At 44.3% G+C, this 72089-nt stretch overlaps 1 protein-coding gene and 1 long non-coding RNA gene across 5 annotated transcripts; both read right to left on the bottom strand.

Annotated features, from left to right (window-relative positions):
- Nucleotides 1–17348: 17348 nt before the first annotated feature.
- snx7 (sorting nexin 7) lies at nucleotides 17349–47144 on the bottom strand. Of its 3 annotated transcripts, none has more exons than XM_080305859.1 (9): nucleotides 46973–47144; nucleotides 30754–30942; nucleotides 28942–29052; nucleotides 28299–28457; nucleotides 28004–28202; nucleotides 26551–26750; nucleotides 25843–25929; nucleotides 22647–22802; nucleotides 17349–18826 (listed from the first exon to the last, which is right to left on the bottom strand). In XM_080305859.1, exons 1-9 carry the CDS (start codon nucleotides 47054–47056, stop codon nucleotides 18752–18754), a joined length of 1260 nt encoding a protein of 419 aa, XP_080161985.1. In that variant the 5' UTR covers nucleotides 47057–47144; the 3' UTR covers nucleotides 17349–18751. The 3 variants fall into 3 exon arrangements, with proteins under 3 accessions (XP_080161985.1, XP_026035483.1, XP_080161986.1); XM_026179698.2 differs by having other exon boundaries at nucleotides 22647–22799; XM_080305860.1 differs by lacking the exon at nucleotides 30754–30942.
- Nucleotides 47145–49077: 1933 nt separating this feature from the next.
- On the bottom strand, nucleotides 49078–49961 carry LOC145430876 (uncharacterized). Of its 2 annotated transcripts, XR_013911191.1 has the most exons (3): nucleotides 49792–49961; nucleotides 49595–49706; nucleotides 49078–49514 (listed from the first exon to the last, which is right to left on the bottom strand). It is a non-coding gene; the product is annotated as an uncharacterized LOC145430876 (long non-coding RNA). The 2 variants fall into 2 exon arrangements; XR_013911190.1 differs by having other exon boundaries at nucleotides 49078–49706.
- Between the last annotated feature and the right edge of the window lie 22128 nt (nucleotides 49962–72089).

Raw genomic sequence — 72089 nt, 5'->3', positions numbered from 1 at the left:
CACCATTTGACCTTAGAACTGAAGAAGCTTCTTGGATGAGAGGTGAAACGTCTTCAAGCAACTTAAAGAAGTCCAGACGCTTTTCTTTGCAAGCTCCTTTGACTAATTAGAGTGCACCTGTGTGTAATCTAATGTCAGTACAAATACAGCTGCTCTGTGACGGCCTCAGAGGTTGTCTAAGAGAATATTGGGAGCAACAACACCATGAAGTCCAAAGAATGGCCTGTATTTTTGGCCTGTATTTATATAGCGCTTTACTAGTCCCTAAGGACCCCAAAGCGCTTTACATATCCAGTCATCCACCCATTCACACACACATTCACACACTGGTGATGGCAAGCTACATTGTAGCCACAGCCACCCTGGGGCGCACTGACAAAGAACACACCAGACAGGTCAGGGATAACGTTATTGAGAAATTTAAAGCAGGCTTAGGCTACAAAAAGATTTCCCAAGCCTTGAACATCCCACGGAGCACTGTTCAAGCCATCATTCAGAAATGGAAGGAGGATGGCACAACTGTAAATCTACCAAGACAAGGCCGTCCACCTAAACTCACAGGCCGAACAAGGAGAGCGCTGATCAGAAATGCAGCCACGAGGCCCATGGTGACTCTGGACGAGCTGCAGAGATCTACAGCTCAGGTGGGGGAATCTGTCCGTAGGACAACTATTAGTCGTGCACTGCACAAAGTTGGCCTTTATGGAAGAGTGGCAAGAAGAAAGCCATTGTTAACAGAAAACCATAAGAAGGCCCATTTGCAGTTTGCCACAAGCCATGTGGGGGACACAGCAAACATGTGGAAGAAGCTGCTCTGGTCAGATGAGACCAAAATGCAAACACTATGTGTGGCAGAAAACTAACACTGCACATCACTCTGAACACACCATCCCCACTGTCAGATATGGTGGTGGCAGCATCATGCTCTGGGGGGGCTTCTCTTCAGCAGGGACAGGGAAGCTGGTCAGAGTTGATGGGAAGATGGATGGAGCCAAATACGGGGCAATCTTGGAAGAAAACCTCTTGGATTCTGCAAAAGACTTGAGACTGGGGCGGAGGTCGGGCATTGTACAGCTACAAGCATTTCACCCCCATGTCATACTGTGTATGGTTGTGTGTGTGTGACAAATAAAATTTGAATTTGAATTTGAGGTTCACCTTCCAGCAGGACAACGACCCTAAACGCGCTATATAAATCCAATCCATTATTATTATTATTATTAAACATAAAGCCAGGGCAACGATGGGATGGTTTAAAACAAAACGTATCCATGTGTTAGAACGGCCCAGTCAAAGTCCAGATCTAAATCCAATCCAGAATCTGTGGCAAGATCTGAAAACTGTTGTTTACAAACGCTGTCCATCTAATCTGACTGAGCTGGAGCTGTTTTGCAAAGAAGAATGGGCAAAGATCTCAGTCTGTAGATGTGCAAAGCTGGTAGAGACAGAACCTAAAAGACTGGCAGCTGGAACTGCAGCAAAAGGTGGTTCTACAAAGTATTGACTCAGGGGGCTGAATAATTATGCACACCCCACTTTGCAGTTATTTATTTGTTTATTTATTTTACTGTCAAACATCACCCGAGATAATGCTTAACATCTCGAGATGGATTCATGGATGGATAGATGACAGGACCAAGGATCCAACATGGTCCTGTCAAGGACGAGGCGGCCACATTAAGTAGCTGTCTCTGTAAAGCTTTGAAGGTGTGCTTTGGTATGTCAGCAACAGATTCTTTAAATCCTGTAAATCGTGAGGTGGGGCCTCCATGGCGTGGACTTATCAAATGCTTGATTGGATTGAGATATGGGTAATTTGGAGCCCAAGTCAACAGCTTAAACTCATTGTTGTACTCATCATTCCTGAACCAACTCTGCTTTGTGACAGGATGCACAATCCCACTGAAAGAGGCTATAGCCATTAGGAAATACTATTTCCATGAAAGGGTGTACATCGCCTGAACCGGTGCTGAGGTAGTTGGTACCTATCAAATTAGCATCCACATAATTGGCACAACCCAAGATTTCCTAGCAGAACATTGCACAAATCATCACACTGTCTCCATCAGATTGCCTTCTTGGTTCCAGGTGTTCCCCAGGTAAGTGATGCACATACTATTCACATGATATAAATGCAAACATGATTCATCAGACCAGTTGTCACTGCTCCTTACAGCAGCGTGAGATGAGTGACTGTATTTTTGCTACTCACGTTTTTTCTATGGGGGAGATCCTGATTTGCCGGTTTATGGGCCTTGCACTTTCTCCAAGAATATCAGCTTAGTGTGAAACCTGGGATTGTTTAGTTGAACACAAAGTAAACAGAGTAAATTTTCATTCTATTTCAATAAATATACTTTTTGTGACATTTGTGTTTGGTGGTGTGTCTTGTGATTTTTCTGATGTGAAATATGTGTTGTAGCTTCAAAGGGTTGGGCAACACTGAAAAATAAGACTGCATATAAAAAATATAGTCACAAGCATTTTAAGGAAGTTCAGGAATTTCCCTTTCACTGGAAACTCCTAAAAGGCTATCAACAGAACCGAAAAGAATGCCATTATTGTCACTATACAGATGTACAATGAGATAAGGAGCAACTCTCCAACTCGGATCACATCATGAAACGTGGATGTCGTATAGCAGGTTGCAAGTCTCCTTTGCTGTCGCCATCAGCTTTCACCTTCTAGTCCTGCCTGATAATAGATTTGAAGTTCTTCCCTCTGTGTGGTCCTTCAGTGTTCTTTAGTGTAATTATTCTGTAAAATTATTGTCTCTGCGTCTTCCTGTTTCAAATCATTCTCACTTCCTGTTTTTTGTTTTCACTTTTTGTTTTTGTAGTAGTGATTTGTCTAAAATCTAATCATTCTCTAATTTGTGTCCTTCGACCACAGTGGAGTTTTAAGGAATGAAAAAAATATGTAGAGTGATAAAGTCATCTTACAGCAGCGGTATATTTAAAAAAAAAATTATTTAAAAATGTTTTTAATGACAAATATAACAAAATGAAATACAGTAATGTTGTATTACAGTAGTAGTATTTTTGTATGATGTTAAATTTCTGTTATTTTACATTTATTTATTTTTTTTACAGTGAACTCCATAGAAAAAACATTTAGGCTCATGGCCATGAAGTTTGAACATTGTCTCTGACATCATCATTACATATCTAACAAGAAAAACATAAAAACCCAAACTTTTAAATGTCACTTCAGCTTTAATTGAGGAGGTGAAAAAAATAGCTTTAATCTTCACAGTTAGGGTTTTAGTATTGATTGATTGATTAAAATGATTAACATTATGAAACAGTGATAACTGTGGTAGACTACTTTGCTGAAATATCGTCTGTCATCGGTGCTATTTTTTATATTTTTATTTTATTATCTAATCTTGTAAAGAAATATTTGTAAGAAAACACTCTCCTTATAAATAAATTATTAGAATAATGGCAGTCAGTATTGTACATAAACATATTCTGAAATACTACAGCAGGGGAAATTAACAGAAGGTATATTATATGATTTCTTTGTTGTCTAAATCTGAACGAGATAAAATGTTCACAGAAATGAATGATCACTTTTTTTTTTATCTCATAGCGCAAACACTGATGGGCTAGCCTGTTCTTTCTATTCCTGACATCATGTGAACACTGCATCCCACGCACTGCGCCCTGAGACCAGTGGAGTTCCAGACTGAGAACAAATGTGACATAATAGGGCTTAATGACCGTGGCCCACTCTGATACTACTCAGGCAGCACCGCTTCTCCCTGTTATCTTCTTTTCATTTCATTTGCCTCTTCTGTTCATGTGTCAGTGTTATTTGTGTGTGAGTCTCTATCTCCACTACCTAAAACGTGCCTTTTGTTCTTAGCTGTGATAAGATTTGCATCTCTCGTCTGCAAAAATCATCAGCCTCAGAGCCTTGACAGTTGACAAAACAAGTGAGATTGTGTAGACTGGATATGTTACTGAGTGAGATCAATACATACAGCCTGTGACTCACCAGCCTCAGAGCTCTTGGGGACAAATGACCTCACTGAAAATCTAGATGAGCAGACAGAAAACAAGAGAATTTGTTACTTCCCCTTATAATGGAATTTGATAACGTGTGGCCCTGTTAGAGTTGCTCTATCAAGACAGAATTACATTTATATGGTCCATGATTCAGAGACAGAGAAGAAAAGCATCATCTCCAGTGTTTTGTGTGCATAAACCTGAACTTTTATTTAAATAAATTTAACATTCATGGAAAATTATACATGACTTACCAAGATAAGTTAATGTTAGGCATGTTCTGTTCAATTCAATTCAATTCAATTTTATTTATATAGCGCCAAATCACAACAAAAGTCGCCTCAAGGCGCTTCATAGATACAGAGAAAAACCCAACAATCATATGACCCCCTATGAGCAGCACTTTGGCGACAGTGGGAAGGAAAAACTCCCTTTTAACAGGAAGAAACCTCCGGCAGAACCAGGCTCAGGGAGGGGCGGGGCCATCTGCTGCAACCGGTTGGGATGAGAGAAGGAAGACAGGATAAAAGACATGCTGTGGAAGAGAGACAGAGGTTAATAACAGATATGATTCAATGCAGAGAGGTCTGTTAATACATAGTGAGTGAGAAAGGTGACTGGAAAGGAAAAACTCAGTGCATCATGGGAATCCCCCGGCAGCCTACGTCTATTGCAGCATAGCTAAGGGAGGATTCAGGGTCACCTGGTCCAGCCCTAACTATATGCTTTAGCAAAAAGGAAAGTTTGAAGCCTAATCTTGAAAGTAGAGATAGTGTCTGTCTCCTGAATCCAAACTGGAAGCTGGTTCCACAGAAGAGGGGCCTGAAAACTGAAGGCTCTGCCTCCCATTCTACTTTTAAATACTCTAGGAACAACAAGTAGGCCTGCAGAGCGAGAGCGAAGTGCTCTAATAGGGTGATATGGTACTACAAGGTCATTAAGATAAGATGGGGCCTGATTATTTAGGACCTTGTATGTGAGGAGCAGGATTTTGAATTCAATTCTGGATTTAACAGGAAGCCAATGAAGGCAAGCCAAAACAGGAGAAATCTGCTCTCTCTTTCTAGTCCCTGTCAGGACTCTTGCTGCAGCATTTTGGATTAGCTGAAGGCTTTTCAGGGAGTTTTTATGACATCCTGATAATAATGAATTACAGTCGTCCAGCCTGGAAGTAATAAATGCATGAACTAGTTTTTCAGCGTCACTCTGAGACAGGATATTTCTAACTTTAGAGATGTTGCGCAAATGGAAGAAAGCAGTCTTACATATTTGTTTAATATGTGCGTTGAAGGACATGTCCTGGTCAAAAATGACTCCAAGGTTCCTCACAGCGTTACTGGAGGCCAAGGTAATGCCATCCAGAGTAAGAATCTGCTTAGATACCATATTTCTAGGCTTTTCAGGGCCGAGTACAATAACCTCAGTTTGATCTGAATTAAGAAGCAGAAAGTTAGCGGCCATCCAGGTCTTTATGTCTTTAAGACATTCCTGCAGTTTAACTCATTGGTGTGTGTTATCTGGCTTCATGGACAGATAGAGCTGGGTGTCATCTGCATAGCAGTGTAAATGTATGCTATGTCTTCTAATGATGCTGCCTAAGGGAAGCATGTATAATGTAAACAGAATTGGTCCTAGCACTGAACCCTGTGGAACTCCATAATTAACCTCAGTGTGTGAAGAGGACTCTCCATTTACATGAACAAATTGGAGTCTATTAGATAGATATGATACAAACCACTGCAGTGCAGTACCTGTAATACCTACAGCATGTTCTAATCGCTCTAATAGGATATTATGGTCGACAGTATCGAACGCTGCACTGAGGTCTAGCAGGACAAGCACAGAGATGAGTCCACTGTCAGAGGCCATAAGAAGATCATTTGTAACCTTCACTAAAGCTGTTTCTGTGCTGTGATGAGCTCTGAAACCTGACTGAAACTCTTCAAATAAACCTCTGCAGATGATCTGTTAGCTGTTTGACAACTACTCTTTTAAGGATTTTTGATATGAAAGGAAGGTTGGAGATTGGCCCATAATTAGCTAAGACTGCTGGGTCTAGAGATGCTTTTTGAGTAAAGGTTTAACTACAGCTAGCTTGAAGGCCTGTGGTACATACAGTGGGGCAAAAAAGTATTTAGTCAGCCACCAATTGTGAAAGTTCCCCCACTTAAAACGATGACAGAGGTCAGTAATTTGCACCAGAGGTACACTTCAACTGTGAGAGACAGAATGTGAAAAAAAATCCATGAATTCACATGGTAGGATTTGTAAAGAATTTATCCGTAAATCAGGGTGGAAAATAAGTATTTGGTCACCTCAAACAAGGAAGATCTCTGGCTCTCACAGACCTGTAACGTCTTCTGTAAGAAGCTTTTCTGTCCCCCACTCGTTACCTGTATGAATGGCACCTGTTTGAACTCATCATCTGTATAAAAGACACCTGTCCACAGCCTCAAACAGTCAGACTCCAAACTCCGCCATGGCCAAGACCAAAGAGCTTTCGAAGGACACCAGGAAAAGTATTGTAGACCTGCACCAGACTGGGAAGAGTGAATCTACAATAGGCAAGCAGCTTGGTGTGAAGAAATCAACTGTGGGAGCAATCATCAGAAAATGGAAGACATACAAGACCACTGATAATCTCCCTCGATCTGGGGCTCCACGCAAGATCTCATCCCGTGGGGTCAAAATGATCATGAGAACGGTGAGCAAAGATCCCAGAACCACACGGGGGGACCTGGTGAATGACCTGCAGAGAGCTGGGACCAAAGTAACAAAGGTCACCATCAGTAACACACTACAACGGCAGGGAATCAAATCCCGCAGTGCCAGACGTGTTCCGCTGCTGAAGCCAGTGCATGTCCAGGCCCGTCTGAAGTTTGCCAGAGAGCACATGGATGATACAGCAGAGGATTGGGAGAATGTCATGTGGTCAGATGAAACCAAAGTAGAACTTTTTGGTATAAACTCAACTCGTCGTGTTTGGAGGAAGAAGAATACTGAGTTGCATCCCAAGAACACCATACCTACTGTGAAGCATGGGGGTGGAAACATCATGCTATGGGGCTGTTTTTCTGCCAAGGGGACAGGACGACTGATCCGTGTTAAGGACAGAATGAATGGGGCCATGTATCGTGAGATTTTGAGCCAAAACCTCCTTCCATCAGTGAGAACTTTGAAGATGAAACGAGGCTGGGTCTTCCAACATGACAATGATCCAAAACACACCGCCCGGGCAACAAAGGAGTGGCTCCGTAAGAAGCATTTGAAAGTCCTGGAGTGGCCTAGCCAGTCTCCAGACCTCAACCCCATAGAAAATCTGTGGCGGGAGTTGAAAGTCCGTGTTGCTCGGCGACAGCCCCAAAACATCACTGCTCTCGAGAAGATCTGCATGGAGGAATGGGCCAAAATACCAGCTACTGTGTGTGCAAACCTGGTAAAGACCTATAGTAATCGTTTGACCTCTGTTATTGACAACAAAGGTTATGTTACAAAGTATTGAGTTGTATTTTTGTTATTGACCAAATACTTATTTTCCACCCTGATTTACCAATAAATTCTTTACAAATCCTACCATGTGAATTCATGGATTTTCTTTTTTTCACATTCTGTCTCTCACAGTTGAAGTGTACCTCTGGTGCAAATTACTGACCTCTGTCATCATTGTAGGTGGGGGAACTTGCACAATCGGTGGCTGACTAAATACTTTTTTGCCCCACTGTAGCTGATTATTAGAGATAGGTTGATCATATTTAAGATCGAAGAATTAATTAATGGCAGGACTTCTTTGAGCAGTTTTGTAGGAATGGGGTCTAAAAGACACGTTGATGGTTTGGAGGAAGTAATTATTGAAGTTAACTCAGAAAGATCAATTGGAGAAAAAGAGTCTAACTTAACATCAATGGTACTAAGAGTAGCTGTAGATAATATTACATCTGTGGGATGATTACTGGTAATTTTTTCTCTAATGATAAAAATTTTATTTGTGAAGAAGTTCATGAAGTCATTACTAGTTAACGTTAAAGGGATGGTTGGCTCAACAGAGCTCTGACTGTTTGTCAGCCTGGCTACAGAGCTGAAGAGAAACCTGGGGTTGTTCTTATTTTCTTCAATCAGTGATGAATAGTAAGATGTTCTGGCTTTGCGGAGGGCTTTCTTATAAAGCAACAAACTATTTCTCCAGGCTAAATGATGATCCTCTAAATTTGTGACGTCTTTTGAGCTGCTTTTAAGCATGTTTCTTGTCGTCGTCGTTCCAACACAGTGTGTTTGTTTTGATTTGTAGACCCCGAAAATGGTGCCGTGCTCCCACAATGCATTGCAGCGTGCAAAACAGAATTGTTATAGTTTTAATTTTAATTTCAATTCAGGTTAGATTTTTTTTTTTTTTTGTACGCAACGCAGATTTTCTGTGGGCAGAGACCATGCCAGCAGTGCGCAATTGCGCACGCGCGCAGATTAGAGGGAACATTGTTTCTGACTGTCAAAATTGAATCAAATCGATTATAGAAATCAGTGATGATACCCAGCACTACTGAGTAGCCTAAGCCTGACAGAAAGGGATGTAGCTGTGGGTAATAAGAAAAGATGAAAAGAACTATTGATAACTTTTTGTTAAGGCGTGATCTGTCTGAAATTCATAGCCAATGCTCTGACTCTGAGCCAATATAGTGTATCCAGAAAACAGATTATATGCAGTGATAAATGCACTGCCCAACTGTCCCCTCTCCCCACGGCCTTTCAGCAGCAGGCAGCAGCAAACAGGTCGTCAGAGGAGCCGATGTGATGATTAATGTTTAACATTGTCTACAATATTACCAAAGAGTGCCAACGCACTTTAAGCACAAGCAGTTTTTCAGTAACTTATCTTTTTTGTAGAAATGTGCTCCAAATAAAGAACTTTGTGTTGACAAGATTATTAGTAAATCATTTACAAATCAATATTGTCTGTATGGACAGCAATAAAAAATAAAAAAGGTAAAGCGGTGGAGTTAAGGGATGCAGTTGAAAAATTTGGGTGCACCTAACTTTTGTGCTGGTGCATCCAAGGCACACCAGTGCAACTGTGGCAAAAAGTTAGAGCCCTGGAGGGGAATGCTAAAGGAAATTACACCTAAAATAATTTAAATTTCACATAATACAATCAGAAAACTCAAAAGCACAGGAAACAAACTATACCATTAGAGACCAGGTACAGTCTTGTTTTGATCTTGAGGAGTGATTTGAGTAAACAAGATTAAAAAATTCAAAACCTAAAATACCATGACACGTTTATAGAGAACAGGAGATGTGGTTCAAACTTCCTGAATGACCACCGTAAGGTTTTCTTATACATCATATTCAGTATGGGTTAGAACACATAATTCTACCTGCATACCATGGACAAAAGGAGGTTAATGTGCCTTTGATGGTACAAAATTCTCTTCTTATCAAGATGCTTTTAGGGTAATATAATCTGGGAGAATCCAAGCGAGTCACCAGAAGGTGGCAGTCCCATCTTCTTAGGTTTTAAAGCCGGCCAGGTTAGAGCAGGCTCATTAAACCACCTCTGTAGTAAAAGTTATTCATCTTTGGAATCCATCTCCAGTATAGAGTCATAACAGGCATAGACTGTGGGGTGCATGTATGTCTTAATGGGGCTCACATTCTGATGTCAGAGTTGTACTGAGCCCTATGCTGGCTGTCTGTAGAAGGAAGCCTATTCAAGGTGACAACAGATACAATGTAATGCAAATGTTGCCCATCTGAACAAGAAAAATTCCTTCATTTTAACATTGTCATAAAGTTTGGGAAGAGGATTATTTTAAATCAGTGTTCTGTAAATATTTTCTGTCACTGACTTCTGCAAGACTGCCGTGTGGTAAAATCACAGCCGGGCTGTGGGTTTGGACATCGTTGGCTTCTATGGGGGTTGGAGAGCTGTTTGAATGGTTTTCCTACCTGATATTCAGGTTTGTTGTTTCTGTTGAACTGACAGTTCTACAAGCCTGTAGCAGCTGCGGCTCTCAGTGAATGTACAGACTCTGTGTTTCCTGTGATGAAGATGATGATGAATGCTTGATTCCTCATCAGCATGCACTTTTCTTCGTGGTGCAGACTGAATAGATTGCATCATGAAGAAAAGCATGTCTGTATCACATTTCAGGGATTCTGTTCGATTTTCGTATGCGTCACCACTTTTCATGCATCGTGCTTGTTGCAGCAGAATGCATTATGTAACCCTGTTCAGCAGTGCAGCTGTTAGGCTGCTCTAGAGCTGGGCTGTGCTGACACTATGTTGCATCAGGTGTGAGGATAAAAATAAAAAACATTCAGCTCAACAGTAGAACAGATCACAGAGATCTAACATTACCTGGGGTGGTTTTCCTGCAGACTGCGGCTCTGTTTGTGAGATAAAAACAGTTTGTGGAGGTTAATATGCTGCAGGTGTCACAGTGTCATGCAGATCCTGTTTAAGCAAAAGGAAAATATCCTGAAATGAATCAACAGGCTGCCTTCTAGAAATAATGATCAAATCTTTATAGGTTTTATGAAATATGTTATCCAACTTTAAACAGTTCATCGTTCAATCATTTGGCACTAAGATCAAATGTTTTAGATTACTGTGCTGCAGTGGTACAGTCAGTGAACGGTCGTGTAATCCCCACTCAGCAACACACCGGCTGAGGAACAAACTCTGGTAATCGGCACATCTGTTCCGACACAAGTCCCAAAATGTTGATGACTGAGCATGCATCAAGACACTAGAGACACCAGCAACCATAGTCAACTGTCTTCCAGGGACCAGAGCAGGCGACACTGAGGGAAATGTAAAACTGCTGGCTAAGGGTAAACGTAAATTCAGTAAAATCATAATTCACATTGGCAGTAATGACACCCGGTTACGTCAGTCGGAAGTCACTAAAATCAATACTGAATCGGTGTGCAACCTTGCCAAAACAATGTTTTCTCTGGTCTCCTCCCCAATCAGACCAGGAGTGACATGTTTAGCCACATGTTCTCCTTAAACTGCTGGCTGTCTGAGTGGTGTCCAAAAAATAATTTCTAGATAATTAGGAAATTTCTGGGGAAAACGCAGTTTTTGTTAGGAAAGATGGCATCCATCACACCTCTGAATTTGGTCAATTTTATTACACAATCCAAAACATGACTATCCAGTGTTGGGAACAGGAAGCAGAAAGACATTTAATCTGTTATTAGACTCAATTGGCTTCTTTCAAAATGTAAAAGAGCTCACCCACCACAGTAATGAGACTTTTTTTGACATCTGGCATAGAAACTGAACATTTAACAGTTTTCATGAAAACCCTGTTTTGTCTTTTCTGGACTGTAAAGCAGTGGGGAACAGAACTCAGACACACTACGTCCTTCTATAAGCTCATTAGATGGAAACTAAATAGTGTCTCACTAATTTAGAGAAAACTGTAGCCTAGAAATATAGTTGTTGCTTTATAAGAAAGCCCTCCACAAAGCCAGAACATCTTACTATTCATCACTGATTGAAGAAAATAAGAACAACCCCAGGTTTCTCTTCAGCTCTGTAGCCAGGCTGACAAACAGTCAGAGCTCAGTTGAGCCAACCATCCCTTTAACGTTAACTAGTAATGACTTCGTGAACTTCTTCACAAATAAAATTTTAATCATTAGAGAAACTTTTACTATTACTTTAGCTAAAGTGTATCATGTATTGAATTGTGTGATTTTGTCTGTTCACACAGCTCTCTCTTAGTTGTTTTTCTCACTTGTTTGGTATATACGCTTGGATTCTTTCTGTTTTCAAGATTCAACAGTCACATGTACATGTACAAGTACAACGCGCAGTGAAATGTATCCTGACACACTCCTCGACTGTGCAAAAGGGTCGAGAAGAACATTTTATACATTAAGTGAATATATACATCGGGATCACTATGTGCAGCAAGTGGGTGAATTGTGAAAATTTTAAATCAAAAATCTGAAATGTACATTGTTGTTAAAGTGTGTTAAAGTGTCTAGAAGAGAGTCCTGTCTCAGTCACATGTGTGTGTGTGTGTTATGGTTTAGGGCCTGGGGATAGAAGCTCCTCTTGAGGCTCTCTGTCCTTCCCCGGTTGGTGCAGAACCTTCTGCCTGACTGCAGAAGTTGGAGCAGTTTGTTGCCAGGATGGGACGGGTCCTTCAGTGTCTGAGCTGTTCTGGTCCAGAAACTCCTGGTGTAGATGTCCTGAAGGGGGTGAAGCAGTCCTGCAGCAGCGCTCTGCTGTACGGATCACTCTCTGAAGAGCTTTTTGGTCCTTAACACAGCTGTTCCCAAACCAGGATGAGATGTCCTGTGTGAGGATGCTCTCCACAGCGCCTGTATAGAAAATCCTGATGACTGGCAAGACCCTGAACTTTCTCAGTTATCGTAGGGGGTACAGGCGCTTTAAGGCTAAAATCTTGGACCTTTGTTATGGATCGGTGAAGAATACTTAATACTTAAATCCCTCCCACTTCCTCCGCTGAACTGTTGTTATGTGGTCAGAAGAATCTGTGCTTACTTTGCAGGAATGTTTTAAATGTACAAATTGGGAAGTTTTTATCCAGTCTTGTGGAGATGATCTTTGGTGGATGCTACTAGCTCATCTGCAGTTTTTTGTAAAGACATGATTATACCCCTAATCGTGTTAAGGTGTGCCTTAACAATAAGCCACGGGTCACCAAAAGCATTAAATCCTATTTAAGGAAAAAGAGACTGGCTTTTTTTTAAAGAGGGGGCTGTTACTAACTTTCTTGCAGCCACCAAAGACCTGAAAACCAAAATCCTGAAAGCAAAACAGAGCTACAAAAACCTTCTTGAAAGCAAATTGGCTGGAAAAAAATGGGGGTTTGTCTGGACTTGTATGAAAACCACACCACAGCCACCAAGTGTGGTTCAATTTCTTACTCTTAAAACCCCCAAATTACTATCCAAAATATACAGAATGCTTTCTAAAACAGATGAATCAATATCACTTCCTATTGCAAAATGGGAAGCGGATTTATCAGTTAACTTAGACCTAAACTTCTGGTCTCAGATTTGCTTAAAAACCTTTGATCTAATTAGAAATCCCAGTCTTCAATTAATTCAATACAAAATATTACATAGAGTGCACTATACAGGTCATCGGATGTTCAAGATGGGCTTTACGTCTACCAACAACTGCTCACACTGCCAAACCAATTCACCGGACAATTATATCCACGCTCTTTGGTTCTGTCCACCAGTTCAGAAGTTTTGGCGTGAGATATGTGAAGACTTATCGAAGTGTCTGAAATGTAACATTCCAACTTCCCCCTTAGTGTGTTTGTTGGGCAGCTTAGATAATGTCACTACAGAAAAGAATATCGCCCATATGGTTTTCACTGCCCTATGCATAGCCAAGAAAACAGTCCTCATGAACTGGAAAAATAAAAATAATCTTAATTCTAACCAATATAGAAATTATCTATTAGATTACATTAGTCTTGATACAGCCTCTGCCACCACATCAGATCAATTGCTCTGGGCTCCTTTGATCAGCTCCATCACCTAGTGGGGGTAGGGGGGTCATAGTTTGGTCCCACCTTCACTGTTGTGATTGGTGTGGGGGTAGGGACAGGCTTAGGGCGTCGGGGGGTTCCCCGGAGGCATCTTCCTTGGAGGGCTCAACCCGGGGTAGCGGTCATGGCCTATTAAGGGCTCTGTTGGCTCTTAGGTGACGGTTTCCTCGTGGCTGCGTGCAGTGGGGCTAGGGGAGGGTCTGTGCTGACGGATGTGGCTCCGTCTCTGGGCTGGGGCCCTGGCCGGGCCTCGGGGGCTTGGGTCCTGGTTGCCGGGGTTGTGGGCGGGTGGGTGTATGGGGGCCCAGCCCTGGCGCAGGGTGCCGCCAGTGCATCGAGCCACCTGGGGGGCTCTTCAACTGGTGGGGGAGGCTGTTACATCTTGCAGGAGGTCTCCTCTCTTCAGGAACTCTCTCTGCAGGAGGGGGCGATATAGGAGAGGTGGAGGAAGATCTCAGCCTGGGCGTCTATTGTCTCGTGTAGTCTGGAAGATGAGTGGATGACGGGGTGGGTGCAGTTTTCTCTGTGGTGGGGTCGGGTGGGCTGTCCCGGGCACTGTGGGGCCAGGCGGCGCTGGTGTACTGGGCCCCGGTCCGGATGGGCCTGGGCCCCTTTTCCTGGCGGGTTGCAGAGTATGGGGGTGCTTACTGGGGTCAGCGGGGGGAGCAGGAGGGACTATGCGCTTACCTGCTGCTCTCTGGCAGGTAGCTCCATGCCCTCCTGGGTTTTAAATGCACCTTAGAACACACATGCATCAACATTACAATGAGCGGGTGGAGGGAGGTTCGGAGTCTTCACACACCCCCGTTCCCTGCAGCCTGTTGGAGCGGGAGTTGGCTGTCCGATTGAGGTCTGGAATGTGGGGCCTCCCTCCTGCTGCCGAGTCGGGGCGGTCTGCTTCTCTCCACCACAGGGAAAAGAGTAACACCACCTGGGTCTGGGTGCAGTTTCCCCCTCCAGGGGCAAAGGTACCTAGACCCGGGGTATAGAGTATGTTTGGGGAGATTGTTGTGTGACACTCTTTGTGTCTGTCTCCACGTTGGTTGAGTGTGGAGTAAGTGCATATGAGAGCATGAGGGTGGGGATGGATGTTTGTATCTGTGTGTGCCTGTATGTCTGTGTCTATATGTCAGGTTGGGTATCAGACGTCACCACTCCCCCTGCCAGTGGCGGACTCCCTCAGACATCGGTGTGTTGGTGGTTCTTTGTGTCCGGGGATGGGCGTCCAGGTACACACCGGCTCACTCCTTGGCGGCCGCTTATCGGGGCCTGGAGCCTGGGGCTCGCTCGGGCCCCTTCAGAGGTGGGGTGCCCCCGGCCTCTCGGCCTGGGGCTCGGTCACTCAGGCACAGCTGGCTGCCGGCGGAGCTCACGGGCGCGTCACTGCAACTCCCCCTGGCTTCTGCTCCGCGGCTGCTGAGTGAGCCCTCATCTGGGACTCTCCTCAGCTCTTTCTGGGACAGTGGCGCGGCTGCCCCTCTGTTGGTCTTCCTTGGTCTCTTGTGTTCTGGGGGCCTCTGGATGTCTGGAGTTTTGATCTCCTCCATACCTGCTTCATGCCCTGGAGGACGGGGCTGTGGCCCCCCCACACCCTCTAGCAGATCACTACATGAAGGAACCTTTTAAAAAAAACAAAAAACAAGCGTGTCCATGCTCACAGGTGTACACACAGGTGATCACACCCACAAACTACACCCTTTTTGGCTCCTACCTCAAAGCACACTGTGTTCTGTCGATCTTATGTGCTGCACAATAATGTTTAATATTTAGTTTTTACTGTTATATTCCCATATATCATCGTGATGTTGTTTATTGTATTGCTTTTTTTTTCTTCTGCTTGTTTTCTCTTTTTTTCTTTCTCAACAGGTGATCCAGGTGATTGATATACATATTTTTTGTCTGCTTATTTTATTGTTTTTGGGGTTTTTTGCCCTTTATCCCCGTCCCTCTTACCCGCTGTTTTTCTTTCCCCCTTTCTTTCTCCCCTTTCTTTTCCCCAGTCAAATCTGTCCCGTATTTAGCAAATAAATCCGTTGGGCATCTTTCTTTGCCTTTAGACCATAGGTGTCAAACTCTGGCCCGCGGGCCAAATTTGGCCCGCAGCCTAATTACATTTGGCCTGTGAAGCCATACCAAATTACTATCAGAGCAGGCCTACTGGTATTATACAGTATTAAGCTTTGCTTGTTCCATATTCATGTTTAACTCCTCCCTGGAGAGGAGAGGGAGGGGAAACAGGAGGACAAAGGAGGGGGGAACAACTAAGCTGTAGTGCCTCTTCACCTCACTGTGCAATACTTTTTGTAAATAGTCAACGGTGCAATAGACTCAATACTTGAAATGTGCAATTCACTTGTATTTTTATTTTTATTCCTATTTATTCTATTTATCCCCTTCGTATATTTTATTTATATTGTCTCTGTATTTATATATATATATATATGTGTGTGTGTGTGTGTGTGTGTGTGTGTATTATATATATATATATATAATATTCTGTAACTCTGTAACTTCTGTCGGTGCTGTGCTTTTTTGGAAATCGAATTTCCCAGAGGAACCCACCCGAGGGATTAATAAAGTTCTATCTAATCTAATCTCTATTCAGTTTTCCAGCAAAACTTATTTGAGTCCATAAGAAAAGATTCATTCTTAAATCTGGAGGAAGTTTTTTTTCAATAAATATTAACGTTAGCCCGCGACTTTGTTCCAGTTTTGAAGTTTGGCCCACTGTGTATTTGAGTTTGACACCCCTGCTTTAGACAATAATTCTGATGGCAAAAGAGCCAAACGGGACAGGCAAAAAAAAAAAAAAAATCTGATTTTAACGAGGATATTTTGGAACTGAAACTGAAACATACTCAGCACTTGTTGTGTCCACATACTATTGCATTTGTTCTGTAGATGCATTTACCAGATGCGCTAGAGGGCGCTAGTGAGTATGTTGTTGTCGTGGTGGTATTTTGGAAGAAGAAAAAAGAAAGAAAGGAGTTATCTCCGGTGATCCTCTGTTCCTACCTGCGTGTGTGTGTAATGCCTGCTGAACTAACACCACACAACAAGTGGCGACGAGAGTAGTGGTGATTAAGTTATGGCTCTGCTCTCTTTGCAACCCCCGGCTGTGTTCCTGGATTGTCCGGGCGAACCGAAAATTCCATTTGCTGCATGGAAAAAGTTGTTCGATAACTACTTGCTTGCGATCGGGGGCAATGACTTTGCTACGGAGAGGAAGAGGGCCCTGCTAATTCATCATGACATCGTCAGAGGAAGGGTGACAGAGATCTATACTATATTTAAAAAACTTCACAAGTCAGGAGCAGGAAGACATCAATCTTTGACTTTATCTGTACATCATCAGCACTCTCAGTGTTACATGTTTCCATTTAAACACAGGAAAGTCATTCATGTGCGATGCTGCTCCAGCCTGATGACACAGAAGTAGGCATCACCTCAGCTTGTGGCCTGCTCACAATGAAACAAACTTTGCTGACTGGTTTAATCTTCAATATGCTGCAACTCCAGCAATGTGAGATGAGAGCATGCAGGGAACTGAACCTGCACGTCTTCCCTCAGTGATACGGGCAGCATGTCTAAACTGAAATCACACACCGGATCGCGATGAACTGAATATTCACGCTGAAAATCTTTATTGATATGCATTTTAATTTGCTGAGAACAAAACTACTTAGGAGCACGCCCAGATGATGCAGGGACCATGCTGTCAATGGACGGTCCACCGACTGATGACCCAACAGAACTCCTGCTGCTGCTCTACACTCCAAAAAGAAGACAAACTCTGTAGCGTCACATCAGTCTTTATTGTCAGTATCTCAAATCGTGTTATTACATATTATTTTTCACAATGATAAAAGCAGTGAGCAGAAGGTCCACAGTATGAAACGGTGGGTGGAACAGCTGGAATGGGGCAGATGAGTAAACTTGACTAAAGCTTCCAGACATCTCCAGCAGTGTTGTCTGCAGCTCACATGCATCTGATTCAACTTGCATCACACGTGAGGTTTGTTAATGAAATGTGAGACATTTGTTTGGTGCATAACTTTGGCAGAGAGCTGTCTCCCGACCTGCAGTCGAAGTTGGCAATGAGGACTCAGATTTTCAACTTTCAGTAGCTCGTCTTGATAAAAGTAGACGAGTTCATCGCAGCTGTGCTTTTATGTCTCTGGTTCACTATTGTTACCATTAGCATGGACACATGACTCAGACCATCACATTTATAATCTCCAAAAGACTGACGCTTTATCATTATTATTATTTTAACACAGGGCTGTAAAACTGTAGTGCTATGTATGGATGTTTCCTGCAAACCCATCATTTCCTCATCTTAATGATTGATAGTAACAGGACAGAAGCAGGTGAGTAAAGACGGAGCCTGAAAACGGCTTTGCTTTTCAATTACTGACTGATTACGTTTCAGCTCACAGATCCTTTGGTCGCTTCAGTACGAGATGCCCGTCTGGCTTAAACACGCTGCTGCACACGTGCAGACAGCAGCAGCTGTGAGGAAACACGACTCTTTGGTGAATCTGCACAACAACGTCGGGCTGATGTAGCAAATACGACTGCCACAGGCTCATCATCACCATCATGAGCCGTGTGTCTGTTGTTGTCTACCATCACTTCTATACAATTCAGAACTTACTAAAACTACTGCATCACTAAAGACTAATAAACATCAGAATTTCATTATAAACTTTAAATATTAAAGTAGAAATCAGTATCAATGTACCATTTATTACAAATTAAACTTCAACTTTGTTGTTGTGGCAAAATCACTGAGCAGGATGTTCTGAGGCTCTACCTGATCGTCCCTGCTTTGTGTGAAAACGCCTCCTGCTGCCAAATCCACGAGTTACCCAAGGACACCTGAGGGCATCCTTGTCACCTGACACAGGAGCCAGCTGCTAGCTGTGGCCGCCACTGTAGGGAACATGCAGCACAACAACGACACAGAGAACCTGTGCCAATCACACGGTTGGTGTGTGTGTGTGTGTGGATTACAGTGCTGGTTTTAGTAATGTTGGAATGGTCAGACTGGGATTCAGCAGTTTGCTGTCAGAGGAGCAGAGACAGAAAGCAGTGGGCAGTGGTACATTCGTACATCTGAAGGTTTTGCTGGAGAGAGCGGTGTGTGTCATGTGGGGGTTGGGGGCGGGGGCGGCGTCGACCTTTGAACTCCACATTTTAAGCAACGTCTTCCTGGCCTCCGCCGGCCTCTGCTCTCTGTGACACCAGGAACGACTCCCACACCGCCAGACACTGAAATAAAGACGGACAATGTTAATATTACTACGAGCAGCAGCCACGTGAACGCTGGGTGGAGAACGAAACTTTGTCTTCAGCGCACAGGGAGCGGCAGCTCGTACTCACGGTCCTTCCATCCACGAGGCCTTCAAAGTCAGCTTCATCATTGTTGGTGGAAAACTGACAAAAAGCGTGAACGTAGAAACTATGACTGACATATTCACTGTCACTTTGACATTAACTATAAAAATTGGTCGACGTGGATTTTTATTGTTTACATGTCATATTGTAAAACCACATAAATGTGTTTTTGTAAGCCCAGCGCACCACAGGAGGCAGAGATGGACAGAGGGACTGATCATCGAGTAATCACCGAGATAATCTTTAGTTATGTCCTTCAACATACTGAACACGGATTTAAGATATCGCATTTGACCTCTGACCTCAAGTCACACCTGCCTTTGTTTCAATTTGACCCCAGAGTGTGTCCCATCTTTAAACACAGTCAAGAGAGAGAAGAAATACTCAAGCTCGTCATCCATGACCTGCTCCTGCATCATGTTTGTGAAACCAAAGTAAACCTGTGTTGTTGGTTCTTGGCAGCCCCGTCACACCCAACAGTGTGATGAACGCCCTCATCATTTCGTGTGTGTGTGTGTGTGTGTGTGTGCGCATCACGGCAGCTATCAAAGAGGAGCTGGTCGGTAAAAAGAAAACATTAGGAGATGACTATTTCAGTGCTGCAGCGTTACACTCGTTAAAATGACGTTAACGCCAAAGCTGTATTAACTTAGAAACCAAACTGTCATCTCAATATCTCCATGCGTTTGTTCATCAGGTCACATGGTCATCCCCTCCTTCACTGCGCACACTTCACCCAACTAATCGCTTGCACTTGCTCAATTTGTACTCCCACAGAAACCATGGATTCAGGGTGTTATTTTTTTTTAAATATTATATTTATGTATATACATTTTTTATGGCGATCTGTGCAGAGTACGTCTGGACATCCCGAAGTCAAAACGGGTCAAAGGGTAGCGGACAAGTAGAGGAAGACGACCGTCGTGCCAAACATAGCGATACAGAGTGACAGCAGCATCAGGAAGACGAGACGCTGCAGCAGTACCACAGGCTCAGACATGATATTTCTATTTACAGCAGCACTTCTCCAGCACACTGTTGCTATGAGGTAACCATAGAAATGGGCTCTGCCATCCACAATGAAGGCAGAGCTCATAACTGTGTATCACCATGACAGTCAGCGTATCAGTAATAAGACAATAACTTTAACTAGTTAGTCACATTCTTAGTGTGACTACGTAACTTCTTCTGACTCTGATGAACAGATCGTGAGTGAACTTGTTCTGTTTGATATTCTCTTGCCTGTCCTGCATATGACTGAGTGGACTCGATGCATTAAGCTGGGCAGACACTGGGCAGTTTTTTCAGTCACGTATTCAGCTTCTGCTCGAACTGCACGTTGTTAGGTCACGATGCAGGTCGCACACTATACGGCCCGATGCTCTGATGCGACCCGAGTGCTCACACTGTGCGTCCATAACATGAAGGTTATAACAGAAATCGCTCTGTCTTTCACACACACACACACACCACCACCATCAACTTTGCTAAATTGCTAATGAAAAACATTGATCAGGCAGCTGTGATTGAGCAGCATGTAAATCCAACTATTTTCACGGTTGTTGTGGTCGTGATAATTTTTCGAGGCCACATCGAAAAGGCTCGGATGAGCTTTCCAAAGTTCTACAAGTTGTGCCTCCATCGCTTGTGTCCAGATCACACGCTGCACAGCCGTGCTGCGCCGTCCTTTTCGCTGATATTTGTGTTTGGGCGTGCGCAGTGTGAGAAGCTGCGGTGACACCCTCACGACGGTCGTGAGGATTTCAAACCACGACCAAGCGATTGATGATCGGGAGCTGGTCGTGAGGTGTTAATCGCTTCTCGTTACGCCGCGTATACTACACGACGCACGATGAAGGCCAAAATCGGGCCGATCGCCAAAACGGTCGCACGACTCAAAAAGCGGCTCAAAATCGCACAGTGTGAGCCCAGCTTTAAAGGATCACATCGACTGTTTTTGACCTGATGTAGCAACACCACCCCTTCTTTCCTTGATCTCTCCATCCTCACTCCTTTACTTCCATCTATTTCTGAGTCCTGCCTGCATCGCTCTTAGCTGCCATCAAATCCTCCCAGGTGGAGGTTTCTTATTAGACTCTTATAGCCTCTCTGGGCTCCAGACCAATAAATCATTCACAGCCCCCATGGCCACACTGGCCCACATATGCACCTGAATAACAATATGTGCACGCAGCCTCTGCTCAGATGTGCACCCCAGAGCACACGGTGTGCAAACACCAAGCTCTTTAAACGTCGCTGTGCAGAGTTTCACAAAGTCACGAATGAGCCAGTGAAACGATCCCAGCTCAGGAAGCTCAGGCCTGCCCACTTATCCCACTGCCACTCTGATTAGTGCGTGTCCACTGATGCCCTCACTCGGGCTATTCTCCCGCCCTGTAAAGAGTAGCTGTCATTACTTTCTCAACACCTCCCCATGCTGCGGTTCAAGACAACACAAACGGCTCTCACACCGAACCAAACCGTGCCTCAGCTATTACACAGCGGAGCTTGTGCTTGCAGTGATGTAGCACTTCTGCTGAAGAGGCCTCTGATGTGGAATAAATATAGAAAACAAGGCCAATGAGACGTGTGAGCCAAAGAGGCAAACACTGTCCAAGACTGTGGACGCACTTTTTCTCTGCTCACTGTTTCTGAGTGCAAAACAACTTCCCATAACTTGGCTCCTTCCCTCTTGGATTACACCCACACAGAGACGCGCCTGTTTCACTCCTAGCTTAGAGTAGATGACAGGAGGCAGTTACAGCTCCTTTCACCTATCAGCTGCATTGTCTATGATAGGATCAGACATCAGGACTTTTTAAACAGAGACCTGATCCAGACTTGCTGGTTCCACTGGATTCTGAAAAAGGACTTTTGTCCAGGCTCTCACACACGTCAGCTCTCTATACTGGGCCTCCCAGTACTCGGGTCTACTTTCTTGTAAGGTGTAATAATCATAAAGCCAGGTCAGGTCCAGGTCTTATGTGTCTAATCTAACACTAAACAATGTGGGAGAATCCAGCCCGGTATCTGATCCAGGACCAGTACGGTCCGCTCAGCAGCACACACGGCGCTCTACAGCAGTAAGACCAGTCCAGCCTTTGTTCCACTGCTCACTGGAGCCGAGAAGAATCCACAGAAGACGTGTTACATTGATGAGTGGGAGAAGTTTCATCTCCAAAGCTATGAAAGAGGTGGAGTCAGCGTTCTACCTGCAGGATGTGGCACCATGAAGTCAAAGAGCTGACGTAAGCACAGAGGGGACTGCAGGCAGAGCTGCTGCCCTCTGCTGGAGCACAGAGGAGCTGGGGGCGTGTCTGGGTGGAGGCTGCAGGGCTACAACCAACTGAGTGAGTGCTGTAAGAGCTTTCTGCTCCACCAGCGTCTCTGCTTCAGCCATCTGCAATAATATCTCCGTGCTCTTCACTCAGTTTAAACAAGCATGCACTCAGTCAGCATGCACTCTTGGGCAAACACCACACACATTTTAATGACTCCAGATGTGAAAATGAATGGAAGTCTGTCATCAGTACAGTCAGAGTCATGTAGGTACAAATGGACTCTGAGCCTCAGCTGCTGAGCACACACTGCAACAGCAGCAGCTCAGGCTGCTCTCACACTCACCTGAACACACAACGCTCTTCGATACAAACCAAAGTCAGGTGCTGCGTCTAAGCTTCTCGCGTGAGCTCACCTTCTCGTAGTACTCCACGTTCTTCTCTGCAGCAGAGATGAAGGCTGATCTGAGGTCAGTCTTCATGCTGTGCTGCCAGCGGACCCAGTCTCCCTTCAGGCTGTTGTTGGCCTGCTCCATCCGATCTGCCAGGACATCCACCTCCTCCTGAAGCTGCTGCCAAACACACATTATGCTTATTGACATATTACTGTTCATTATGGAAGCACGACGCCCGATGTATCCCTGTGCTCCTCCCACAGCACGCCTCTGTGCTAACACAACAGCACCTACTACACTTACCTATGCAGGTACATGTACTTGTACCTGTGTACGTGTGTGCTTGTATGCAATTGTGTGAAGCTGTTTATTCCACACCTATTTTCACCTGGCAAAGCGTTTACACACACACACACACACACACACACACACACACACACACACACACACACACGCACACACACACGCACACACACACGCACGCACACACACACACGCACACACGCACACACACACACGCACGCACGCACACACACGCACACCAGTGTAGAAGATGAAGCAGTTACAGCACAACTTCATGTCACTGTGAAATTATATTTAGGTGCGTTACTGTGGGAGCAGAGTGCATGCTGGGAGTTTTCCTGCCACAAACACTCACCTCTCGGTGAAGCACATGAAAGCCAGAGGTCAGTGTGTGCGCTTCACTTAGATAACAGTGCCCCCTCCTGGCCACAATACGTACACACACGTACACACACACACACACACACACACACACACACACACACACACACACACACACACACACACACACACACACACACAGCCTGTGGAATACGTGACTCATAAAGTCGAGCATTTCTTCCCATCAAAGGTGACGTTCTAGAAGGAAGTTTAATGTCTGAGGAGCCTCTCGTCTTATTGGTCAGCGTAGTCAGCTGACACAGACTCACACACAGACTGCATGCTGTGTCCAGCAGCTCAGTCACATGTGACTACAGATTCCACTAACCAATCAGATCCCTTCTCAGCGCTGCAGCTGTATGATGGGTTCAAACAGCAACGCTCCAAAGCTGTTAGTGGTTTTGGGTTCACAGTAGACAAATCAAGAGCATAACAGCATTCACTTTCAAAATAAAAGACCTAAAGGATGTGAGAGGTAAGGGCCTGCTTATGATAGCTGGATGCTCAAGCCTCTGTTTTGACCTCACTGCTTTTGCTGGTGCTGGTTGAGCAAATTATTAGTGGGTGCACAGGAGGTTCTGGTTTCCTTGGTGACGAAGAGCCAGCTCCTGCAGCATCCTGTGTGACTGAAGGGAGGTGAAGGAGCAGGCTGTTAGATCACATGTGGACCAGTCTGAGCTCATCACAACCTGCAGCTCTGGAGTTCCACTTCCACTGAGGCCATCAGTGGAAGTGGGTTAATGAATGTAAGAGCAATAACAACGTATAGTGAAAGCCCAACAACCCCACAGCAGGATGAGCCGCAGTTTAAAACAACCACAGTGTTTAAAGAGTCTCCTTCAATAAGCACATTCATAACTGCATTAAGTGATGCAGTGAGCTCGGCTGTATCGCAGCTGCTGCCCAGTCGTTCACAGCATTTGGCTGTCAGCTAACTAACTGATGAAATTTGGTCATAATGACGCAGGCTTTAGGTCAAATGTAAAGCAGCCACATGGAGGAAGCACAGCCAGTGGGTCAGCAGCTGTCAGGACCAGATGTGCTGACAGATGTGAAGATCAGTGCTGGACTCCTTCTGACGTCCTCTTTGATTGCCACGAACAACACTTTCCCAGCATGCACAGACTGTTTTGTGCTTCCTGTTGAGAACAGCAAATGTTGGGAAGTTGAACAGCGTGATTAGACCTGATCTCAATGATCTGATCAAACCTTTCTCTCCAACGCACAACGCCAGTATGTCCACTACGATGCACTGTGTGAGTGTGTGTGTGTACACACACTCACACAGCATGTTTGTGTGGATGCTTATGTGGTTGTGCATGTCTACAACCAGGTGGCATGGTCGTAGACATGCTGAGCAGGTGCTGAGAACTGTGGGCCGCACTGAGAGACGATGTGCACTTTAAAGTGTGTACTTGGAGGTAACACTGCTACACAACACTGGCTGTTTGGAATTACATGGACACATTCTGCACATATGACTTGATTGTCTGAATTTGTGGGCGGTGCCAACTTTACGAGCAATCTGTCCTGCTCTCCGTCTTCCTCACCTTCATCGCCCATTACACCAGTAGACCCCAGCAGAGACAGAGGCAGCGTTTGTTACACTATGCTGTGAGCGAGACAGAGCAGAGAGCAACACAAGCACGACTGACAGCAGCCGCAGAGACCTGCCGGGTCCACGCCCACAGAGCAGCGAGACCCGTTTCCCTCCCAGTAACGCCGCCACAGCACCTTGAAGCTGAATTTTTACCCAATTTTTACTCTTTAAGTGTGCGCGTGTGTGTATGTGTGTGTGGGTGGGGGGATATATGTGTATTGAGAGTGTGGGGACTGAGTTGGAGGGTGGGGTGGGCTGCTTTTAACTATGTAAAGCACTTTGTGCTACATTTTTTCTGTATGAAAAGTGCTTTATAAATAAAGATTGACTGATTGATTGATGTCTTCCTCTGACATTCACTTCTCATTAGTGCAGGTCTGTCATGGGCATTAGCGGGCTGATACACAGCAGAACCTGGAGGGCTGGATTAAATCAGAGCTCACACAAAGCACGAGTACAACGGTGGGGGAAGCACAGCTTCTTAATTAACATCTAACAGATGGGGCTGCATGTCGGCCTGATGAGGGGGACAGACACCTGCAGGTCTCACACACAGACAAAGATGCCTTTCTTCTCGGGTCTTTGCGTCCTGACATTACGAAGCGAAGCGTCATCTGAGAAGGAAGTTTGCTCCTGCCACGATCAGCTGTCAGTGCGCGGCAGGAAGTAATATCAGCAGCTTTTACTCACTCTGAGCTCGGCACAGACTTCCAGCCAAGCAGGGATATTTAGATAATCCTCCCAGGGAGCCCTCTCCTCCTTCCCAATATGAGGTGAGGGCGGCCCTGCGAGAGAGGCCCACTGCACACCTCACTTTATTACAGCTAATCTCAGAGATGACCGCAAACGCACGGCTGGCTCTGACAGGTGCAGGGGAGGAGGAAAGTGTGTGCGTGCTTTTTTATCAGCATGTGTGGATCAAATTAAACTTACTGCTTCCTGCTCCGCTTTCCTGGTCAGCAGAGCCTCGTTCTTGGCTTCAAACTCTGCCTGGATGTTGTCTCTCCGTCTCATCACAGCCTGCCACAAACCACCAGAGACCTGCTGTCAGCGCACACGCTGTGACGTTTTCACTCACACACTCAGGTGACACAAAGAATGTGACATTTGCAAATACACACATGGCATCACAGAGCAGCACTTTGTTCTTGTCTCCATATTCTCTGTCACACACCTGCTTTCCCAGAGCTGGATGAACAAGGTTAAGTTGTTAGGTTAAAGGTCACACTGCTGCATGCTCCACTTCCACAGTGATTCTCAGATGTTACCTGTGGAGTGGCTGAGTCACAGCCAGCATCTGCTCCACACACGGTGCTGTGTCTGCTCTGCTGTTAGTGGCAGGAGTGTCGCCTCCATGCTACATGCTAAGGCCCACTAACACTGCACTTTTAAAGAGAAACACAATGAGGAGAAGCTGCTGCTCAGGAGGTCGGACAGGTTGTCGGTTCAATGCCTGTCCCCCGAAGTCTGGATCACTGGTCCCAGACAGGGAACCCCGTGGTTCCCCCGAGCCCCTGAATGAGCGCACAGCGCTTCGAGTGTTCGGTGTTCAACTTTGACATCACACCTTGTCTTACTGCTGCTCTGCATCAAGCCCCACCTGCAGAGCACCATCACAGGTGAAGCGTGCTCATGCCTCACCTTGAGCGTTTCAGCGCAGAGGACATACTCGTGCAGGGCAGGGACCAGGACCTCAGACAGATGCTGGATGTGCTCTTCTGCTTCCTTGCTGCACTGCACCACACAGCTGGCCACGCCCTTCAACGGCTCCGTCAGCTCCTCCTCCAACTCCCCCCACCGGGCGTAGGTGGGGCTGTACTGCTTCAAGTCGTCCACATACTCTGGAAGCACAGGGGAAAACACAAAGACTCGTTTTCAGACCAGGAGGTGCTGTTAGCTACACAGAAGCAGGTCACAGGAAGCGTTGCAAAGAAGTAAAGGGTGAGACACTGTGAACACATCACGTGAGCGGCTGCTGTCTGTACTGACACGGAGCGGGTAACGTGTTAGGAGAGGAGGGTGCCAAATGGAAAAGAGGGCTGAGTCCAACTCTGACAGCCTGAAGATCAAAGCGAGAAAACGATGCGGCAAAATGCTGCTCGGTGGTTTGGATGCCCACAGACGCCTGTAGTATAACTTACCTCACTAACCCACTGACATCTGTTCATATAAGCACTTTTTCCCTCTAACGCACACGCTTACACTCAGACAGTAACTTGGGTTAGCGTGCTGCCCAAGGATATCTGGCAGACACACTGGAGCAGAATCATGAGGAAAACCCTCATGAAGTTAGTTTCTCATTGTGTGGTTAGAGGCACTGACAACGGTGGCCTGCAGGAGGTCATTTGTAGCTCTGGCACTGCTCGTCCTGCCACAGAGGAGCCCTGCAGATGGGACCAGATCACTACGCCAGTTTAATTGGCTTGATGCCATACTACTACTACTAACAGTACATTTTATTTGAGGGCGCCTTTTTAAAACCCAAGGTCACCTTACAAAGAGAAAATGACATCAACAAAACAGTAGATTAAAATAGTTTCTAATAAATTAAAATACAAAAAACAAAACACGATTTGACAGCAAGTAAAATCTGTATTAAAGTGAGTAAACCGGTTCGAACAAGTACAAAGTGTCTGAACAGAGCATGAGAAATTGAGTTTTTCACTTGGACCGAAAACACGTATTACCCACAATTCACCTACACAGCTGATCAGTGATACCGTGGATACTGGTGACACTGTAACAGAGGAACAAGGTGTGGAACAATATGTGCACATGAATATGTTGTTTACAGAGATAATGTACCCTCAGTAAGAGGAACTCTCCTCCAAAGAAGACTCGTGTTGTCATGTGCAGTCATGGCTCAGCCATCTCTCCATCAGTGACCACAGAGACATCACTCATTGGGTCAACATGAGGGGAGGAGCTGTGCTGGGTTGTAAAGCAGCTTGCAGCTGTATGCAGGCTAAAGCAGCTTAAACTGTGTACACTATATGAGATGTACAGAGGGTGCCAGGAAGCATCTGAGTCTGACTCCTCTGATATGGAGGAATAAGAGCCATGTCCTTCTGGGAGGAGAGCCTGCAGCGGATACCTCTTTGTTCCTTGATGATCCTCTGGCTGACTTTGTCCATGCAGCACATCTTGTTACTGAAGTCGTCCACGTACTCCTGCATCACAGCGAACTCCTCAGGCCGGCTTCTGAGGCCTCGGACTGAGTTGGCCACTGCTCTCACCGTCTCCCCCATCCTGCTCAAGAAGCCCGGTCCCTGTTTCCTGTGAGGTGCCAGATCCTGGAGGGTCAAAATACCACGAGTCACAATTCAATTCATTCTAAAACCAGAAGTGTGTGTGTGTGTGGTGTGTGCATCCGTGCATCAGACACACACCTGTGCAGTGAGGAAGACTTGGAAGTGCTGGCTGTAGGACAGGATGGGATGCTCGGATATCTTGTTGAGGAAGCGGTGCAGGGCTCTCCTCCTCGTCTCAATGAAGTCATCGTTGAAGCGCTCCACCATGCCTTTCATAACAAACTTCTCTGGGAGGGGCTGGAGACAGAAACGAGAGAAGCATGAGAGACGGCGATATCAGACCGGGAGCTGTTCCACGTCGCCCCATTTTGTCCAGAAAAGTGCAGAAGAGGGCGAGATGCATTAGACTCCTCGTAGCAGTCTATTTTCATTGGTCAATTCTAGCAGAGCAGCTTTGCATGAGCAGCAGGTGGGTGGGGCTACACGCCTGAGGCGACCACATGAGAGATATCCTCTCTATGACAAACACACCTAAGAGTAGCTCTGTCCTGGCAGAGCAGTAAGCTAACCAACATACACATACAGAGCTGGAAATGAGGACGGTGGCTTTGCTTGAACTTCAGACCTCAACAATCTTTCATGTTCCAACAGCACAGAAAGCAAAGAAATGGTCCTGCAGCCTGTGACTGTGAATGAATGAACTGACGCATGCACATGCCTTGCAGTAGTGTGCAGCAGCCTGCAGCTGTGTAGAGCAGTGACCTGGTGAGCTGATACGTACGTGGACGATTAGTGTGGGGTGCTTTTCTTCTAGTTTGCTACGGAGCCACACAAAATCCTGGTAGCGTCGCCGTACCTCGTACTCACTGGAGTCAAAGTCACTCCGAGTGGTCTGTAGAGAGAGACATGAGTACAGACAGTATCTGTTAACACACACATATACAGACATTTACTGCTCAAAGCTTTTTGAACATGCCAATTCTTTACTGCAATTCAAGTTGTTCAAGTCCAACGAATTACTTGAAATGGTTCAAACATAAGTGGTGAACTGACAGAAGTTAAACAAAGGTCACCCAAAACTGAAAAATAATGTACATTTCAGAATTATACAAATTGGCCTTTTTCAGGGAACACAACTTGGGTTTAAATGTGTTCTGCAGCAATGGAGGCTGATCGAGCCTTGAAAGCTTCTGCTACTAATTCCTGGAGGAGGAAGTGTGATGGTCTGGGGCTGTTTGCTGGGTCGGTGACTTGTACAGAGTGAGAGGCTCCCTGAACCAAAACCACAGCGTTCTGCAGCACCATGCAGGACCCTCTGGTATGGACCTAGTTGGTCAGACGTTCATCCTACAGCAGGATAAAGACCCAAAACATAAATCCAAGCTGTGCCAGAACCACCTCAGGAAAGAAGAACAAGATGGTGAGCTTGAAAACATGGAGGTCCAGCACAGTCTGCAGACTTAAACCCCATCGAGGGGATTCCCATGATGCATTGAGTTTTTCCTTTCCAGTCACCTTTCTCGCTCACTATGTATTAACAGACCTCTCTGCATTGAATCATATCTGTTATTAACCTCTGTCTCTCTTCCACAGCATGTCTTTATCCTGTCTTCCTTCTCTCACCCCAACCGGTTGCAGCAGATGGCCCCGCCCCTCCCTGAGCCTGGTTCTGCCGGAGGTTTCTTCCTGTTAAAAGGGAGTTTTTCCTTCCCACTGTTGCCAAAGTGCTGCTCATAGGGGGTCATATGATTGTTGGGTTTTTCTCTGTACCTATGAAGCGCCTTGAGGCGACTTATGTTGTGATTTGGCGCTATATAAATAAAATTGAATTGAATTGAATTGAATCGAGCTGCTTTGGGATGAACTGGACATAAGAGTGAAAGCACAGCAGCCTACAAGGTCCACATTTATGGGAACTTCTGCACAGAAATGGGAGAAGATTTGATTTCTGTCGTAGAAAGAAGCCACGGCTGTGTTCAGCTGTTATATCTGCAAAGGTGTGACTTTGATGAGTCAAAAGCTTAGAATATAAACTGATTCCATGATTTCTTTTTGAACTCCAATTGCTTATTCATGCCATGCTTTCATTTCACAGTGCAATCAGACATCAAACTGCATCATAAAAACCACAGAGGTGGACAGTACTGTCACAGTAAGGATCTTTCTGTGGTCAACACTTTGAAAACACCCCACCCCTATAACTGTGTGGGCCACCCCTATAACTGTGTGGGCCACCCCTTTAACTGTGTGGGCCACACCTTTAACTGTGTGGGCCAACCCTATAACTGTGTGGGCCACCCCTTTAACGGTGTGGGCCACCCCTTTAACTGTGTGGGCCACACCTTTAACTGTGTGGGCCAACCCTATAACTGTGTGGGCCACCCCTTTAACGGTGTGGGCCACACTATGCCAACTCTTCAACTGTTTTCAGTCCCACTTCCTCACATAGATAAAATGCAGCACCTGTGCAGTCTGCCTTTACAAACTGTTCACGCTACAGAGACTAAATGCTTTTAACGGCAGGAAGCATCCAAACAGCAGTACTGTGTGTGAGACACAATGTGACCACGCTGATGTAGGACCACCACCTCACCCTGGTCACCACTCTGTACAAGATGAACGTCTCGATCGCCGTCACTTGGCTCTCTGGGTGGTCGACGGTGACGAAGATGTCCTTAGTGTTGGCATCCTCTTTGCCCTCATCATCGTCCTCCAGTCTGTACTGGTTGACCATGGAGCTGGGAGAGTTGGGCAAGGGGCTTCCATCTGGCAGGGAAGTATTCTGGAGCACAGAGAAAGTGCAAACACAGCCTCACTCACTTTATATGTCAACAACACATCAGTGTCAGCTGTGTGTGCACTCCTGTCAGTAAATGAATTCAGGAGAGATTTTCTCTTCACCAAAGCATCTGAAGTTTTTAACTGGTGAACATGTTTATGTTGAATGTTGTTATAGACGCAAGGCTTTGCTCGATGAAAGCCTTAATGAATGTTTGTAGAAATCAGTGAATCTCAGGAAACTCGACCTGTGTGCCGTGTTTTCAGCTGGGCGTCGTGTACCTGGAGTCGAGTCTGGAAACTTTGTATTTTTAGTTGTTTCTTTGTGAGTATTTATTACACGGCGTGTTGCGGGGAAAAGCCTGCTCCAACCTTTGAGTCTAAGGTTTACTTTCTCTTTCACGTGATTCTTGCGTAGGTGGTAGAAGAGGTTTGTGTTCGAGTCTGAGGTGGGGTCGGTTTGTGCCATCATTTGTACAACAGCACAGTTTTCTGGTCCGTGTCAGACTTTTCAGAACCAAACCATGTCCATGCTGCAGAGCGACCTGGTTCTGCCTCATCGTCGCTGCACATGCTGGTAGGGCTGTTCAATATAACGATATATATCTGATGACGATATGAAAACGTCTATTGTTTCATTTTACGCTATCATTTCTTTCGTGGTGTCGCAAAATAAACTGTTTACAGCAATATTTTTTTCATGGTTCTGATGGCCACTGTGGTGGCTATATTCATTTCTTAATGAGGATATGTATGATAAGTTGTGTGGATATTATACATGGTTGTGCTGAGGATGTGTCGGCCAGTTTCCACTGGAAATGCCTTTTGGTTAAACTGTCAGCAAAGAATTTGCACTGTTACATTTTTATATAACTTTAATGCACATAAAAACAGCTGCTTGTTTAAGTGAAAATACATTGATGTTGGGTTTTTTTGCACTAATAAAGTTGTGGAGTTGTAAAGTATTTTGTCTCGTGTCAATTATATCATCAGTTATATCGTTATCGCAAATTTTCAAATGTATATCGTGATAAATATTTTTGGTCATATCGCCCTGCTCTACTCAGCATAACCATGTATAATATCCACAAAACTGAAAAAGAGGTTAAACACACACAATACGGTAACATTATGTTGAAGCACAGTACGTATCACTCCGCGAGGCTCCGCCTACAATAGCCGTAATGTTCCGACAATCCATCAAGCGGTGCGGCGTCGTAGCTTAGCAAAGTCTTACTGAAACATTTGACAGATTTCCGAGCGCCGTGCACATAAAATTTCGAGGTCAGTAAACACAACCAGAGTTCACACATAAGGCACACGGGATTATAAGGAGCTCTGTCGACTTTCAGACAAATCAAAGGTGCTTTGTTGTGTATCTGACGGACGAAAGCTAAACCAGTTCCACACCACTGAAGTTGCAGCATTTTTACAAACCAGTTCTGGTTCATCTGTTTCATCTGTTTCATTCAACGATCCCCTTTCGCCCTTCTCATTCTCCGTCGCCGCCATGCTTTTTCCGCCATGTGCGTATGAAAACAAAGGCACTGCACATGCGCGTTTTACCCATATTCTATTGACATACAGTGGGGCAAAAAAGTATTTAGTCAGCCACCGATTGTGCAAGTTCCCCCACTTAAAATGATGACAGAGGTCAGTAATTTGCACCAGAGGTACACTTCAACTGTGAGAGACAGAATGTGAAAAAAAAAATCCATGAATCCACATGGTAGGATTTGTAAAGAATTTATTCGTAAATCAGGGTGGAAAATAAGTATTTGGTCACCTCAAACAAGGAAAATCTCTGGCTCTCACAGACCTGTAACGTCTTCTGTAAGAAGCTTTTCTGTCCCCCACTCGTTACCTGTATGAATGGCACCTGTTTGAACTCATCTGTATAAAAGACACCTGTCCACAGCCTCAAACAGTCAGACTCCAAACTCCGCCATGGCCAAGACCAAAGAGCTTTCGAAGGACACCAGGAAAAGTATTGTAGACCTGCACCAGACTGGGAAGAGTGAATCTACAATAGGCAAGCAGCTTGGTGTGAAAAAATCAACTGTGGGAGCAATCATCGGAAAATGGAAGACATACAAGACCACTGATAATCTCCCTCGATCTGGGGCTCCACGCAAGATCTCATCCCGTGGGGTCAAAATGATCATGAGAACGGTGAGCAAAGATCCCAGAACCACACGGGGGGACCTGGTGAATGACCTGCAGAGAGCTGGGACCAAAGTAACAAAGGTCACCATCAGTAACACACTACAACGGCAGGGAATCAAATCCCGCAGTGCCAGACGTGTTCCGCTGCTGAAGCCAGTGCATGTCCAGGCCCGTCTGAAGTTTGACAGAGAGCACATGGATGATACAGCAGAGGATTGGGAGAATGTCATGTGGTCAGATGAAACCAAAGTAGAACTTTTTGGTATAAACTCAACTCGTCGTGTTTGGAGGAAGAAGAATACTGAGTTGCATCCCAAGAACACCATACCTACTGTGAAGCATGGGGGTGGAAACATCATGCTATGGGGCTGTTTTTCTGCCAAGGGGACAGGACGACTGATCCGTGTTAAGGACAGAATGAATGGGGCCATGTATCGTGAGATTTTGAGCCAAAACCTCCTTCCATCAGTGAGAACTTTGAAGATGAAACGAGGCTGGGTCTTCCAACATGACAATGATCCAAAACACACCGCCCGGGCAACAAAGGAGTGGCTCCGTAAGAAGCATTTGAAGGTCCTGGAGTGGCCTAGCCAGTCTCCAGACCTCAACCCCATAGAAAATCTGTGGCGGGAGTTGAAAGTCCGTGTTGCTCGGCGACAGCCCCAAAACATCACTGCTCTCGAGAAGATCTGCATGGAGGAATGGGCCAAAATACCAGCTACTGTGTGTGCAAACCTGGTAAAGACCTATAGTAAACGTTTGACCTCTGTTATTGCCAACAAAGGTTATGTTACAAAGTATTGAGTTGTATTTTTGTTATTGACCAAATACTTATTTTCCACCCTGATTTATGAATAAATTCTTTACAAATCCTACCATGTGGATTCATGGATTTTTTTTTCACATTCTGTCTCTCACAGTTGAAGTGTACCTCTGGTGCAAATTACTGACCTCTGTCATCATTTTAAGTGGGGGAACTTGCACAATCGGTGGCTGACTAAATACTTTTTTGCCCCACTGTATTTCATTTTCCTATCGTTGCCCAACATTGTACCGGTGTTACCGTGAACGGTATGATATGGCCCAGCCCTACAGCACGCCATGTAATAAATACAAAGACAATAGCGACCGTTACAACTTTTGCCTAAAAATGTATCGTTTCATGCATCGGTCAAAACACTCGACTATTACGTACGTATTTTTCGGACCATAAGGTGCACGGGATTATAAGGCACATTAAGCGAAACAAAGCAGTCAGATAAATCAAACTTTATTAAACTCATTCTTCTTGCTTCCTCCACTTCTGTACCTTTGATTCATTAATGTTGAATTCTCTGGCAGCTGCTCTATTCCCATGTTGTTGCAGTATATTAATGACTAACCTCGTATTGTGGATGGATTATCTCAGTTGTTCTCCTGACTGAAGTTTGGTCCGTTTACAGCATCCTGCCATGCGATTGCATTTGTCTCTAACTATCAGGAACCTTCACGTTAACTTTTATAAGTGGAAAAGTGTTAGTGTTCGTCCTCCAGCTTCACTGTTTATGTTATGCTAACATAGCTGTGTCGCTAGCGATCACGTAGCACATCATTATATACCAGCTAGCCCAACTTCAGTAACCCTACAAACGTCACTGCTGTTTAGTTTCCTGTCTTCATTTATGTTGGAAGTGATAGCAGAGCTGTACGTTTGAATTTTTTCAGAAATCTCTCTGTCAGAACATGCTATATCATGCTTAGGTAACTAGCGAAACTAGCGAGCTAACTTCCTGCTAACTTCCTGCTAACTTCTAACTCCGATATATGTAATACATTTTGTTTTCATGGATGCCTGGAAGTTAAACTTCATAGTTACACCTGGTAAAGCAGCAATGCTGATCGTTTTATTAAAGATGAATTTAGACAGTTTTTAACTCTCAGTGATGCTGCAGTGTTCGTTTGACCTGAAGTATACGGAGTTTAGGACCCAGATTACTCCCAGATTTAAGAGCATCTTAGTCCGACAAATATGACAATAACAACGGCCGCTTGCATGTTCTGCAAAAAAATGTGCTTTGTCGTGTATCTAACGGACAAACACCAAACCAGTTCCACATCACTGAAGTTGCACCATTTTTACAAACCAATTGTGGTTCATCAGTTTCACTCAACAATCGGCCATGTGCGTATGAAAACAAAGGCACTGCGCATGCGCGTTTTACTCATATTCTATCGCGATATTTCATTTTCCTATCGTTGCCTAACATTATAACGGTATTACCGTGAACGGTATAATATGGCCCAGCCCTAGTTGCAAAGCACCTCTTTTTAACTTCAGTGGATATTATACATGGTTATGCTCAGGATATGTCAGCCCATTTCTACTGGAAATGCCTTTTGGTTAAACTTTCAGCAAGGAATTTGCATTTACACTGTTAAATTTTTATAAAGCTTTAATGTACATAAAAACCAGCTTCTTGTTTACGTGAAAATAAATGGAAGGTTGTCTTTTTGCACTAGTAATGTTGTGGAGTTGTATTTTGTCTCGCATCAATTATATCGTCAGTTATATTGTTATCGCAAATTTTCAAATATATATCGTGATAAATATTTTTGGCCATATCGCCCTGCTCTAATCAGAACTAATTAAGTTGTGTAAAAAGACAGGATGAATCTGGAAGTGATCCAATCAGAAGTAACCTCGTTGTGCAGCAAAGTGAGAAACACGGTCCTGACAAACAGGACGGGGCTCCCATTGAGAGGAAGAGAAGGACAGACAAACTGTGGAGCACCTCTAACCAGTAAAAACACAAACTTTTACACTTTATATTTTTAGTCAACAACACAGTTTAACACGGAGCATGAAGCTGCCACACAGAGTTTATAGCTGCTGCTGATTTTCAACCTTTGTCCCTTGTTGGGCTTTTACATTCACAACACTCAGTTACATAAAACCATTATATGCTACAATTACAAAACTACAAAGAAGCTGACACACAAGCTATCACAGTGTGCGTGTGTGTGCACATGTGTGGGGCTGTGCTCTGCCTCCAGCATCAGCTCATTTGGACAGTTGGTCAAATGAGCTGATGCTGCTTCTAAGTTCCCAGTGATCCACAGCTAAACCTAATAAAAAACATACGACTCAGGGCTCGCAAAATTTCAAGATCCCTGGTAGCCCTTCTGGCAGGCACTCTTCAGTTTTTGTTAGCCCAAAATAAATTAAAGTAGCCCAAATTAAAAATGTTTTGTTTCCTTTAAAATTAATCAAGAAATAGTTAAAACACAAATTACAACATTGTATAAAAATTACAATCATCAACTCAAATACTTGGTTCTAATTGAACAGAAACTTCTATGAACTTGTAAGAACTGTGCAGAACATGAATCAGTCTGTGTCAGATCCTGAATCTGACATTTCCACTGAAGTCACGGGTAAGAGGCAAGTGGAACCAAGATCGAGGCCATTTGCTTCTTGAAGTTTGCAAAGACTGCTAAATTGTCCCAAAGGTAGTTCACTCTGCAACATAGCACGCTGCTCTAAACAGCTTTTTCAGGACTTCTTGTTGTGCTTGGTTTATTTTCAGTATGTTATTTGCAATTGGTGTTTGTTCTGGGAAAGATAGTGCAGACTGAGCAATAATGCATTTCTTGCATTTGTCATGGGGTCTGATGGGGTCTTTCTTAAAATTACTGGTCCCAGTAACAAAGGCGCTTGTCGACTCAGAAATCGAGGGAAACTCACAACACACCTGGCAGAACATCATGTTATTTAGCTCGTCATATGGCAGCCACAGAAATTCTTTTGTCCATGAAACCATAAAGCTGCACTTTCTTTTTGCCTTATAGTCTGATTTGTCATAACTTCTCCGTTTTGTGGTAAGCTTTTCTTTGGCTGTCACTTCTTCACCCTGACCTGTCTTATTTGGCTCAGCAGAACTGAAATATATGTCCTGCTGGTTTTACACACACACTCACATAAGCTCAGCGATTCTCTGCCCGATCAACCTCTCACATGTTTAAGCTGCGGGAGATTTCACTTGTCATGTTTGCATAGTAAGCTAACGATTAATAAGACGATGTCAGAGGAATTGGTGCACAAATTATCATCACTCACAGATCAGTGCTGTCGCTCTCTATAAACAGTTCGCGAGATTGCAAAGTGAAAGCAAAAAACAAGCGCAAATTCAAACGCGATTTCAATATGTCACATATTGACAGTGGCTCACCCAATGACATAATTACCCAGCTACATTTCTGAAAGAATGCAAAAGCATTGACATATATTTTTCCTGTGTAAAACAAACGACGGTGGATGGAGCAGCTACAAAGTTCACTTTTCTTCATGTTGGAGTTTGTTAATCAAGTGCTCTGATAAAGGACCATGTATAGGTGTAGACAGGCTCCTCATCAAACTATGGTGTCATAACGGGTTCTGTGTCCAAGCTGCAGGACTACATGCAGTGAGGGGCTGTGTCCATGTTAGAGACTACAGACTGGCAGGTGTTCAGACAGGCAGCAGTGAGGACCTGAAGGAAAACACGTCGTCTTTTCTGACTACATAAGGAAGCGCATACAGCACCTGGGGCAGAGGACTCCTATCAGTGCTCAGTACGACATCAGGCCCCCTCTCACATAGACAACAATGACTCATAAGTTTATGGAGCTCAGTTGTGCATTTCCTGAGCTGCAGGCCACAGAGCCTGCACAGCCACTGTGCTCAGCCCACAGCTGCCCACACCGATGACCTGTGACTGAAAGAGCTACAGGATGAGATGTTGTTCATGCTGCAGGTGGAGGACCTGACACATGGTGTGGGGACAAATACCTCATCCTCAACATCCAGACAACCAGGCAGATAGTTGTGGACTTCTGCAAACCTGGCACTTCCCCTGCTCTCTAATTAGATAGAGTAGACGGCCCGTCCATTACGTACCTCTGACTAACACCATCAACACTACACCTATTAAGAAGACGACCTAGCATGTGCTGGACTGAATGTTGTCCTTCGACAGCTGTGTGGTGGAGCGCGTCCTGACCTACGCCTTCACTGTGTGGCATGGCAGACGCACTGGGGAAGGAGCTGCAGACGGTAAAAGTCTGCAGACTTACCACGCATCAGTGGCACCAACACCATTAGATGTAGAACAAGCACCACCTGTAAGCACAGGTGCTTGCTCTAATGCCTAGTAGGAGGAGGCCGCGCTGCGTCCAGTAAAAAAACCTTCAGCCCGACTGTTAAACTGCTCCACCCTCAATAGTCAACACCTTCCACCTCAACAACACGACTTACTGAACATGAGTCTGTGAAGTGTTGATGTCACCCACACCTGACAGCAGCTGTGCAATATTCTGCTTCATAATGATTCCTTCTTTATATTTATGGCTGCCACGATTAGTCGACTAGTCACGAATCGTCAACGACTAATTTAATAGTCGCGGCGTCGTTTGAAGCTTTGTAAGACGCAGGAATAACTAGTAGGATTTAAGAGTGTGGCAGCACAAGGATGCCAGCTGCCGTTAAACACCAAAGAAGAAGAAGAAGATGAGTCCGGTATCCTAGCTGTGTCCAAATTCAAGGTCAGCATCTTCCGTCATGGACCAACCTATCCCAGAATTCATAGCACAGCCCAGCCAATTCCAGTTTCCAGCAATGGCCGCAGCTACTTAGTGTTAATGTTACTCTTATTATTCTTTCTGGGTCGGACTCCTGGCACATTGTTTCCAATGGATGATGATCTGACTAGTCGACTATCAAAATAATCGTTTGTGGCAGCCTTATTTAGAGGGTAAGACAGGGGACTCAATGTTATGTTTAGTAGCATAGTGCATATAATGAGACTAAAAAGTGTGTTTCATTCATATCTTGTCCAGTAGTTGAATGACAATAAAGCTGGGTGTAGTAGACAGACACGTCCTTGGTACTACAGCTGGCCCCTGAAACATGCCGACATCAGTGTGGAGGCAGAAGCCATCGTTCCATGTTTGGCTACCTTTACAGCTCCACACGCACAGTTCAGACACCAGACCAGAGAAGCTGGTGTCCAAACAACAAACTCATATTCACATCACGAAGTGAGCTTTGCAGCTCCCGGTTTCAAATTCAGCCACACAGTGCAACAACATCAACAGCATCTACACACTTCCATCAAACTGTCACCTCACAACAGACCATGTCATCTGTAAGCTCCGCCCTTTCACCATGGATATTATTGCTTCTGCATTCAAATGATCCACTTTATGCAAATAGTAGTGAAGCGTACACGCTTTGCCTACAGGTGTGTTTCCTCTAACAGCAGTCTGAGGTCAGCGTCGGGCTCCTGTGATGGTGTGTGGTGACAAACGTGGCATGGCTCTGGTCTCTGGATGGTTGATAGTTCTACATTATCTCCATCTGCAGAAAGCAGAAACAGCAGCAGCGATGCTTCTGCCCTCGGCTAACATCTATTCACAACTACTTCCCTGTATGTCTTTGTGAGTGAACTGGTTGTTATGGTAACATGATGTGGAAGCATAGATGTGTGCTCGGCTGCAGGGACCGTACAGCTGTGCAGTGTGTTAAATGTGTAAAAATACCTGAGCCACATGCAGGACGCATCTGCACACGCTCAGATCCTCATCAGCAGCACTGGACTGTGACAGCAACAGTTGTCATAGTAACAGGACTGTTGGTAGCTTCATTTCTTTCATGCACGCGGGTCGTCCTGACTGAAATCCCTCCATTAAACCGCTTTTCATATCAGTGCGTATGTCGACTCGTGTTTATGTTCAAGACTAGGCTCTTTTGCACCTTTTTGCTCTACGGCATGCTGTCATCTCTCCTATAAGCTCACAATCACAGTTTCGCTCGTGTAGAGTCAAGAAGACAGGAGCCGCCTTTGGGGATCAAAGATCTCAAAGGTTCTTATAGGTGAGCCTGTGCAAACTGCTGTTCTTTCTTTCTGCAGCATCCAACACGAATACCTGCATGGGTAACGCCCATGTGAAATAACTGAAGCAACACACAGGTAAGTCCATAGGTTTTTGGACAATGACACATTTTGTGTCATTTTACCTCTGTACACCAGAGTGGACTCTACATGAAACTGGAGTTGTGGAGACATCATTAGGCTCCAGGTCACACCGCCCTTGCCAAGGTGTCCCCTAGTAGGACGATGGAGTCACCAGGCAGAGCACCCTCCATCACCCCACTCAGTGACTCCAAGAAGACTGCAACTGATAGTCAGGACCTGTCCCCCGACCCAAAGGGATGTACATGACTACTCAACTAGCCGACTAATCTTTGCTGTCACTATTCAGTACCAGACTTACCAGTCATTCAGATAAGCCAGAGAAAATTGCTAGATGATTTATTGTTTTGTTACTTCAGCTTTTATTGAAGCGGTTGTCATATTCTGTCATATTCAGCCAAGCATCATGTGTCATTATAAGAACGTAATAATGCCTTTTAAACACCTTTCGTATTAGTTTTCGACGTTTTCCATTAAACAGTTCTTGAATTTAACTTAATCTCTGAGTGTTTCTTCATTTCAGACTGATAATTAGTCTAATTTCTTTTCCACAGTTAATCGGCTAACAAATTAGTCGCCAGGATTACACTGAGGTGAGCCTAACGATATCTAGCTAGTATCTCTCAACTTCACGCACTAGCTCATGCTCCTTTCCCACCAAAGAAGTGACATTCCATGTCCCGATAGGAATCTGACTGCTAGGGCCTCCTCCCCGACTGCAGTCCGACACAACACTGCAGCCGACCTTACAGTGCCTCCTGTGGTGGGTCTATAGAAGGCGGGCCCATGTTGTCTCTTCAAGCTGCGGCCACCAGACACTCTCCTTGGAGCTCCCTCCCCAGGCATTGCTCCAGGTTGGGGCCCTAGTAACCCTATCCCAGCTCGGGTAAACTGGTTTAGACATAATTTAGTTCCTTTCATAGGGGCTGGCAAACTGTCACGTGACTCAGGAGTGGAAGGCAGTTCTTTACTCAGAGGGTGTAAAGTGGGGGTGAAGGTGCTGCTGACCTCAACTGGGGATATATTCGGGGGTGGAAGGAATATTTTGGGACCTCCTTAGTTGTATCATTGTAGTAATCGAGAATTTGAGTAGTCATCGTCAGTCTGCTTGTCTATCGACCGCGCATATCGGCTCTTGCAGGGCAGTTTACAGCGTGGACATTACTTTTATTGCACAGAAGGTCAAGAATGTAATGGTAAAGTGTAAACCGCATGACGGACAGAAACTATTATACTGCTAACATAACTTCGGCTCTTTGCAAACACCTGCACAGACAGCATGCTAACGCTAAAGCTAGCCAAAAATCCAGAGTGACGCTAAAGCTGAGTAAATGCCAGCATAGGACCGCGGTCAAGTGTGCCGTCACTCCACCTCATCGGGTAACAGATGTCACGAAGCAGCCTTCATTTCTACCTGTTCATGTGTGGAATCACTGTGGCGTCGAAGCGTCTTTCTGCTGGTTTTCATCTTTGTACTGTGCTGCTGGCTTTGTGCTCAGACCTAAACACTGAGAAAGATCCTCATCAGGACAGGGATTTGTTTTGGTGTGTGGGACTGTACGTTTAGATTTAAATGGCAATTATGAGACACTGTTTTTCAGGTTGTGTTATGAGGAGTATAATGAATAATTTTCTCTTTGGAGTAATTAAGTAAGGTACTGCATTACTTTTAATAAAATTGTTCATTACTTTTTTGAATAATGACACTGATCACAATGAAGAGAGGAAACACATCCAAAATGGACAAACATTTGACCAAAAACATGCAGTTAATTTGTTCACATGTCTTTGATATGTTGCTTACTGATGGTGGTAACTGTTAAAGCAGACCTAGTGAGATCCCAGTGAGAATTGACAAAATATCAAATCGATAAATAATATCAATAATGGAATTATTGCCATTCCCATCACTAGTCTTTACCTTTCAATATAAAGCACCTTGACACAACTGTTGTTGTGATTTGGCGCTATTTAAATGAAACTGTCTGGGGATGAGTGGGACGATTCACTGGTTCACCCTTAAGGCTATGCTGGGGTACTGCAAAGGAGAGTTTGTCTGTTAGCTGAACCTCACATGTACATGAGACAATGCAGCTTTCGTCCAGGACCTGGAACACTTGACCATTCACTTACTTCATAGTAAGAGTCCAGTTTCACCAGCTGAGAACATCTAGAGCAGGCATGCCCAAAGTCTGGCCCACAGTCAGATTTCACGTGACCCGCAGCTTCAGTCTAATTATGTATTATTTATGGCTCACTTCCTTAGTCCGAATAAATAAATCATGACTTTAAAAATGCAATTCCTTTTTTCACCACATGGTGGCAGCACATTTTTCAGCTACCTGCACCTGTGCTGTGAGCCCGCCCTTCTCTGCTCATTTCTGCCATGGCGACAGTACAAAAAAAAAAGAGGTTGACAGTGAGGGCCGCCGCTTTCAGGAGCGGTGGGAATAGCAGCATTTTTTTACTGAAACTCGAGGCAGTTGTGTTTGTCTGATTTGTAAAGAGACTGTTGCCTTGTTTAAGGATTTCAACATTAGGAGACACTACGAGACTAAACTTGCAACATATAACAAGCTAACAGGGAGTGAGCGCGCTGAAAAGCTGAAGCAGCTCCAAGCTGCTCTGGCTTCGCAACAGCGATTAATCACGCGGGCCTGTGGGACACATGAAGAAATCAGGAAAGCCAGCTACGAAGTGTTAATAGCTAAACATGGCAAACCTTTCACTGAAGGTACGTCTCTCAAAGACTTTGTCATGAAAATGGTGGAGAACATTTGCTCCGAGAGGAAGCAAGAATTTCTGAATGTTTGCTTGGCACGCAACACTGTGGCACGCAGAGTTGAGGATATATCGTCAGACTTCGACAGGCAGCTGGGGGACAGAGGAGTGGATTTTGATTATTACTCATTAGACTGCGATGAAAGCACCGATGCATCTGACACCGCGCAACTGCTGATTCTTTTACGAGGAGTCGACGACAAGATGAACGTGACAGAGGAGCCGCTGGATCTCAAAAGCCTTAAGGGTCAAACCAGAGGATTGGCTTCTGTTTGTGAAGCTGTTGATGATGTGACGCTACCATGGAGTAAAGGCATCATTACTGATGGTGCACCTGCTGTGGCGGATCTGCAATAAAGTCAGCAAAGAAGCAGGTAACGCTGTTAAACTTCACTGTATCAATCATCAGCAGGCTCTCTGTGCCAAACATCTCAAATTTGATGATGTTATGAAACCAGTAGCAAAGACAATCAACTGTATTCGCTCTAAAGCTCCGTACCACCGACAGTTTCAGCAGATTCTGCATGACATCCAGGCTGAATACAGTGACATAATTTATCACAACGATGTGAGGTGGTCTGCACTACAGCGATTTTTCTCTCTCAGACAGAATCAGACAGTTTTTGGATGAGAAGGGACAACCAGTGGAAGAACTGTCTGATACTGTATGGCTGGCAAATCTGGCTTTTTGGTCGACATCACGAAGCATCGGAATGCGCTGAATGTTAATCTTCAAGGAAACGACGCAGTGGGGAGCCAACTATACGCTCACATCAAGGCCTTTGGAAGCAAACGGCAACTTTTCCAAAGACACTTGTCCCTAACAGAGCCCTGTACCGCACACTTCCCAGCTTTGAAAGAGGTTACTGACAGTTTCCCAGAGGACATTAATGCCCAAATGAAGAGTTACGCAACAGCTATCGCGTTTCACATATTTGTGTGAGCAAAATTCTCTCTCATGAACTTAAAGAAGAACCCTGTGAGGTCAAGGATGAGTGTCTCCCACGATATTTTATGCATCTCAACCACTGCCCTCAAACCAGACCTGATCGCTTTACTAAAATCTCGATCTCAGTATCACCCCTCTCAGTAGTGCAGGGATGTCCAAATTACTGGAGAGCTGCTACCCTGCATGTTTTAGTTCTCTTTCGGGTTTAGCACAGCTGAATCAAATGATGGCTCATTTTATTAAACATTTAAGATTTGGCTTTAACTGTTGATGTTATGCTCTTAACTCATAGTTGTGTGTGTTGTGTACATATTGTGTATATTTACATATGTGTAAATATGTGTATTTCTTGTGCAAGTGAACTTCCCAGTTATGTAATCTTCCTGTAGATGTGAAAAACTTTGGCTTCCTGAAAGATCTTGTAAAAGTGAAGGGCAAAATTCACTTTTTGTTTAACTTTATTGATAACAGACCACTTTTCATTACTTATAACTCCTGTTTAAAATGTTCATGAGGCAAAGATATTGCAAACTCATGGAAATGTAGGGTATTCTTCACAGTTTGTTCAATGTTATCTGACTCTCCAGATATAAATGAAAGGCACAATTGTGTCTTTAGAGTTGTTCCTGCTTGCCTGAGTGGCTTTTATTTAGGTACAGTTCCATTTTAAAAATAAAGGTAATTGTGACCATTAAAATTGTTCTTCATTATATTTTCATACAACTTTGTTACGGAACCATTGGCCCCTGGGCATCTTCACTTTATAAAATTTGGCCCTCTTTGCAAAAAGTTTGGACAGCCCTGATCCAGAGCATCATGAAACCAGCCAGGACTGCCTAGTGCACAGTAGGAAACATGGCCCTGACAGGGCTGGATGTAAAGAAATTTTCTTAGGGTGGCATGGAGATCAGATGGGGTGGCAAATCAAAGCCTTTTTAAAACAAACAAACACATACGCAGGTGTTACATATGGTTAAAATGATTTAAATGCCGTAAGTATACTTACAGCATTTATATGTAACGTGTACATATATACATGTCGCTCATACACGTTACATATAAATACAGTCAATAACTTAATTATTCTCTGTAGCCCACATAATTAAACATTTCAGTTGCATTAAATGTGTATTTTGATGCTATGTACTGTACAGCCTGTATAATAAATAAATATGTAGCCCAATAAGTATAAAATCCAGAAAGCTACACAACATGGGGCGGAAGTTCACACTTTGTTTGTTAGAAATAATCAAATTGTTTGTCCCATTTATAGCAACCGAAAATAAAATAAATACATAATTATAATAAAGGTCAATCAAATGGACCAATATGGCAAGGCCATGATGATCCACTTGGTAAAATAAATCCGCTTGGCGTCTTTCTTGGCCTTAAGACAACAATTCTGATGGCTAAAGATCCAAACGGGACAACAACCACAACAACAACAATCAAATTGTTGCTTAATTTACACAAAGTGTCAGAGATCTGCACCGTCAACAAAAATGAAGCCTAAATTTTCATGATTTGTTGGGTTCACTCTCTGAGGTCCAAAATATAACCGGCCAGTTTTGATTTTCTAAATTTTGATTTTGTATTTCATCTTTAAATTGTTTCATTTTTGTAAAGCGCTTTGGGTGCCTTGAAAAGCGCTATATAAATCCAATCCATTACTATTATTATTATTTTATCTTTTTTGCCTTGTTTGGTCTCATTCGCTTCAGCTCAACCTCACGTGTCGAATTTACACTTCTTTCATTGACATGCTGTAGTAACACAACTGATCTAAAATCACACAAAAAACATAAATTCCTATAAGTAGTTATAGGGTTTTTTTTTCAGAGTGTAACAACCAACCACCTGTGTGAAATCTGAAATGTCCATGGTGTTCATTCAAAATGTGCTCTGGCACAATCATAGGCATGGGTTGCTACTGACAACAAGTAATAAAGCCGGTCTGCGCTGTGGGCTGAACCATTTGTTAATGATGGAGGGGGGTAACACTATGCAATATATTCAGTGTTAACTGTAGCTAGGCTCAAAGTGTTATTGCAATCTTATTTCAATAAACAACACTGTCATATGCAAAACACCCTCTAGATCTGCCCCTGGCCCTGAGAAAAAATTTCCCAGTTTAAACATCTGTTATGTTTTCTTGTGAATAAAATGTGGACGTATGAGATGTTCAAATGTGGTTTTTATTTACAGATTGCACAGTGTCTCACTGTTTTGGAACCTGGTTAGTACAACGAATCGAGGTTGGAGTGCACAGCACTATCACTGTTACAGCTGGAGTGGGTTCTACTATTACTATGGATTTCATCACAACTAGAACACAGCCCTGTTTACCTGAGCACAGACCACCACACACATCTTGCTTCACTCTTATTTGAAATGAAATCTACAGAGAGCTGCAAACACAATAACTAAGAGTTGTTATAGAACTTCTTTCAGACTTGCCACTCAGGCTCTCGTGGCTGTGAGAATAACATTGCAGTCATCACACAGCAGCACTAAATCTTCAAAACTCAGCTGATCGTCAGAAAACACACACCTGGGAGGTTCCGATCACGTGACTGCTGAGTGAAGATGGAACCTGCTGCTTCCGTGGACCTGAGATTTCCTCCAATCATGCGAGTGAATTTTTAACAGTGAGCGCACTTTATGTGTCGGCGTGGACGATCACACACTTTTACAGTGATGTCACATGACTGAGCCCGGAAGTGTGCACGCATGAATGAAGTGAACTCACAGGCTTCCACACACACAGAGCCAAGCTGAAAGCTTCGACTTCTAAATCGAAACTTCAAGATAGTTTCTCGGTTTTGAGTTATTATCTATCAAGTCTGAGATCTTAACTCGACATTTTGAGAGAAGTATCACAAAAGTTTTCTTCAGTCGCGTAAAGCCGGCTCCACAGCTCTCCTACTCTTTAACCTGATGACAACATGACAGCGAAAACTTTCAGCAGCCCCACCTTTCATCCTTTATGTTTCAAGCTCGAGCTCTTCACCTCTTGCGCCTGCGCAAACACGCGCCGAAGAGCTGTCCCTCGACCCGACGAGTGTATGTGTGAGTGTGGGCGGTGAATCTTCGGAAAGAGTAAACTTGAGCAGCGGCTGGAAGCGCAGTCCCGCGGCTGCGGGAGTTACCTTGGTGAAAACCTCCAGGTCCTCGTCCTCGTCCAGGTCCAGCATGTGTTCTGAGAAGTCTGCAGGGACCGTGTGCCCGCTCATCGCTCTCAGCTCCGGAGACTAACTAAACACAAACTTCCACCTCAACTCCGCGCAGCAGCCGCACTCAGAGGCCCGCCGAGGATGCCACTTCCTCTAACGGCTTTCAAAGTAAAAGCTGCGACCGGTCACGTTTGACTTTGGCCCGGAAGCTGAGTTCTCGTTGTGCGTCTTTGTTGTTCGCAGTAAAGTTGAGTGTTGGCTGTAGATTGTTCATGTTTTTTGGCCAAAATGCTGAGTGTACATGTGTTGCCTCATAAAGAAAGGCCATGAGCATGATTTAGCCAGAAACGTGTCTGAACAGGACCACTGGAGTTCTTTTATTTTTAAGTCATTCTAATTTTTCTTTTCATTTTATATTTTCTGTTTGTTTGTTTTAAAGTTTGTTTTTCTGTTATGATGACATATGTGCTATTTATTATGTATTATTAAATGTTAAGCTTAACAGATCCAACAAAGTCAAAGTGTAAAAGCGCTGCCCCATAATGTGATTATAGTTTTGCAACACTGCAGTATCGTTTTAGCCTTTTATTCTCATTCATTCCAGTGAACTCAAACTTAAAACTAGGAAAGAAAAATACTGACAGCAACCTGGGCCCTGTTTCAGGAAGCCGGTTTAGAAAACTCAGAGTGAAAAACGATACGCAGGGTTGAGTAACCCCGAACTGTCCAACTCGGAATATTCGGTTTCGGAAAGGCTGATAACAATTAGTTCAGTCAACGCGGAGTTGCTTTAACCCCAAGTGAAGCGCGCGGACGAGGATACATAAAGCCCTGATAAGCGGAGCACAGATTAAGCGAGTCACCATGGAGACGGAGGGAAAGAAGGCGTGGTCAATGTATTTTACAGCGCTTGAGGCCGAAATTCTGATGGCAGCATATGCCGATAACACGCAAATTCCGCGGAAAAAAGTAACACAGCCACAGCTGCGAAAGACAGCGAGCATGCATGGCAAAACATAGCCGACAGAGTCAATGCGTGAGTGTTAATATAAACATTGATCTAGGGATTACCACCCATTTAACACGTTATTTTATCATATGTTATTTTATTTGTTATTTTATACATTTTATTTTGTGATGTGATGTGAGTGCAGGTGCAACCCAACAGGCCCCAAACGTTCCTGGCAGCAAGTAAAAATGAAATATAAAAATATAGTCCAAACAGGTAAGGTGTAATTGTATTATGAGCCATAGTGCTTGGTCTGTTTGTCCGATGTAAATCAATTGCAGTTAGAGGCTACATTAATTTTCTTTCTGTAAGCACTTATTGAAATTATCTGAGCACATTACAAGTACATATTTGCTTACTCTGTATGCTCAAATGTGGCCCGTTATAGCCAACAGAAAAAAAGCGGAGGCCCGAAAAACAGGTGGGGGTCCTCCACCACCACCACTCACAGAGGCTGAGCAGTTGGCCCTCAGCCAAAACAGTGGGCGCCCTGTGGCCGAAGGCATCTCTGCGGGGACATCCTCTGAGGCAATAACCCCGCAAGACACAAGTGCCTACATAGGGGGTAAATTCAAAATAATACATGATGTGCATACATCCTTTCTTCACAGTCACCTTTGCAGTGCTACTCATTCATTTGATAAACTCTTTACCATAATGGATTATTTTGTAGTGAAGTTATTTTCCTACTGATTTTGCCTTCCCTCAGTCTTGGTTGTCTTTGAGAGCATAATGACAATGAAGTGTAAGGTGATTGGTATGTTTGTTAATTGCCATTTGGTCCCTTGTAAGTTATAAGTGACCTGTATAAACCTCATATTCTATCAGTTGATGGTGATGGTGTACTGCATCTGGTGCAGCCTCCTGTTGAGCCAGACCAACATGCAGTTGTGAGTAATACTCCACAGATTATATGAGTTTACAGTAGAACAGCAATGTTGTTTATTTCTTTACTACAGGAAAATAATGAAGAAACATTGACAGCTGTTACAGAGGAGGAAGCAACAGAGACACTTTATGAGGTTTACATCTTTTAATACTTTGTGTACAGGAAACACAGGTGACCAATAAAGCCAGTTGAACAAAAAATCTGTTTATTCTTCTTTCAACATGTTGAGGTGATGGGTCAAAAGAAATGATTGTGACATATGGTGTCTCTGACTGCGCTTCCATCTTGTATGTCCGTGGGAGGGTCAGGATGTTCATGGTTTGGATCACTGCTGATGTTTGGTTCAGAAGGACAGTGTTCCCCTCTAATTGTGGCAATGTTGTGAAGAATCACACATGCCACAATAATGTCACATGCCCTTTCTGGGGTGACCCTGAGTCTTTGCAGGCACTGGAACCGGGCCTTAAGCATTCCGATAGTCATTTCAACTCTGGCTCTTGTCCTGCAATGAGCCAGATTATATCGCTGCTGTGGGCCCGGTTCAGGGTCAGGGTAAGGGGTAAGCAAATAGGGTAAACATGGATACCCCCTATCACCAAGCAAGTAGCCAGTGAACTCTCCTAAGACAGAAGGGTACACTTCAGTTCAAATGTCCCTGAAGCAATTGGTCTTTATATATTTTAAAGTATTTTCAACTCACCATGTCCAAATTTTGTGCTCAGTGTACATTCACGGAATATTTGTGAGTCATGGACAGAGCCTGGCCACTTGGCTTCCACATTTGTGATAATGTTGGCAGCATCACATATGATCTTCACAGTGCAGAGAACACAAATTAGCATCCATTACTATAATGAAATAATTTGTTAGTTTGAAATGCTACCGGGAACTATGTACCTGTACATTAATGCTGTGGAAAGACTTCCTGTTCACATAGTCTCCTTCATTTACTGAAGGAGCAATGATTGGAATGTGAGTGCCATCTGTACAGCCAATCACGCCTGGGAACCCTGAAAATAAATGTGCAATTTAAGTAGTAGTCCAAGTATCACCACATCATGAATTAAGTTTTGTTCATCCTGATACCTGCAATTTTGTGGCATCCCTCTTTGATGAATCTTGTGGGTCTATGACCGGGGAACACCACAAACGGGTACAGGAGACGTTTCAGTGCAACTGTAACATTCCTGACTGCCCGACAGACGGTAGCCTTGGAAACGTGCTCAGCGTCACCAATATTATACAGAAAGCTCCCGTTTGCAAAAAACCGAAGTGCAATACAAATAATATGTAATGAACTGAGAGCATGTCCGCGATGTGTCACATGAGCAATATTAGGCCTGAGGATGTTCTTCAAATAAATTATAGATTGTGCTGAGACACGGTAACGTTCGCACAGACAATCATCAGGAAATGATAAAATGTCCAAACGCGCTCTGATCACTCTCTCCCGGCGGAGAGCTCTGCGGAGAATTTGGGCTTCAACATCTACTGGCTCTTCAAGGAAGGAGCACGCCATGTCCGACACTTCCTACTGTCAGGTTTCCGACAAAGGGGCGGAGACAGTCAGGGTTAGTTGTAGTAAACCTGCTAGGGGGCAGGTTAGCTTCACGGCGTGTGTCGTCATAGTGACTTACTCAGGCTTCAGCTGAACTCGCTTTGTGAAACCGAAAACCCAGAGTTTTCGTTAACTCAGGGTATACTTACTCAGTTTTTCCACTAAACCGGCTTCCTGAAACAGGGCCCTGTTTGTTTGATCCCTGGCTGCTCCAGTCTGCATGTCAAATATCCCTGTGCAAGATACTGACTCCGAGTTGTTCTTTGATGGCTTGTATGAACGGGTAAACAAGACAATTTGTATAAAGTGCTAATAATAATAATAATAATGATAATAATAATAATAATAATAATAAAGGTCAGGGCTGTCGCATGTCTACCAGAGAGAGAGAGAGAGGTTTTCTCTTTGACTCCTGATTTGTATGACGTCTTCTTTGCTTATGTGTCTCTGTGTATTTAGCCTTTTTTACACTTTTATACCATTTATATTTTCATTCACATAGATTTTTAAACATTTTTAAAGATTTATTTGAAGTGCATACATATTTGAATTTTATACGGTTTATGAAAGAACAATTATTACTGTAAGTTCTGCATCCATGACTCTACTTAAGTAACAATATAGAAGCCTTAGCTTCAAAATATATTTCAAGTCATCATTCTGTTGAAGAAAGGTTGTGAGCTCTGATATACTGTTAGACCTTCCACTCCTGATATTCCTGTACCTCTGTCCTCTATGAACTATGGATCCAGTGTTTAGGAACCAGTGAAAATTAACACCCGCACTACGCCCAGAACACGGTCGTATTTCCTGCATATTTGGCTGAGCGACACTTCCACTTACCTGCAATCTTGTCAACAAACAGGCAAACTGTGTGTTTATTTAGGGGAGTGTGGCTGGCGCACAGGCTGCACTGACAGTCAGCCCCACCAGCACCAAAAGATGTCAGTGTTGCATAAGGCTGTGCAACAATGTGTCACACCTCAGGCTGGACCACCACTGCACGCTCACACAGTCACCTTCCCTACACTTTACAGCAAACGCTGTGCCTGAAAGAAGCAAAGGAGCTCCTGCACAAAGAGTTATTTTTTCCTTTTGAATGTGAGAGAATCTTCATTTATTCACAATGAAAAATAAGTTTCTCTGCAATTTTTTTTTCTTTGTGATTCGATTTTCTCCTTTACTGTCTACTTTCACTACACAATTTAAGGGTACAGAAAAACTGACCACAATATCCAAATTTCACCTTTCTGCAGGACTGCTGCAGTCTGCTCTGTTACATGATACAAACAGAAGCATCTGCAGGTTACCCTGGCAAAGACTAAGTGGGCTGTGGACAGGAAGAGGACCAGAACCGTGCCCATCCCTGGAGTCTGTGTAGAGACACAATAGCACTCTACAGGAAGAGCCAGAGTCATATGTTATCTGCAACCACTTCTTTCAGCTGCTCCCTTTAATAGTCCCCACATCTCATTCTATACCATCTTCTTCTGTTTTACACCTACCCTCTGCATGTCTTCCTTCACTAGATCCATGAACCTCTCTGAGGTCTTCCTCTTTTCCTCCTGCAGCACCATTTTCACCATCCTTTGTCCACCATACCCACTATTCATCCCCTGCACATGTCCAAACCACCTCAGCCTTGCCTCTCTAACTTTGTCTCCAAAGCACTCAGCCTCAGCTCTTGTATTAATTTCTAGTTGTGGCGGGGCGTGGTCTGAGGTGCCGCTGCGAGTGAGGCGAACGCACCAGCGCGGCATCTGCAATCACACCTTGCCGGCTTTAAAATCTGTACTGGGTCGTGAGAATTGTTGTTGTTGGTGTGTATGTTCGGCTGGCGGCTGGAAAGCTGCAGCCACGTGTGAACAGCAACCAGTGAATAAAAGCAAGATGCTGAATAGCATGAATGTGTGGACGGATCTGCCGTGTGTTCTTTACACTAGTCATGTCCATGCTTTTTACACCCCATGAAGCCATGAACATCGTCAGCTGGCCTCCTGTCTTTCTGTCAGAGCCACCATCTCCAAACCATCCTTCATAGCACCCCTGACTAAAGGACTAGAATAGAATAACGTTGTTATTCACATCAATGGAGAATTGTCTTCGCTTCACCAAGTCATAAAGCAATCAAGTTACTTCATACGAACCAACAAAAATAACATAAATATATAATAAAAAACACAATGAAATATAAGTTTTAATATACAAAACTTTAATACAACAATTAAACAATATATGTCACAGCATCTCATTGTTTAGTATACTGACTGCTTTGGACACAAATGATCCCTTATCCACCTACCACTAAGAGGCAGGACGTTCTCCCCGACAGAGGGGCTGGCTGCCACATTCAGGTGGTTAAACCTGGGGAAGGTTGATGCAGATGACCATGTTGCCGCCGCACAAATGGCTGAGGCCCACTATGTGGCCACCCCTCTGGGTAGAGTGGGCACGCACTCCAGAAGGGAAACCCTGAAGAGGCATATGCCTCCTAAATGGTGTCCACGATCTAGTGGGACAACCAGGTCCTAGAAAGCTGTCGACTCAGGATCCCTGAATGGACTGCCGGGTACTGACTACACTGCCAAAGCATGGCCAGAGCACAAGGCAGCCTGGTGCTGAGCTGCCTCCTGGGCCAACCTCTCAGTGGGAGCTGTTCGAAGCTCACCTGAATGGAACAGGTGGAATTCAGACAGGGCCTTCAGTAGGAATGCAGGGCACTGATGGCCTGCCTTACCTTGGGGACCTTCAGCATCTTGCATCTCAGGTACTGAAGATAGTGGTTGAGGCCCCTGAGATCCAAAATCAGGCAGAGTCCCCAGTCCTGCATCCTGCTTGGGAACCAAAAGATAGTGTGAGAAAAGCCCAGCTTGGTGGTCCCCAGCATCCACCTCCCATATTGCACATTTCCCCAGGAGAGCTGAGTGTCATGGGCCTGAGTCTGGTGACCCAGGGTTCATGAGTGTTTATGAACTTGAATATATTTGATGGGTTTGCCTTGGGCTAGCAGTCCTCACAGGTGAGTGTGTTCCCCCGGGAGGCCGGTCACACCTAAGGGGGATGATGGCACACACCTGCTGCTGTTCAGCCTTGTCTGGGGAACTACTGGGGAGAGTGGCTGAGCTCTGGTCGACGCTGGATCGTAAAGTTTGGGATGGACATGACGGCGGGGTCTGCGGAGGAACTGCAGGTGGTCTCCCAGTTCATGGAAAATTAAAACCAAGGCTCTGCCCCCAGAGCAGACCAAGCTGCCTTGCATTGTAAGGCAGACAGGGAAGAGGGCTGGCCGGCTTGGCCCGAAGAAAAGTCAATGGGGAGGTAGTTGACATGGCCCTGTGTAGCCTAGCCAGCAGGGAATCCATAACCCTAGAGTCTCTGCTCGGGCATGTGGCCTTCACAAGAAGGGAGCTAGCGAGTGCAATCAATGGGGTGAGAGCATGATCTACTGGGGGAAGTGGGCCACAGGCAATCTACTCCCACCCATTCATGTTAGAGAACCTCCTACTGGCAGGGGAACACCTGTGCAAACTCTCTCCATGCGTGAATTAAACAGTCCATGTCAAAGGAGCTTGCAAAGAAAAGCGTCTGGACTTCTTTAAGTTACTTGAAGACGTTTCACCTCTCATCCGAGAAGCTTCTTCAGTTCTAAGGTCAAATGGTGGAGAGTCCCAGATATAAACCTAGTGGGAGTGTCCCCCCACAGAGGGACAAAAGGACCCCCTGATGATCCTCTAATCGCCTGAGCCAAGGTGTGAAACTGACTTGACCTTAGAACTGAAGAAGCTTCTCAGATGAGAGGTGAAACGTCTTCAAGCAACTTAAAGAAGTCCAGACGCTTTTCTTTGCAAGCTCCTTTGACTACGATGACCTGGATGACTGAGAACCTTCACAGACATAAACAGTCCATGCTCTCTCTCATAGGCATCTCCATCCACAGGTGTGTCATCTCCACTCTTCATCCTCATCGTAGTTGCTCACACTTCCTGGTTGTGATCTACCAGCTACCAGAAGTAAATGGAAAGCTATGCACAGCCCTGTGTTGAACTGGATCAACGAACCAAAGAGCCAGCAATGAGTGATGACAGTTTTACCTGATCCTGCACCAACTATGAGCTTCATTGATATGTAAAGCTTGCAGCCTAATATTAAAAGTGGAGAAGGCATCCAGAGTATGTGCAGAATAGCTTGATTGCAGTGGAGTTCACTAGAAAGTTTTCATTGTTTTAAACTCACAGTTTCGCTTCACTACAAAGAAATTCTTTGTTCGTTCTTCCATTACGAATAAATATACTTCAGATTATTTGTATTTAAGCACTTGGGCATTTTTGCAGTGCACTGGCGTCATGTTGCCATGACGCCAGGAATGTGCAGGAAGACACTTCTACACACTGATCACATGCAGTTCACTCAGGGTCGTATATCCTGCTTCATTTTCACCATGACACTATTCATGTGAATAACACTGCAGCACTATCAATGTCTCCTTGGAGACTGTCTAACAATGTGCATCAGTATCCCCATTTTTAAATAGTAAAACAACATTTCTCCACCTTCTTCTTTCTTCTCCCTCCTCTGCCAAATGACATCCAACCATAAATTACCGTTTCTTAATTGCAGACGGTTTGTGCAGAAATAACTCAGCTGAAAAAGTCATATATTTCCTCTTCAGCAAAGCAGTTCTCGATAAGACTCTATTCAACCAGACTGCCAGAATGTGCACTTCCTTTGGAATCATAGATGTTATTTTTTTTATTCCTGGCTCTCTTGTATTGATGTGTCATCACATCACTTGCTTAAACATCACCAATTTTTCCTAATGGACGAAGATAATCAATATATATGGATCCATTTTCTCATTTCCAACAATTACCACGAGTCTTCCACTTGCCTGGGTCAGATTGCTCAGTCTGCACTCTGCACACGTACGTACTTACATATGCACACACAGTGCCGCACATAATTATCTATTCAAACACTCCACAGGATATTTTTTCTGTATTTTCTCTAAATGCACACTGGCAATGGCATTAAAAACAATGTGTCATTCCACTTCTGGCATTTTGCAATTCAAAATGATGTGAGCGTCACCTGAGCGGAATACTGAGGAGCAGACAGAGGCGTTCCAGCCGGCAGCATTAACATACAGGAAGCCATTATCACATCTGGCCTTTGCAGCCAACTGGAAGGCTGCTGAGTGTGTGTTTGTTTGTGTGTGTCTGCACGATATGTTTCCGTGTGTCTACCTGTAAATGCATGGCTGCGCGTGTGTCAGCCTTTATCCATAAATATGCATGAAACAAATACAAGGTGGTGTCCATGCCTGTGCAAATTAGGTACATATGTGTGCATGTGTCCCCATCCCCCAACCAGCTCTCAGATTAGAGGCTTCTGTAATGCTTCTACAAAGGTCAGGGTTTTGTGGTGGTTGGGCTGTAGCGGCAGGCCGTGTTTAAAGGTCACCACGCCACACCATCACATTATCTCCCTGCCATTTCATACCAGTTTGTCTGTCTGATTGATTTTTAAAATAAAGCTGCACGTCCTCCCAGGCTCAGCGTGGCTGCTTTTCTCTCACAGTGAAAACAGGCAGTCTGCGTGGGGGTAGCTCTGTGGCTGTTAGACTGGAAATCCTGTGATGGTGACAGTGATGACCGTTCCCTGCTGCATGGGTGGATGAGCTTTGTCAGGGTTCACTGTTTCGCTCTGCGTTTCGTCAGCGCAGGTGTAAAAATCAAACATCACATCAGTTGGCGCTCTGGCTTCAACACTGGTGTGTAAAAAGTGAGAGATGTGTTGTGGTGGAAGGACAAGATGGAAACGCAGCTTTACAGACATTTTTTCCCAACTGTTGTGTGAACTCATTTCTTTTGTTTGTGCATTGTGCGTATATTGCTTTGTGATGACAGCAGCTGGTGATTTGGGTCATTCGCTTGGCCGTTGCTAAGGATTTTCTCACTTTTTAATCATGTCTCCATTTCAACATCTTTGCTATCATAATGGAGCAACACTGCATATAAACTAATGTTCAACAAGACAGATGTTAGGAAAATGCACCTGGGTTACAGTTTCTGTGAATTTCTATGAAACTGTGACTTTTGAAGCGATAATAAGAGATGAGGAACTGTACTGGAGGTTGACTTGGTGGGAACATAAAAGCGATATAAAGAATAGACTTGCAGCCTAAACACCAGGGAATGCATGCAGATGAGTGATCACAGATGTCATGAACCTCATTTTGGTGCCACGGTGTGTCCGAGCAGAGGGAAAGGTCACACCTCCTTCGATCCTTCGAGTACTTAAAGCCATTGCAATGGATACTGAGCAGGTGATGTTGGATTTGGGGTCGATAAATATTTAACAACAGTTACTGAACACATGGGTATTCAGAGCTGCAGACTGAAAGTGAGAAAATGCGCAGATTGTATCTAAAAATAGAAGTCATACTGTTCCACAGGTGGCTGAGAAGATTACCACAAAGTAAGACTTTTGATATTCAGAGAGCTGCTCCTGGAGCTTTTTGCATGCACCTCATTTTACAGTCTGTTTCACGGCTGTATTAATCCATATACTGCAGTGTTACTATGTCACTGTGACATGGAGTTATACATCCGGGTAGATGGGAATCCAGGCTGTAATGTAGAGTATGCAGCCATGTCATACTAAGTCCTTTGAACCGTACAGCTAGGTTTAGTCCGAAGGAGAAACATGAGAAACCTGCCTGTCAGCTTGGATATTGCCGTATTGCACATGCACCGTAATAACAGAAATAATGCGAATTGAAATTGACACACGAATTGAATAAATAACCAAATAAAAGTAACACACAAACAAGAGGAGCCTAAGAGAATTTATAGAGCTCATGTTGGAAAAGCAAAACGTCTTTGGCACAACATCACATTCAGACTGGAAAAGCTGCCAGTCTTTAAAATGAACTTAACATTTTTATGTTTCATATATTTATGAAACTGCTGTGAATCCTAATATCACTTGTTATGCTGCAGCTGACAAAATACATGTAATTCATAGTTAATACTGAGCAGGCTGCAGTTACACGCTATAGTGTGTATATAACCACAAAAATAGAAGTATTGACCACAGATCACCTTGTGACAAGAGCTGATTCTTAATAAAAAGCGGAGTTGACAAAGGGAGATACTGGTGTCACCCCACTGTCACAGACTCCCAGTGTTCCCCTCCATTCACCAGATGAACTGGCACAGCACCAGATTTCATGCGCAGCCAGTGGCAGTGTAATCAGATCAGAAAATCCCCAGGCCTGCTTCAACAATGGCTGATGTAGATCAGTGCAGTCAAACTGCTTTTACACACCATCACAGCCATTAGCCTGCACAAGTCTGAGTGGCTTCTTGGTAAGAAGGCAACAAAATGAAGGTAAATGGAAACATCCACTGTGACTATTTCCCCTGTACCACATCCAAAATGACTAAAGTAGAAAAGCATCACTGACAATTATGGATGAACTCTTGTTTTTGTGTGTTTCCAGTGTCCCCCTCCTAGCACCCTCCTCTCTGTCTAATCCTGAATGAATTGCTCTTGTTCAGGAAATTGCTGCTAAGCGTGGCAGGCAGCTCCAAACATGTTCCACTCAAAGAGAGGGAGGGAGACAGACATACAGAGAGGGATAAAATAGGAGAACTTGGCCACCTGGATGAATCAGGGACTGAACAATTAAAAATCAATTTACCGTCAAAAAATGTTGCCTTCTAATTAGGACCACATGCAGACCACAGGGCCTTTTCTGTTGAAGGGCATTTTTTCTCCTAAACCAAATTGTTTCATACTCCTATTGCTGTCCCCTCCCTAACTATCCCATTGTTTTTTCATCCTCTGCTTACAAGCCCACATAATGATAATGCAGCCGCAAATAGTGTATTATTCAGGCCCACTGTAGTACAATAGGCCTAAATGTTTCTGCCCAAACGGACAGAAATTTGTTTTGATTCCCAGCAGGTGTGCAGGGCTGGGCTCCATCTCTGTTCCAAAGGGAGATGACAATATCTCATAAAGCACAAAACTGTACAATGCCTGATAGAGTATAAACTCTGACCACATGCAGTAACAAAAGCATAAACGTTAAAGAAGAAAAGCAAAAAAGGAGCTTTATGTGAGCTCTGAAAATCATCTGATCTCACAGACATAATCTATAATTCAAGTTCAAGTTAAAATTTTATTTTATTATTATTCGCCACAGGCAGTGACAGGTTGCCCTGCAGTGGAATGAACCCGCCCCCCGACCTTACACACACAACACAGACATCACATGGGGATGGGGCATGTTCAGAAACAGAGAACGGTTGCATTACAGTATAACACTGAAATGTACACTACAATGGGAAAGTACAAGAGGAAAGAAAGAGACCTCTGCTCATGCTGGGCTACAAGAGGACAGCATCAGAACAGGAAACAAAAAAACTCCTCTGTACAGAAAGCACATAAATGTCCACAGTACAACATTATAGAGCACGTGACCAGCAACCAGTGTTGGGGAGTAACGGAATACATGTACCGGCGTTACGTATTTAAAATACAAAATATGAGTAACTGTATTCCGTTACAGTTACCGTTTAAAAAGGTGGTATTCAGAATACAGTTACTTTGTTGAAATAAATGGATTACACTGCGGTACTTCCCTGTTTCATATTGTCGCGGGTCAGGACTGTTTGGGTTTTGTTTGACAGCTACGTTCTGTTGTTCCAGGCGGCAGCGTTACGGTTGCCATGGTTACAGGGCGACGCTCTCTCTCTCTCTCTGCGACTGCGTGCTTCCTGGGTGAGAGAGCGCCTTTTCGTTGTTGTTGTTGTTGTGCTAAGCTAACAGGCAGAATGCTACAAGCATAGCTCTAAAGAATGTAGCATCATGGGCAGTGTAGTCCGTGCTGCAGGGAGAATGGACTGCCATACACGTTATGGGTCTGTGAGCGCGAGGAGGGAGAAAAAGGGGAGTGGAAAGGTACGAGTTGTCATCGAGCAGAAACGGGAGCTGGAAGCATGTAAATATAATAATAACCACTGCAGCCAAACAGAGTGCCTGACGAGCCCAGTTGTAAGTAAGCTATTAAGACTCGACTGTACACCGTGTTCGTGTTTTCCTCCGAAAACAATAAGTTCCGTTGGAGCAGCCTTTCAACGCCTCTCTCTGTCTCTCGCAAGCAAAGTTGACCCACACAACAAAGTAAAGCTATTTTTCGGCTACGAGCCGACAGGGACCCCGCCGTATTAGTCAGAGGTCCCTTTACTACGGTTCGGAGTCGCGGACCTTCAGTAACAGTAATAAATCACACAGCAATAGTACATTCACGTACTATTGCTGTGTACGCATGTACGCATGATAATATATTAAGTAATCCAAAGCATTCAGAATACGTTACTGTCATTGAGTAACGTAACGGAATACGTTACAGAATACGTTTTGGGGCATGTAATCTGTATTCTGTAATGGAATACATTTTAAAAGTAACCTTCCCAACACTGCCAGCAACAGGGTCGGGTAGGGAAAAGGAGTAATCCCAGGCAACACAGCAGCCATCCTGCCACTGCACCGACTCTCCAGCGTGGGCCCAGACCCGCCTCATGTTCCCAGGAGGCATCAAGCATCGAAGGCGTTGGAAGGGGAGGGGGATGAGTGAGTGCTTATCAGTGTACGTGTGTGTGTCCAGAGTTCAGCTGAGACAGCGTCCTTCGCCCTGCCAGGCTAAGGAAACAGTCTTCCAGCCAACCCAGGTGGCCTTGCGTGGAATGGGAAGAACAGACTCAACACAGTTGTTATCAGGGAGTTTTTGTTCAGCTCCAGCCTTGAGACCGCAGCTGGCGCCGAAGGGGTAGCCGCAATAAAATGGTGGTTTTTATTTTGTGCAAACAACTCATGAGAATTTCAAAGTTGCTCTTTAACACGTTGACCCCGACACTGGTCTCTCCATCTCCCGTTGGAGAGCCGCAAGCTTCTCCATGATGTTATCAGACTTGCGCTCCGTGGTCTTGTCATTCTTGTGCTCAAATGCAGATTCTGAGAACTCACGACTGCAGTGAGCTGCTCCAAGATGTGATCCAACTTTCACTCAGAGGTGTTATTCTGAGTGAACTTCTCCATGATGTAATCCAATGTAGGTCTTATTCTGAGTATTCACGGCAGCCGTAAGCTTCTCCAAGATCTTAACCATGCTGCACTCAGTGAGCCCGTTCTGAGAAGTCGTGCCTCGTCCCATCGTTTCAATCCCAGCGAGCAGCCTTGTGGGGGTTTGAACAGCCGGTTCCGCTCTCTTAATTCTCCGATAAGCCAGGGCCAAGCCAGCTCCGATCAGCAAGAACCCTGTTATCATGGTTCCGAATAGATAGATATCTTCAGCGTCCTCGATCGACAGTCCCGCCAGGCACACGATCCTCCATGTCTGTCACCCGTCCATCGTGTATCCGACAGGGAAAATACCTCCAGGGCACTCAGGCTCTCCCGAGCCCAGACTTCTCATTGAGAAAAGGGTGTCAATAGCATTCAGAGACCAGTTGATCAAATCCATAATTCTCATTTAGGTTTTAGACACAGACTGTGAGAGAGTGTTCCAGGGAAAAGTAAAAACACGAGACAAGACAAGGACATAAGAAGCTAAGCAGGGAAGATAAGGGAGAGGAGAGGAGAAAAAGTGTGACTGCCTTCGCCGAGAGCCAAACGAGTTTTTAATTTCCCAGATTCATATTTGTGTTGTTGTACTCTGCACTGTAAAATCTAATTAGTTCACAGGACTGGAAAAAACCATGCAAACTCGTTGCCTCCAAAAAATTGAGTAGAGTTTACTTAAGATGATTAAGTTAGGGCACCGTATTTATTTTGAGTAGAAGAGCATTGTATGATTTCTATTCTGTGCTTTGGTGCCGCTTATTAGACCATCCACTGTATGAAACAAGCTGTTTTAGCCTCTTAGTAAGCACTTAAAGGAATAGAAGGAAGTGAATGGGTGTGACTGGGTGAATGTGGTATGTTGTATAGAGTAGAAAGGCCGTATATAGGAATCAGACTATTTACCATTTATGAGCATCCACTATTAATGATTTCATCCTACTCTTCTCTTTCCAGGGGGATTATAAAAAAAACAATAACTGGGTGCACAAGCTTGAATTTATTTTGGGTTTTCTCTAATCTACATGGGATCAAATATATACTGGCTCAACTATATACCTTTCCCACACTAATAAGTTTCCCATAGCAAGTAACACCTCAGCAAGATGCTTTTGGTATCTTCATGCTTCTTGCTCCTCGTGTTTCTTGTTTTTTTCTGCCTGAAGACCTGAGATCAAATTGGGATATGCCCCCTAGGGTGGTTGATAACAACCAAGCTAATATCCTGTCGTCATCGAAGATCTCTGGCAAGAAGAGGAACTCCTCTGTTAGAGGACCCAAGCTTGAAGGATAAAGACAAGTTAAAGGATGGATAAAGAAAGTCAAATTTTTGGGATTTACTTACCTGGATGATTGAGCATGCATTTGTTATTATTATTATTATTTCTATACACTGTGTTTATCCATCCATTTTATTTTATTAATATAGTGCTTAATCACAACAACAGTTGCCTCTAGGCCAGGGGTCTCAAACTCCAGTCCTCGAGGGCCGCTGTCCTGAAACTTTTCCATATTTCCTTGCTGCAGCAAACCTGAATACGATTTGTAGGATATTAGCAAGACTATAGAACGTGACTGCTGAGGTGGCAATTCAGCCATTTGATTCCTGTTATAGCAGCTCATGAGTGAATGAACATGGTCCAATAAAAGTACTTTTAGAAGTACATTTTTCCAAACGCGTACATTTACTTAAATTTACTTGAGCAGGGTTAGAGGTTGCCACTTCAGCATGCAGTCAAGTTCTATAGACTCTTGCTAATGACCTTCTAATTTTATTCAGGTGTGTTGCAACAAGGACACATGGAAAAGTTTCAGGACACCGGCCCTCGAGGACTGGAGTTCGAGACCCCTGCTCTAGGCACAAAACTCCAGCAGAGCCAGGCTCAGGGCGGCGTGGTCATCTGCCCCGACCAGCTGGGGTGAGAGAAGGAAGACAAAGCCACGCTGTGGAACAGAGCCAGAGATTGATAATAACTAATGATAAAATGTAGAGAGGTGTATAAATACATAGTGATTGAAAAAGGTGACAGAAGAAGAAACACTCATTGCATCACTGGGATCCCCCAGCAGCCTATTAGAGTAGATCAACAATATCCATCCCTAACCATATGCTTTATCAAAACAGGAACCAGAGTAAGCATCTGACAAGACTTTTAGGGCCAAGTGCAATAACCTCAGTTTTATCTGAATTTTGAAGCAGAAAATTGGAGATCATTCAAGTCAAGCCAAGACATCCCTGCTGTTTAACTAACCGGTGTGTGTTATCTGGCTTCATGCAGAGAAAAAGTTGGGTGTCATCTCCATAGCAGTAAAATGTACGCTATGCCTTCTAATGATACTGCATGTATAATTCTGTTTACATGTATAATGTAAACAGCATTGGTTCTAGCATCTTTGCCTTCAACGCCATGCTGCTCTGCTGTATGTTAATTGCCCCTTGGGGATAAATAAAGTCTTTCTGATTCTGATTGAACCCTGTGGAACGCCATAATTAACCTTAGTGTGTGAAGAGGACTCTGTGTTTACAAAAACAAACTGAAGTCTGTTATAGATACATTTGATTCAAACCACTGTAGTGAAGTACCTTCAACACCTACAGCGTGCTCTAATCGTTTTAATAAAATGTTATGGTCAACAGTATCGAAATGAGATCTAGCAGGACAAGCACAGTCCACTGTCAGAGGCCATAAAAAGGCCCCACGAGGGAAGCGAGCCAGCGTCAGGAACAGGCTGAGAGCTCGTGCACACCGCACACCTCTGCCTAGCATCCTGCTCGCCAACGTCCAGTCACTGGAGAACAAGCTTGACGACCTCAGGGCCAGGGTAAAGTTCCAGAGAGACATTCGGGACTGCAATCTCCTCTGCTTCACCGAGACATGGCTGAACCCAGCGGTGCCGGACCACGCCATCCAGCCGGCCGAGTTCTTCTCGGTTCACCGCATGGACAGGACACGGGACTCGGGGAAGTCAAGGGGAGGCGGCGTGTGTTTAATGGTGAACAACAACTGGTGCAACAGTGCGAACGTTGTTCCTCTCACACGCTCCTGCACACCAAATCTGGAACTACTGTCCATCATGTGTCGTCCTTTTTATCTACCTCGGGAATTTACATCGGTCATTGTAAGTGCCGTTTATATTCCACCACAACGGACACGGTCACCGCCTTATGCGAGCTGCATGAGGCACTCACACAGCACCAGACACAACACCGGGACGCTGCGCTTATTGTGACGGGGGACTTTAATAGCGCCAACCTCAAACGCGCAGCGCCGAACTTTTATCAACACATCACCTGCCCCACCAGGGGTGAAAGGACACTGGACCACTGCTACACTACGGTCAAGGACGGCTACAAGGCACAATCCCGCCCCCCGTTTGGCAAATCTGATCACGCTGCCATCTTCCTCATGCCAAAATACAAACAAAGGCTGAAACAGGAAGTTCCGGTTCAGAGGAAGGTCGCGCGCTGGACGGATCAATCGGTGGCCGCGTTACAGGACGCACTCGATGACGCAGACTGGGTGTTCAGAAACAGCTCCGATGATGATGTCAACGTGTTTATGGAAGCGGTTGTGGGATTCATCGGGAAACTAGCGGATGATACCGTGGAGACAAAGACTATCACAACGTTTCCCAACCAGAAGCCGTGGGTGGATAAAACCATCCGCGACGCTCTGAGATCCCGCACCGCTGCCTACAACACGGGACTCATGACGGGGGACATGGACCCGTACAAAGCCGCGTCATATAACGTGCGGAGGGCGGTGAAAGAGGCGAAGCAGCGCTACGGGAGGAAACTAGAGTCACAACTCCAACAGAGTGACTCTAGGAGCCTGTGGCGGGGACTAAGGACAATAACGGACTATAAAGCACCAACAACCGGTATGACGAACGCGGCCGTGACTCTGGCAGACGAGCTGAACACTTTCTATGCTCGCTTCGAGGCTGCAGCTAAGGACTCCAACAATGCTTGTGTTAGCGGCGCTAACGGCTGCAGACAGGAAGATACTGCCAGCACCGGAAACGTGCTCGTCATCTCCGAGCATGAAGTAAGGAGAGCCTTCAAGAGAGTGAACACCAGGAAAGCAGCAGGACCAGACGGCATCCCAGGTCGTATCCTAAGAGACTGCGCATACCAGCTAGCTCCTGTGTTCACTGAGATATTCAACATCTCTTTATCTCAGTCGGTGATCCCCACATGCTTCAAAGAGTCCATCATTGTTCCTGTCCCGAAGAAACCCCACCCTGCTTCTCTCAATGACTATCGCCCTGTAGCCCTCACCTCAGTAGTGATGAAGTGCTTTGAACGCCTGGTCAGAGACTTCATCATTTCTTCACTACCAGACACACTGGACCCACTACAGTTCGCTTACCGTCCAAATCGTTCCACAGACGATGCCATCTCTCATCTCCTCCACACATCACTCACTCACTTGGACACTAGAAGGGGGAATTATGTTAAAATGCTCTTCATAGACTACAGCTCTGCATTTAACACCATAATTCCCTCCACACTCACCACCAAGCTGGAGCATCTGGGACTCAGCTCATCTATGTGTCAGTGGATCTCCAACTTCCTAACTGGCAGACCACAGGCAGTAAGGATGGGCGGACATGTCTCAGCCTCCACCACTCTCAGCACTGGAGCCCCCCAGGGGTGTGTTCTGAGCCCCCTGCTGTACTCTTTGTACACATATGACTGTGTGGCCACTACCAGCTCCACCACCATCATCAAGTTTGCTGACGACACCGTCGTGGTGGGCCTGATCTCTGATAACAACGAGACAGCCTACCTGAAGGAGATTAGGAATCTGGAGAACTGGTGCCAGAGGAACAACCTCCTTCTAAACGTCAGTAAGACAAAGGAGCTGATAGTGGACTTCAGCACTAAGCAGGAGAGGAACTACCAGACCCCCGTCATCAACGAGTGCCCAGTGGAGAGAGTGGACAGCTTCAAATACCTCGGAGTTCACATCATGCAGGACCTGTCATGGTCCTGTCACATCAACACCGTGGTGAAAAAGGCCCGACAGCGTCTCTACCACCTCAGACGCTTGAGAGACTTCCAACTGCCCTCCAAGGTGCTCAGGAACTTTTACTCGTGCACCATAGAGAGCATCCTGGCGGGAAACATCTTAACCTGGTTCGGGAACAGCACCATGCAGGACAGACGAGCTCTACAGAGGGTTGTGCGGTCAGCTGAGCGCACCATCCGCTCCGAGCTCCCTGACCTGCACTCAATCTACAGCAGGCGGAGCTGGACCAAGGCCAGGAAGATGGTGAAGGACCTCAGCCATCCCAACAACAGACTGTTCTCTCTGCTGAGGTCAGGAAAGCGATTCCGCTCCCTGAAGACCAACACAGAGAGACTGAGGAGGAGCTTCTTCCCGCAGGCGATACGGTCTCTCAATCACACCACCACACAGTACTGACCCACACATACAGTTCTTACACACACACTGGACTTTCTGGACTTTGGTTTTGCACAACACTGGTCACTATATTCTTCATTTCCAGTTAATACTTGTACAGCTGCTGTTATTGTGTATATATTTATTTATATTTAGATTTCTTCATACATTCTTATATAGTTCTATATTGTGTATTGTGTATTTTGTTGTACAGTTATTTTATTTTCAACTTTAATTTATATATTTTATCTTATTCTCCCAGTTAAATTTACCCTTCATTCTAATTTGTGTTGTACAGTTATTTCATTTTTAACCTTAATTTATATTTTATTCCTTCCTAGTTAAATTTACCCTTTTTAATTTTTCATATTTATTTCCTATCTTATTCATAGCCTTTTCCTTTTTTGTTTTCTTTAGGTCACGAGCAGTTGTCCAAGCATTTCACTACATATCGTACTGTGTATGACTGTGTACGTGACAAATAAAATTTGAATTTGAATTTTCTACTGAATACCAGCTCATCTCTTTTGCTACAAACAACACAGGGTCTAGCAATTGATTCTGACTGTGTTTGTTGTTATAAATGAACTTATGAATGATAGATTTTAAGATCTTATCCAAATGCTCAACCACCTGCTCACTGCATCTCTAAGTTGCTGGGTAAAGGGAGAGTTGGAGGGCCCTAACGTGGGCAAGCAAGGCTGATTTCCAGGAGAAAGGCTTTCTGACATACATACTGTAGAGCAGTGGTTCCACTTCATAAAATATATGGCTTATGACCGACATTAAAGTACAGTAGTATAGGCCTAATAAACACCACATACAGTTTACACAAGAGAATTTTGTTTCTTATATGAATGTTATTTGTTTGAAGTGTCATAAACAGGATGTGACGAGTGATAATAATAACACCTGTACTGCATTGAAACATTCATATTAGGTGGGATAGCCAATCTTTAAGTGATGATGTGATGAATCCTGCTTCCGGGTCTAAACTACTCTGCATTTATTAAGGCTGTTGTGTTTTTAACATGTTTTAATGCTTTTTATCTTGTTCTATTTAATCTCAACAAGCCCCTAAAAAAGTCAGTGATCACTGTCGGCCTATCTCTACTAATCATTTTAAAGCTCAATTTTTAAAACCTTACGATGTAACTACAGCCCAGCCAATGCAGCAGTATATGAATGACTAACCTTATATTGCAGTTGTTCTCCTGACTGAAGTTTGGTCCGTTTACAGCATCTTGCCATGTGATTACATTTGTTCCTAACCATCGAGAACCCTCACTGAGTGGGAAAACGTTAGCGTTCATCCTCCAGCTTCACTGTGTTTATGTTATGCTAACATAGCTGTGTAGCTAACCACCACGTAGCACATCATGATATACCAGCTAGCCCAACTTCAGTAACCCTACAAACGTCACTGCTGCTTAGTTTCCTGTCTTCATTTATGTTGGAAGTGATAGCAGAGCTGTACGTTTTAATTTGTGCTGTGGCAGTTAAGCTGCCGGATTTTTGGCTTCATGACCCTCCTTTGTGGTTTTTGCATGGCTTTGTGCTTGCCGTGAAGGATTACTGCTCACTCGCAGAAGAAGCGGATTGCATTCTCCTGGATACTAGGAGCTTCGGCATCCAGGCAATAGTTCCCGACTCACTGACGGCATCTCCCGCGGCCCCACGATTCTCCTGGGGGCCTCCGACTCATCGATGGTGGCTGGGATCGCAGCACGACGGCACAGTGGAAAAGGGTTGTGTTTTTACCATCATCTTCTTACCCAGAAGAGTCTTGGGAACTCTTGTATCGTCCTTGCATACCTCCACAATGGTATATTATTGAATCTTTAAAAAAATTGGAGATTTCCCGCATACCACCAGAGAGAACCCAAGTACCACTAGTGTTACGCGTACCACAGTTTGAAAAAGACTGCTATAGAAGACAAGGAAGAGGCAAGCTGAACACTGCTGTTTGAGCCCCCTCACACTTTAAGGGAAGTGGGTGAAAAGGTGCAATTTACAATTACTTTGATACAACAAATGTATAAAATTAGTTACCATGGTGCTCTGCTGCGCTGGTAGCAGCAGCTCATGTGTTTTCGGCTGTTTTTCACTGTTTCCGTAATGAATGACTTAATTATTCTTAATTATGAATAAGGTGCTCCACCTGGGGACTCTCTTGACCAACTGGGAGACTTCAATGCTCACATGGGCAATGACAGCAGGACCTGGAGGGGCGTGATTGGGAGGAACGGCCTCCCGGCTCTGAACCCAAGCGGTGTTTTGTTATTGGACTTCTGTGCAAACCACAGTTTGGCCATAACGAAAACCATGTTCGAACATAAGAGTGTCCATAAGTGCATGTGGCACCAGGACACTCGATTTTATAATCGTATCATCAAACCTAAGGCCATATGTTTTGGGCACTTGGAGAGGGGCCGAGCTTTCAACTGATCACCACCTGGTGGAGAGTTGGATCAGGTGGGAGGGGGAGGATGCTGGACAGACCTGGCGTGTCTAAACGTACAGTGAGGGTGTGCTGGGAATGCCTAGCAGAGGCCCTGGTCCGCGAGATCTTCAACTCACACCTCCAGCAGAGCTTCAACAGTACTACGAGGGAGACTGGGGACATAGAATAGACCATGTTCAGCATCTCCATTGCTGAAGCCGCTGCATTGTGCTGCGGCCGCAAGTAGGGCTGGGTATTGTCACTGATTTCTAGAATCAATCCGATTCTGATTCACAAGGTCAGAAACATTATAATTCCGATTACGTATCAGTACATTTCCGTATATTTATATCTATAAAAAGAAAGCTGACACTTGCAAGACTTTATCAAAAGTGTAAACATCACAGCAGATGCTTTTGTGTCAAAGTAACTGAGGATAAAACACAGAAAAACATGAAGGCGACGTTCCTTGCCTGGGATTTTATAGCAGATTACCTTAAAAATATTCTGCAGTAGATCAAAACGAAAGAAAGTCATTAATCAACATATGAACATGACTTGATGCAGCTGAAGAGAAGCAGAGCAAAGTTATAAAGGTTTGATTAGAGACACAGCTGAGCGTTTTGAAATTTTGCATCATTTTAAAAAGTTAAAATTTGTTTAGTAGCCTATTGAACAGCAGAAATGAGGCTTTCTTTTCGGAATTAAGTAAAAGGAAAAAAAAAAACGCGGCCGACAGCCTGTAAACAACGGTAGACTGGTGCGTAATAAGTAAGAGAATAATGCAGAAAACAGATTTTTAGATGGAAAACTGTTCTTGAAGTACAGAGAGACAGCGAGCTCTGCATGGAGTGGGATTTTATCCTGGTGGAAGCAAAACAGCAAAACTTAGAGTGAATTCATGACGATGTTTATGTGAAGCGTAGTTTGGATCTTCTTTTGCTGCTGGTTCAGTCAATATTGTTTGGAGAGAGATAAAAACCTGCAGCTTCAGAATCTATCACAAAAAGGGAGTAAACACAAAGTGCGGTCCTGCTGACGGATCAGAATCAGCAAGCTGTCGGCTTTCAGCCCCGACCATGTCCGTGCCATCGGGTGAGAAAGGCGACATCTCACTGATTCTGATCCGTCAGTGGGTCCGTGCTTTGCGTTTATGTCTTTGTGCAGAATCCGTGTTCCTGCTCTCATTTACTGTTTTAGCTGTTTAGGTTAAATTTTGTGAGGTTTAACCTGAGATTCTGGCGTTTTAGGCAAAATAAAATTAGATTTGTGACTGCTTATTTGATGCAGAACACCTGACTGACCTGTAAATAGGTTTAAATGGTTATATAAAAAGATATGAAAGCTGAGTTGCATCACTAGTGATGATTAAGGGCAACAATGTCCTTTTGGGGGCCGGGTACACACACAAGTGTGCGTGTGTTTCTGTGTGTGTGTCTCTTGTGACTGATGGTGTAAGAGCATGGCAAAAAAGAGAAAAAGAAATCACCTATTTTCTGTATCCAAAATACCAAAGACAGAGATAATCAGTGATGAAGATAAACTGTCCTGCACAGCAGCAAAGTCCGCACAGGAGACCTCGGTGGGGGTGATGCAACCATGTTATATACCATTCTGTTGCACAAAATTCCCATTCCTCCTAATGGGATTCAAACACTCCAAAAAGTTTGACTTTTGTCTTTCCGGTCTGTATAATATTGTCCAAGTCTTGGAACTCATCAAGCTGTGTTGCCAACTTAGCAACTTTGTCGCTATCTTTAGCGAGTTTTCAGACACCCTTAGCAATTTTCTTTCTAAAAAGCAACTAGCGACAAATCTGGCGACTTTTGCTGGTGTTATTGGAGACTTATGATGACTTTCTGGTGTGAAAGCAGGTATTGCTCTTACTCTCAACAAGCAGCAGGTGCTGCTGTGGGCACCTCCCGCTATATATATGCATATAGAGCATCTTTGCTAATTTCAGCTCCCGATATCTCTTTCTAATATTTATGTGATTGTTGAGATTCCTCCTTTTCTTTTTATTATTGTACGGCCTACCTTACAATATAAAGCGCCTCGAAGTGACTGTTGTTGGGATTTGGTGCTGTATAAATAAAATTGAACTGAATTATACTAATGAACTTACTCTGACTCAGTGTTGACCTTGTTCTTATTGTTGTGAGGAGACAGGTTGAGAGAATGAACACGCCTTGGCCACCAATGCCCTTTTCTTTGTCCAATAGGAGAGAAGACAAGTCCAGCAGGGAACAATGAAAATCCAATGAAAATTTATACTTAAATACAGCAAAAAAAATGAGCAGACAGAAAAAAGAATGAATACAAAACTTTTTCAGGTTTACAGTTTCAGTAACCCCTCTAGCGTTGTTTGATATAATTGTGGACTCTCTGGAGTCTGCTCATTGTGAGAATTAGAGGAAGTGTCCCAGAATGTTTCTAGGTGCTGTTTCTATCTTTTATACTCATCTGCCCAATTTCCTCCCCTCCCTCTTCTCCCCTCTGGACATCCAATCACAGTTGTCGACATATAATCTTCCAATGTCCAGCAACACCACGTAATCCTCTCCTTATATGACTTTTTATAGACATAATTTAAAACACAGTTTAAACTTTGAATTAGCTTCATTACATTTTCTTCTATTTTGTGTTATACTTATTGTAATTTGTCAATAATTCACATATTAATACTTCACGTTTCATTCAGCTCGTGTAATTTATCTTCAGTTCATTTTCACATGAACATCCATTTCTGCTCTTTTTAATCCAGGAATACTTTCTTTAACCTTTTCCCTTCAAAACTCTGTGTTTGATGATCACAATATACTCGATACAATTTCTTTTATTAAATCATACGTTTAAATTGAGACATTTATCTAAGATTAGTTGCACCTTGGTGTCGCTCACTCACTGCCCAACGTTTCCACAAACACACATCCAAGGCTGTCTTCATACGGACTCTGAGGGGGAGGCCTCTCACTAGAACCATTAGAACCATACTTTCTTTTTCCTTATAGCGATTAAACTTATATGTGATTATATTTGGTTCAGTATTAAGCAATTAACCACAATTAACTATCGCAAAAATCAATTATAAATGACGGTTCTGTGATCAACCACTACTGCAGTTAATACCGTTTCTCTTATTCAGAATTGGTGAAACCTTTCTTATCTTTCGCATTTTTGCAGCCGCACACAGACACTGATATGCAGATGTTGAAATTGTGTTTCATTACGATTTCTAAACTCCCCTTCATGTCAAAAGTTTTAGAGAAAATAGTGCTTCAGCAACTACAGACCCACTTAGAGAGAAACGGTATAAGTGATAAATTCCAGTCTGGATTTAGACCGCGTCACAGCACCGAAACTGCCCTACTAAGAGTCTTCAATGACCTTCTTCTAATCGCCGACTCTGGGCGCTCTGCGGTCTTAGTTCTATTGGATTTGACTTCAGCCTTTGACACGGTTGACCATGATATCCTTTTGGTAAGATTGGAACAAGTAGTAGGCCTTAAAGGAAATGTTCTATCTTGGTTTAAATCATATTTCTCTGAGAGGTCGTTCTCTGTCATGATGGGAAAATATTCCTCTTCTTCTGCCCGTTTCCGCTGTGGTGTGCCCCAGGGCTCGGTACTGGGTCCTGTGTTGTTTTCTCTGTATA

This window comes from Astatotilapia calliptera, chromosome 9 (assembly GCF_964374335.1).
Source record: "Astatotilapia calliptera chromosome 9, fAstCal68.1, whole genome shotgun sequence".
In the NCBI taxonomy this organism is placed as follows: domain Eukaryota; kingdom Metazoa; phylum Chordata; class Actinopteri; order Cichliformes; family Cichlidae; genus Astatotilapia; species Astatotilapia calliptera.
Note: the sequence above shows the minus strand (reverse complement) of the source record. Positions and strands in the feature narration are given on the sequence as shown.

Bases quoted from the DNA above. Each gene is read 5' to 3' on its own strand.
- snx7 (XM_080305859.1), bottom strand. From the start codon at position 47,056: ATGAGCGGGCACACGGTCCCTGCAGACTTCTCAGAACACATGCTGGAC. The intron at 26,751-28,003 runs GTATCCGCTGCA...CTGTGCTTCCAG, and splicing joins GATCATCAAGGAACAAAGAG to AGTATGTGGACGACTTGAAG. The intron at 22,803-25,842 runs GTAAGTTTAATT...TGTGTTTGGCAG, and splicing joins GGAAAGCGGAGCAGGAAGCA to CAGCTTCAGGAGGAGGTGGA.